At 51.1% G+C, this 69,697-nt stretch overlaps 4 protein-coding genes across 4 annotated transcripts; 2 read left to right on the forward strand and 2 right to left on the reverse strand.

Annotated features, from left to right (window-relative positions):
• Nucleotides 1-9,065: 9,065 nt before the first annotated feature.
• Nucleotides 9,066-24,460, reverse strand: LOC142027140 (uncharacterized). The gene is made up of 4 exons (XM_075020825.1): nt 24,311-24,460; nt 23,530-24,165; nt 22,959-23,154; nt 9,066-10,142 (listed from the first exon to the last, which is right to left on the reverse strand). The coding sequence occupies exons 1-4, from the start codon at nt 24,458-24,460 to the stop codon at nt 10,093-10,095; spliced, it is 1,032 nt and encodes a 343-aa protein (XP_074876926.1). The 3' UTR covers nt 9,066-10,092.
• On the forward strand, nt 12,688-14,264 carry LOC142026550 (uncharacterized). Its single transcript, XM_075019673.1, has 2 exons — nt 12,688-13,056; nt 13,184-14,264. The coding sequence occupies exon 2, from the start codon at nt 13,269-13,271 to the stop codon at nt 14,262-14,264; it is 996 nt and encodes a 331-aa protein (XP_074875774.1). The 5' UTR covers nt 12,688-13,056; nt 13,184-13,268.
• A 3,554-nt stretch (nt 24,461-28,014) lies between the features above and the next one.
• Nucleotides 28,015-29,849, forward strand: LOC142027141 (uncharacterized). The gene is made up of 2 exons (XM_075020826.1): nt 28,015-28,641; nt 28,769-29,849. Exon 2 carries the CDS (start codon nt 28,854-28,856, stop codon nt 29,847-29,849), a length of 996 nt encoding a protein of 331 aa, XP_074876927.1. The 5' UTR covers nt 28,015-28,641; nt 28,769-28,853.
• Nucleotides 29,850-34,880: 5,031 nt separating this feature from the next.
• Nucleotides 34,881-60,502, reverse strand: LOC142027143 (uncharacterized). Its single transcript, XM_075020827.1, has 8 exons — nt 60,353-60,502; nt 59,572-60,207; nt 59,001-59,196; nt 45,456-46,187; nt 44,891-45,210; nt 41,770-41,958; nt 35,226-35,957; nt 34,881-34,980 (listed from the first exon to the last, which is right to left on the reverse strand). The coding sequence occupies exons 1-4, from the start codon at nt 60,500-60,502 to the stop codon at nt 46,138-46,140; spliced, it is 1,032 nt and encodes a 343-aa protein (XP_074876928.1). The 3' UTR covers nt 34,881-34,980; nt 35,226-35,957; nt 41,770-41,958; nt 44,891-45,210; nt 45,456-46,137.
• Between the last annotated feature and the right edge of the window lie 9,195 nt (nt 60,503-69,697).

The raw sequence follows: 69,697 nt of genomic DNA on the forward strand, positions 1-69,697 counted from the left end.
AAAAAAAAAAAAAAAGAGGCGTGAGATAAAATATCGCTGGCTATTTTTTGCATGGGTGGTTACAACTTAAAATATGCTGCTCGTTCACTTTCGCTATTGCCTGACACCGGATCTAATTCTGTACTTTGCAGATAGAAGGGAGTTTTTTTTAACTTTTCATTCAGCAGTCCAGCTTACGCAAGTGCTGAGCTTTACACGAAAAGGAAAGTACCTCATGCTGAGGGTTTGTGTCAGTTTCAGTACTCTTTTCTGCTCAGAATACGTTAAATGTAAACTACCCATTCTGATTTTTGTGGTTGCCGGTTATAGTAGGAAACAGTTCTGCCCGGTTTGCCGTGGGGCGAGGGTTCATTTACGTGGTGGCTGCTCAGCTCTGCTGCGAGGCCTTGTAAAAGCCTCAGCAGAACTGGGAATCGACTCCAAAGGCCGTGAACTGCTAAGGAGGAAGATTTTCCTGACCGTTTATTTGAACTTTGAGCAAACAAAACGAGAAAAGAGAAAGCTGTGATTTGGGTTTTTTTCCCCTGCTGAGTGGTACAGGAACTTAGGACGACTCACTGTATGGGGCCTAAATTAAATAGACAAGTTCTCGGTGTTTCCTCCAGCGCAGCCCCTTCAGTTCCATAAAATAGCTTATGGCAGAGCTTGACTCGCCAGGTCGTTCTTCAGGCTGCTTCCCATCAGCTGCAGAATTGAGGGAGCACAGAATTTTTCCCAGAGCACTCTCGTCTTTTAGTTTCAGAGTGCTTCTCCTCGGCAGCCAGTGCTTGGATTTTTTTCATTTTGTGTCCGAAGTATTTTGGGTAATTGCCCTGTGTTCAGGCTGGAGTATCACACTTCCTGGCTTCATTTACAACCGTTTGTGTGCTGACTCAGTGAGCGCACAAACCTCTCTTATGCAAATAGAGTAACTTCCATTGATTGGAAGGGGATGTGAAACGAAGCCCAAAAGTTAGAAAGAGGTTTTGATGGCAAATGCATACGGCAATGACTTTTTGGTTTTTCAGAACTCCTGGATTTTCCTTTCCAAGTAACTTGATCTCCCTGGTGCAGCTGCTCCAACTTCATGCCACTGTGGCTTTGTCCTGCTCAGCTCTTTTCCATTGTCCGGGATGCCCCACGAACTGCTGTCTCCCACACGGAGGTGTACATTTTCATGTCTTACAAGTTGCTAGGCGAAGCCCTTAATTACAGCTGGCCCTTGCAGAGGGGGAGGAAAACACAGTGAAACCAAAATGTGGTAGGGAAGGTAACGGGGAAGTATTTGTGCCTCCGGTACACCTTTCCCTGCAGCCAGGTTTCCTTACGTAACCCCAGTGCTTCTGGAAGTCGGAAAGATGCGCACGTTTAAACGGCACACAGATAGGGACGTGAGGCAGTGCTGCCCCCTTTCCGACTGAAAGAGTTATCCAAAGCCTCGGGCCTTGCTGGTAGTTCATCAGAGTGCGTATGTATGCTGTGGAGCCCACAGCAGCGAGCACTTGGAGCCTGTGAACTCCTAGGTCTCTGTCAGTGATGTTACATTTAATGGAAGGAGCATCCGACTGCCGAGACAGTAAACAGGTCTGATGGAAGCCTGCTTGTTTACAGCAAATGTGCAAAGGACCTGATTCTCGCAGCTGCCGGTGGCCCAGGAAAAGCAGTTTTGCTGCTGTTGGTAACAGACCACAGTCCTTACGCTAACTTTGTGAGGCTAGAGGACCAGGCTCTACTGGGCTTGTTGGGAGAACTTACTTTGTGAAAAGAAGCTTTGTAAGGGTGTCTCATGTTACGATGTGTGGTTCGAGTATCAGGTCCTAGAAAAGGCCTTGAAAACCTGGGTGTGGGCTAAAAGAGCATCCCCGAGGCTATAAAGAATTCTGCAGTAGTCAGCTCCGGGCCATAGAAGTACAGCCTTGAGACCTGAGAAAAACTGTTATCATAAAGAGAAAAAAGAGGAAGAAGCTAAGCAAGAAAAATGTTGAGCAACAGGATAATATGTGGTGGGATAATTCCAGGCGTGGAATCCTGCGGTGGACTAATGGAGCTGCCGCAGTACGTGGCTTTCCTAGCACGTGTGTAACCTGGCAGCTGAGAGTGTGAGCCCTCTGGATTCATCAGGAATTCACTTGTACATGTAGCTACTCTGCCCACGTAAAGCCAAATGTAAAACATTACTAATTCCTAGGCCACAGAGACCACAGAAGCATTGCAGTTTGCAGGGACATGGGTAGCTTCTAGTTGAAACTCCTACGTGGAGTGGGGCCAGGAATGAATTCAAACCCCGGTGCTCAGAGCTTTATCCAGCCAGACTTTGAAAACCTCCAAGGACGGAGATCCCACAGCCTCTCTGACTTCTCCTACAGGGAAGACATGGCTGAGGCCTCCGGGACTGGTGTGCAACACCGACGCCGAGCACAGGACAAGAGATGGGGGGATGGAATGGGCAGTGGCGTTTGGTAACCCCAGGCGTGGGGCGAGCACCTGTGGGTGAGGATGGCCTGTCGTGACATCCCCCAGCGATGGACGGCGGTGCCCCCGAGTGATGGGTTCTGAGGTCACTGAGGAGTGGACTGTGATGTCCCCGAGCGATGGATTGTTACCACGCGTCCCTCCCTGCTTGAATTCGGGCCCCGAGCCTCAGCCAGCCGGCTCGTGCCCACACTCCAGCTGAGCGGGTTCGCGAGGCCTGGAGTGTCGAGCGAGGCTTTCGTTGAGCGAGTGCTGGTGTTGGGCTCAGGCAGTTGTTTTTTGCAGCTCTCCGTGCCCAACCTCAGAGCCGTCCAAGGATTTTCCCCGGCCCTGCCAGGTTCAGGCAGCCGGGGCACCCAGGAGGAACGCTCGCAGCAGCAGAGGTGAGCTGGGAGGGGAAACCTCAGCCTGGAGTGGGGAGCTGGGAGGGTTTCCTTCTTGAGGGACCTGGGCACTTCTTCCACCCCTCCGCGGGCCAGCCAATGACCCTGGCCTCTCTTCCTTCTCTAGCGTGACACCCGCTGCTGCAGCGCCGGTGACAGGGAGCAGCTCAACGTCCCCAGCTCCCCGCAGCCCACCGCAGCACGTGGGGACCATGGCCGCGGAGCTGGACAACCGCTGTCCCATCTGCCTGGACAGCTGGGAGGAGGCCAGCTACGTGATGCCGTGCCTCCACCAATTCTGCTACGCATGCATCCTGCGGTGGGCTGAGAGCAAGCCCGAGTGCCCCCTCTGCAAGAGGAACGTCACCTCCATCTTGCACTCGGTGCAGGCGGACGACAACTTCAAGGAGCACGTTGTCGCACCACCTCCAGTGCCATCAGTTGCCGTCCACCTGGCAGGAGGTGCTCCTGGCCATCCAGCCGCCCACAACCAGCCATCAGCTGCACAGCCGCTGCCCATGGCTCCTGTGGGCAGCCTCCATCCCCACGTCTGGGCATCCCTCTTCCAAGAGGACCCAGCTCTGCTCCGGCCTGTGATGCTCTGGCTGCGACAGGAGCTGTGGCTCTTCTTCGAGGGTGACCGCTGGGAAACAGCTGCAGCGCGGAGGCTCGTCCTGTCCAGCCTGCACCTCTTCGGCCTGGATGAGGAAACCCTGTTCCAGCTGCTGCAGGGTGCCCTGGGCGAGTACGCGAGGACCTTTGTGCGCCAGCTGATCGACACCATCGTGGAGCGGTGCGGCGGGGAGGCACGACGCCGGGTGGGCCTGGAGGACGCCCGTGCTGCTGAGGAGCAGGAGGGCAGCCCTGCGGCTGCCCCCGGCCCCGCTGCCTCCCAAAGGGGGTCTCCTGCCCCCAGCCCAGCCCCCTCCAGCAGCCGTGGCACAGCCGAGGCAGAAGAGCTCCCCAGCACCTCATCATCGGCTGCCCTTCGTGGGGGTCCTGGCAGCCCTCCCTCTGCCCCTGTTCCCACCCACAGGGAGCACGACGAGCCACAGGAGGACGCCGAGGAGGCTGTGCCCGGGCCCTCCGCTCCCAGCCAGGGCAGCGAACTCTCCCCTGGGGGACCCCAGAGAGCCCCAAAGAGGAGGGCTGGCAGCCCTCGGGCCTCCTCACCTCCGAACAAGAGGCCACCCCACCGGCCACAGTAGGAGGGTGCCCCAGGAGCTGGCGAAACCAGCGACGGGCCAGCGGCTGGGGCACCCACCAGCCTCCCAAAGGGACCCGGAGACGGTCATTAGTAGCCTAGCGCTAATGATCAAATTGTACAATAAACGTATGAAAAGTACAGAAGTAGTCTTGCTCTTTCTAACAATGTCGTTGGCGTTGCTATCCCCGCCCGTGTTGCTTTCTCACGTGGCCACAAATAGCTACCGAGAGGACTCGCTCCATACTTTCCCCAGGGGCAGAAGCGAGGAGGACTGTCCTGGAGCTCCTCACACCATCCTCTCGCCTGTTTTTAAAGATGGGGTGCAACATTTGGCGCTCTCTAGTCTTTGGTGCCTCCCCCAAGCTCCACGACCTTTCAGAGACGACAGAGAGCGGCCTCACAGCGACACCAGCCAGCCCTCTCAACACCCTCAGACAAATCCCACCAGGGTCGATTGACGTGTATGGGACAAGATTTCTCAGCAGACCCCCGAGCTGAACGTCCTCTTGCTACTGGAATTCCTCTGCTCCTGGAGCCCCGGCCTCTAGGCTAAAATGCCTGGCAAGAGTGTCAGGGAAGACCAAGATGAAGGCGGCACCGAGTACCTCGGCTTTGCCTGCCTTTGCTGTTCCTGTATCGCTCAATCTGCCTGGCAAGCAGGCACACGCGTTCCTTGCCTGATTTACTATTTACGTAGCAGCAGACCTGCTGCTCTATTCAGGAATATGTGTGCCCATGCTCGCGGATTAGTGGGCAATGGGGCTGGCAAGGGATATCAGAAGCAACGTACCTAACGCGTGTTGCTATTTTTCTTTCACAAGTGGTAAATGAGCGGCCCGTGTTCCATCGCTATACTTATCGCATCCTGCATGTCCCACTGATGGTATTACTCCTTTCTTCACAATCAAGAGGGTTAGTTTGGATCCCAACACCTGGCCAAGTGTCATTTATGCTAGCAGACTGACTCTTACACAGGCATCCCTGTCACAGAGCTTTAGCTACAGGACCCAATCGTCGAACCCTGTCATCGTCAGTAGAGCAACTGAATATCAGAGTGCACTTCCATTCAGGGGGCTGGGCGATTTTTTTTCTTTTTTAGGGGTCTCCAAGTTAGGCATTGAGTATTACCCGTCATGTGATTCCATCTACCCTCTTCACGCGTGGGCCATAATGGTTTAAGATGCAATCCCCAAGGATACAAATGGCAATTCCCGGTCTTACTTTGTTCTATTGCCTTTGCCAGGAGAGAATAATTGTTTCCTCTCTGATAACTGAGGACATGAGTAACGTCTCCTGGACAGGTCTCGATGCGCCAATTATCGACAGCGTGTGGATTATTGTGCGTAAGGTTTTGAAACGTGGGGGGCCACTTTCCTAATCCCAAGACTACCAAAACAAATATTATTGTTTATTAATATTTATTAATATTCCCCAATTTAAAGGGTTGTCTGCCGACTCAGGTGGAGGGAGACAAGCGGTTGCGCTGCTAACATTCTGGATTCGCCCAAAGGACGGGATAAGCTGTAAAACCAAATTCTCTGACCTAGAGCTAGGACCAAATGGGATATTATAATAAGCGGGTTCTTCGTTCTCTCAAAGTTCAACCGCCTCTGATTAGCCAAAGTTTGAGTTTCCCAGCCTGTGTGGCTGTCCGCTTTTCTTGATCGGGTTCTGGTGCTCTTTTCACTTGCCTGCAATGAATCCAGGAGTCAATTCCTTCTACTTTGACTGCAGCATAGGTTTTCAGTAACACGGCGTAAGGTCCTTTCCACCTTTCCTTTAGAGGTTCATCTTTCCAGGTCTGTACGTAAACAATGTCCCCTGCTTGGAATGGGTGAACTGGTGTATCCAACGGGAGAGAGACCTTCCGATTTAGATACCTGTGCAGTGAAGATAAAGTCTGAGAAAGAGAAAGCAAATGCGCTTTAACGTCAGCCTGCCCTTTTACATGCATTCGGTCTCCCGTGACGTTAAGAAGCTTCCTGGGATCTGCTATCCCATACACAATCTCAAAAGGACTTACTTTCTCTTCAACCCCAGGAGTTATTTGAATTCGTACAAGAGCTATAGGTAAAATTTCTGCCCATTTAAGGTGCGTTTCTTAACAGAGTTTAGCAAGTTGTCTTTTAAGAGTTTTGATTCATTCTTTCTACCTTTCCACTTGATTGTGGCCTCCAAGGGGTGTGTAATTCCCACGTAATCTGTAAACATTGAGAAATCCCTTGCACTGCTTCTGCAATAAAATGAGGCCCATTGTCAGAGGAGATTCCCTCTGGAATACCGAATCGGGGTATTATTTCCTTCAGTAAGATTCTAATTACCTCTCTGGCTTTGTGGGTGTGGCAAGGGAAAGCCTCTGGCCAACAAGAAAAGGTATCTACCAGTACCAATAAATACTTATAGTTAGGTGACACCTAGGTAGCTCTGAAAAATCTATTTGCCAGTATTCCCCAGGAGTTCTTCCTTGTTTCACAATTCCTCCTATAACCTTTTTCCCAATTTTTGGATTAGGAGCACAGCAGATGGTACACTTCTTTACTACCATGTGGGCTACCCTTTGCATTTTTGGCCCCCCAAAATTTCCTTCTGCAGTTATTGTCAATACGTCTGCTCCTGTACGAGTCTCCTGAGGTAATCTCGTGAGCAAAGTTTCCATCATTCTTTCAGGAATCAGTAGTTGCTTGACCGGTGTTATCCACCAACCTTGTTCATTTTTGGAGCAGTCTATTTGTTTGGCTAATTGATCTTCCCTCTCAGTATATTTCGGTGGTGGTAATTCTAAATGAGGCCCTGGAGTTAAAGCTCCTTCAAGTTTTGGCTCCTTTAGAGCCGCCTGTTGAGCCAGACAACCAGCCTTCTGCCTTCCTTTTATAATTCCACTATTTCCTTTTTGGTGCGCTTTACGATGCATTATTGCAACCTTCTCTGGTAGGAGAACCGCTGGCAGCAGTCTCATAACTGCAGTCCCATATTTTATTGGAGTTCCTTGTGAGTTTAACCGTCCCCTTCCCTTCCAAACTGCCCCATGGCGGTGTACCACCCCAAATGCATATTTAGAATCCATATATATATATATATATAAAAAAACCCTCTCTTTCCGTGGCTAAACGTCAGCTTTCCAGAGCTCGCGTCAATGCTATTAATTCAGCCTTTTGAGCGGATGTGTTGCTAGGCAGTGCCTTAGGCTCGAACGGTTGGGCGTTTGTTACCACTGCATAGCCAGCTCCTCGTTTTCCTTCCAGCATATAGCTGCTGCCATCAGTGAAGAGCTCTACTTCTGCATCAGGCAGGGGTTCATCCTGCAGGTCTGGTCTGCTGGAAGGCTTGCAGCCTTGCTGGCCCTCGCTTCTCCTTCTCTTCTAATTCCTCTCGATTATTACAAAACTTATATGCAATTGACAATAGCTGTGAGATTGTCATGCCACCCGCCCCGCCCCCTCTACCTTCTGTAATTTTTTTCTGATCTCCGTAGCTGCTTGACCAATAAACAACATGTTAGACAACTTCAAATTGCTAGCATCTTCTGGGTCTAGATCTGTCCGCTTCTGAGCCACTTCACACAATCTCTCGTAAGAGGATGACGGGGATTCCTTATCCCCTTGCCGTACCTCATACAGCTTAGATCAATTTTTATGTTTTGGAACCCCGTGCTGAATCCCATGTAAAATTAATTTTTGGTACTCCCTTTGCCCTCTGTAATCCTCCACACGTACTCGGATCGGATCTGCATTAGGCAGCCCCTCCTCTCCCCAGCTCAGTTCCTCTTTAGCCCTTTCCAAAACCGTTCTCCTTTCTTCGGTAGTAAACAAAAATTCTAGGAGAGCCTGCGCATCTCCCCAGTTAGGGTGACGAGTTATCACTACACGCTTAACAGTACTATATGTTCCCTCTGGGTTATTTCGGCAAGACCCGACTGCCTGCTTCCAGTTTAACAGGTCAGCAGTAGGGAATGGTACGTGCACATACACCGGTGTTCCCTCAGGCCCAACGGCCTCTCTAAGGGGAGCCAGAACTACAGGTCTCTGTCCCCTCGTTCTGCTAGATACGGGGCTCACAATCTCATCTCCCTCATCACTTGAACCGTCTGTTTCTGGCTGTTTTGGGGCTGGGGGGGGACACCAACAACTGCGTCTCAACTTCTCAACATTTTCCAAGTGGCTTTTTCCCGTGTTGCAACCAATACAACAAGAAACCTCCTGTCTGTTCTTTCCCTCATCCAATGCATGTGTTCCAATTTGATGTTTACCATCTACCAGCCCGCATTTCTTCCCAATTCATTTATACAAATATGTTTATACAAAGGATATCCCAATTACTTCTTAATGCAAAGAACATATCCACAGATGGTATTTCATCCCACTTTTCAGTTCTCCAACAAAACAACATTAATTGCAATACAGTATTGTATTTCAAAGATCCATTTGCAGGCCACTTTTCGTCCCCTTCCAAGTGATATGGTGGCCACCACCAGTTACAGTAAGCTCTCAATTTATCTTTCTTTAGGGGATCCCCTCCACACTTTTTCCAATTTTTCAGGATGCATCCTAAGGGAGAACAAAGGGGAGTCTCCCGAGAGTAGCACTGCCCATTGCCGTACCGATTCTCATCCAGCGCTCCATACACCAGAACGAGGGACATCTCCCTTTGTTACAAAAACAACGTGTAGGAACGAAAATTATCCTCCTGCTCTGTATCTTTCCTGATGCGCCTTACGCAGAGGCCAGACGGGACAAAATGTCCCCCAAATGCTTGCTACTCCCCAAAAGGCTTTTCCCTTTTCCCTTATTTATCGCTCAGAAAATACCTCTTTTCCAACAGCGTTGCACCACTGTGTTGCTTACTGCCCGACCGCAGGAGAGGAGCTGATGGAGTCCCCAATCAACAGGTCGGTGTGCGCTGGAGTCCACTCGGTTCTCTTCTCCCCGCCAGGTGCGGCAAGACGAACCAGACAAGGCTGTCAGCGCCGTCCCATCTGGGTTGCCAAGACCGCTGTCCAAAGGTGGGGCCGTTCACCCGGTGTGCCAAACGCCAACATACACACAGAGCAGAGGTATTTTATTCCAAGTCATGTTTGCGCAAAGATGGGGGCTGGGTGGTAATCCACAAAGATAGCACACCTCATACCTAAACGGGTAAGCAATTCATACAGTTTAGTTTTACATGTTTAGTTTCCAAAGCTCTTCCCCAAAACTATTACTGGCAGTCGCTTATCGACCACAGTTTCTATCGGGCTAAGGTTTTCCCCGCTTCGAATTATAGGTACAGTGCTCTTTTATTCTACAGCGCAGGCTCAAGGAGAGTGGGGAGGGGGTAAGTCTTTTTGGTCTCTAACTGAGTCGGTGCTCCTAAGCTCCCCTTGCTGCCCTTACCTTTCCTGCAGTTACCAAAGACCTTTGCTGACTTCATGCCTATTAGCAATTATTCAACTTCCGGTGCCTCCTGGGGTAGCATGTTCCCTTCTCGTCAGTCTTTTAGTTCTTCTTCAGGGGCACAGTTGTTAGCAAGGCAAGTGTTGTTTATACAAAGGGTACCACAAAACCTTTGTGGACTTTTTAAGGTGGCTGAAGTGCATCGCTCCCACCGCCTCCTGTCCCCACGGGGGCCTGCACCGTCTCCTCGGGGCCAAGGTTTACTCGAGGTATGAAACTGCTACCAACCTTCCACAGTCATTTGTATTTATTGTGCAAGACAACACTGAAGCAGCTTCACACTGTTTGTCATGACAGTAGAGAGCAGCTGCTCAGGTTAACCAGCTTACGAGACCAGGAGGTGTTAGGCAGTGACCATGGGAGCAGTGGTAACTTGCAGCCACTTCAGCCACTGACAGCTGCAGGCAGAAGAGGGTCTGGATGTTACTTTTTGTTGGCTTTATCAGTGACCTCTCATGCCTGCATGCCGCAAGGCCTGAAAAAAGTCATCAAAAGGGACTGGAGCCTTCAGACTTGGAGAAATCCCGCTCCGAAGCAGCGGTACTCCCTTGGAAGCGGGAAATCGTTGTGTGCGTCTTCAGCACCACACCCAGAAGCATGCAAATTCCCATTCAAGTTTCCATCAGCACTTGGACACCATGGATCTTGGCACCGGAGTCCGCACAGAAGCACCTGTAGATCAGACACACCAACATAAAGTTAGTGTGAGATCAAAATGAAACCCAGCCTTTACTGATAAAAGGGGACCGAAATGTCTTTTAAGTAGGCATTCACATAAGTGGGGTCTTTTATTTTGAGAGCTACTGCTTTCTTGTTGTTAAGCTTTTAGCTTGATTGGCATTCAGACAGCTGCCAAGAACACTGGAAATTCACTATCAAATAACAGCGCGGGCAAGTTCATTAGGCTATCATCTTGACAGGCTTCTGTATTTATTACACTAATTATGTGGGTGTAGTAATTGTATTAGGAATATCTAGATGGTATTTCCCATCTGCAGCATCAGCACCAGGCATGGGGAAACCCACAGAAGGTTTCCCAGCTAACTCTAATCTGCACATTTTCCTTTAACATATCAAAAGTTTTCTCCTTCAGTAGCAAAACCTGTGACCTTCTCGCCCCCACCCCACCCCATACAGAGACTTAAATCCCGTAAACAGAGCAAGTACATGAACTTCCTACTTTGAAATCACTGTTAATTCATTTTATCCCATTTATGAAGGAAGCAAGGGACAAGGAGTGGGGAGAGGAATCTCAGTTCAGGGAGTGGCTGCAAGGCATGCTGCCTCTGAGAGCTATTCCTAGAGTGTTGCTTCTGATGGTCCAGCTTCACGCCAGCGCTGCGCCAGCAGTCCGAATCTAACCCCTTCCTATACATTTTTGACTGTTTGTTTATAGGCTCTCTTGCAGTCCTCTCAGTGTCACTGTGCTACTCCAGGATAAGAGGTTTGCCAAGAAAGGCCGATGGGAGCTTGCAGTGGAATACCAGGCTGCATACTGCACGCTGCCCGAAGCATTTTAAAGCAGAGGTCATCTTCCAGGCTTGTCGCAGTCATGGCTAGTGACTCTGGAAGCTTAGCCTGTCAGCATCAATGCCCGGGAGAGGCTATTGGCTGGGCATCGGATTTAAACTCTGTAAACCTCTGTCTGCGTAAAGTCTGCTTGTCAGTGAGGAGAGGAAGGTACTGACTTCTGTAGGCTTCAAGAGAGTTTATTTGGAAACGCACAAATCTTTCTATCTGCGAAAAGTTTCGTTATTGAATCACTGGTTTCGTTGGAGTGCTAGACACTTGAAAGGGAAGGGAATAAAAATGATTGGGGTTTGACAATTGCCAATGTGTGTCTCTGAGGACAGCTGTCTAACGGCTGGGTCTGTTAGCAGGAAGGGCTGGCTGTTGCTGCTGTAGGGGGATTTTACAGTGTTTCAGAGTGCAGACTCTTTGCCAACTACTTCAATATCTAGGCTTGCTTTGAGCTTCTGTCCCATCTTTGTCCCTGCCTGTGCTGCAAGAACAAGCATAAATGGAAGCCGGAAGCTGCATATTGGCCTTCTGTAGTTCTGCAGAGCTGCTATGGAAAGGCCAGATGTCTCCGTATTTCCAAAGCAAGGCCAATTATTGCACGAGACCTGAGAATGGCAAATAATGCGGTCAGCCAGGGAAGCCCATCGCTATTTCTGCAAGCTGACCGTCTCGCAGTGAGGGTCTTCCCACCTTCAGGGCTGGACTGAGCAGTGGCAGAACGGATTGCTGAGGGCACTAGGAAAACGCCTAGGGAAAGGACATCAGAAATTGGCAGCAACTAATCGGGAACACTGATTCCAAGCATAGTATTTATCTGAAAAACAACGAAGCAAATCCTGCAGGTCTAACTGGGGCGACTATGAATAAGTTACATCAGTCTGGTTTTGTATGACTCATTAATCATATTACAGTCATCACTGTGGTTATCTCAAAGTATTTTAATTTAATCAAAACGCAGTTAAAACTCATTTAAACTAATTTAGCCTCAATTGTACTGCCCCACCCCCACCCCCCGACTAATCTTTTCCAGGGTCATGTGAGGCGTTAGACACCAAAGTAGAGCCTTCTATAGAGACCTGGCTACGGATTTATGCATAACTTGATTTTGAGCATGCACAACTTGATTTTGAGCATGCACTTGCCAACACTTTGCTTTTTATCCTGGCTGCCAGATAGAAGAGGACAATATGCTATGCTCTGGGGCTTTTGTCACAGTGTTCATAACTCATACAGGCCACCGGCGGTGGACTAATGGAGCTGCCGCAGTACGTGGCTTTCCTAGCACGTGTGTAACCTGGCAGCTGAGAGTGTGAGCCCTCTGGATTCATCAGGAATTCACTTGTACGTGTAGCTACTCTGCCCACATAAAGCCAAATGTAAAACATTACTAATTCCTAGGCCACAGAGACCACAGAAGCATTGCAGTTTGCAGGGACATGGGTAGCTTCTAGTTGAAACTCCTACGTGGAGTGGGGCCAGGAATGAATTCAAACCCCGGTGCTCAGAGCTTTATCCAGCCAGACTTTGAAAACCTCCAAGGACGGAGATCCCACAGCCTCTCTGACTTCTCCTACAGGGAAGACATGGCTGAGGCCTCCGGGACTGGTGTGAAACACCGACGCTGAGCACAGGACAAGAGATGGGGGGATGGAATGGGCAGTGGCGTTTGGTAACCCCAGGCGTGGGGCGAGCACCTGTGGGTGAGGATGGCCTGTCGTGACATCCCCCAGCGATGGACGGCGGTGCCCCCGAGTGATGGGTTCTGAGGTCACTGAGGAGTGGACTGTGATGTCCCCGAGCGATGGATTGTTACCACGCGTCCCTCCCTGCTTGAATTCGGGCCCCGAGCCTCAGCCAGCCGGCTCGTGCCCACACTCCAGCTGAGCGGGTTCGCGAGGCCTGGAGTGTCGAGCGAGGCTTTCGTTGAGCGAGTGCTGGTGTTGGGCTCAGGCAGTTGTTTTTTGCAGCTCTCCGTGCCCAACCTCAGAGCCGTCCAAGGATTTTCCCCGGCCCTGCCAGGTTCAGGCAGCCGGGGCACCCAGGAGGAACGCTCGCAGCAGCAGAGGTGAGCTGGGAGGGGAAACCTCAGCCTGGAGTGGGGAGCTGGGAGGGTTTCCTTCTTGAGGGACCGGGGCAATTCTTCCACCCCTCCGCGGGTCAGCCAATGACCCTGGCCTCTCTTCCTTCTCTAGCGTGACACCCGCTGCTGCAGCGCCGGTGACAGGGAGCAGCTCAACGTCCCCAGCTCCCCGCAGCCCACCGCAGCACGTGGGGACCATGGCCGCGGAGCTGGACAACCGCTGTCCCATCTGCCTGGACAGCTGGGAGGAGGCCAGCTACGTGATGCCGTGCCTCCACCAATTCTGCTACGCATGCATCCTGCGGTGGGCTGAGAGCAAGCCCGAGTGCCCCCTCTGCAAGAGGAACGTCACCTCCATCTTGCACTCGGTGCAGGCGGACGACAACTTCAAGGAGCACGTTGTCGCACCACCTCCAGTGCCATCAGTTGCCGTCCACCTGGCAGGAGGTGCTCCTGGCCATCCAGCCGCCCACAACCAGCCATCAGCTGCACAGCCGCTGCCCATGGCTCCTGTGGGCAGCCTCCATCCCCACGTCTGGGCATCCCTCTTCCAAGAGGACCCAGCTCTGCTCCGGCCTGTGATGCTCTGGCTGCGACAGGAGCTGTGGCTCTTCTTCGAGGGTGACCGCTGGGAAACAGCTGCAGCGCGGAGGCTCGTCCTGTCCAGCCTGCACCTCTTCGGCCTGGATGAGGAAACCCTGTTCCAGCTGCTGCAGGGTGCCCTGGGCGAGTACGCGAGGACCTTTGTGCGCCAGCTGATCGACACCATCGTGGAGCGGTGCGGCGGGGAGGCACGACGCCGGGTGGGCCTGGAGGACGCCCGTGCTGCTGAGGAGCAGGAGGGCAGCCCTGCGGCTGCCCCCGGCCCCGCTGCCTCCCAAAGGGGGTCTCCTGCCCCCAGCCCAGCCCCCTCCAGCAGCCGTGGCACAGCCGAGGCAGAAGAGCTCCCCAGCACCTCATCATCGGCTGCCCTTCGTGGGGGTCCTGGCAGCCCTCCCTCTGCCCCTGTTCCCACCCACAGGGAGCACGACGAGCCACAGGAGGACGCCGAGGAGGCTGTGCCCGGGCCCTCCGCTCCCAGCCAGGGCAGCGAACTCTCCCCTGGGGGACCCCGGAGAGCCCCAAAGAGGAGGGCTGGCAGCCCTCGGGCCTCCTCACCTCCGAACAAGAGGCCACCCCACCGGCCACAGTAGGAGGGTGCCCCAGGAGCTGGCGAAACCAGCGACGGGCCAGCGGCTGGGGCACCCACCAGCCTCCCAAAGGGACCCGGAGACGGTCATTAGTAGCCTAGCGCTAATGATCAAATTGTACAATAAACGTATGAAAAGTACAGAAGTAGTCTTGCTCTTTCTAACAATGTCGTTGGCGTTGCTATCCCCGCCTGTGTTGCTTTCTCACGTGGCCACAAATAGCTACCGAGAGGACTCGCTCCATACTTTCCCCAGGGGCAGAAGCGAGGAGGACTGTCCTGGAGCTCCTCACACCATCCTCTCGCCTGTTTTTAAAGATGGGGTGCAACATTTGGCGCTCTCTAGTCTTTGGTGCCTCCCCCAAGCTCCACGACCTTTCAGAGACGACAGAGAGCGGCCTCACAGCGACACCAGCCAGCCCTCTCAACACCCTCAGACAAATCCCACCAGGGTCGATTGACGTGTATGGGACAAGATTTCTCAGCAGACCCCCGAGCTGAACGTCCTCTTGCTACTGGAATTCCTCTGCTCCTGGAGCCCCGGCCTCTAGGCTAAAATGCCTGGCAAGAGTGTCAGGGAAGACCAAGATGAAGGCGGCACCGAGTACCTCGGCTTTGCCTGCCTTTGCTGTTCCTGTATCGCTCAATCTGCCTGGCAAGCAGGCACACGCGTTCCTTGCCTGATTTACTATTTACGTAGCAGCAGAAGCCCTTCTTGTTCCTTCTTATATGACTTGCCAGCACCTCTTTCTTCCAGCTGCTCTGTTGGAAATTCATCGCCTGTGGCAACACGCAGCCAGCACACACATATAGAGCGGCACCGCTACTCTTAGTGGAAGTTCCAGGAGCCATAAGCTTCAGGGCTTCATCTTGTAGTCAGTCCAACTCGTCATTAACCTCTGCCGCTCATTTGACAGCCACTTCCGAAAGACTGACCCCCAATCAAGGCAGCCGAGTACAAGTGTTAAACTTTGTGCTCCTCCATTCCATCATGTTTCTATTGAGGTCTACTCAAAATCATCAAATTTTTACCAAATTAATAAAAGGACTACGAAGAGATGCATCCCAAGACTAACTCCGAAAGACCTTCACTACCAGCCTACTTCCAGTTGAACTGCTTCTCTTGTTGAGAAGAAACTCTGAGCAGAGGGAGTTTGTAATCTGCCTTCTAACTCTCTACCAGTCTCCATCTCTCCTGTAAGAGACTAACAGGTTTCTCCCAGGCTTTGGGAAAAGTCATCGTTTAGACAAGGACGAAAGCTTTCAGTCCAAAGGGATTTGCTCTCCTCCTCCTCCTCCCTGAGGGAGGACATGCTCATCTAAACACTTCTGGTTAGAATTTAGGCTTAATATTCCCCAGTTCTCCCTCCCACTGCCCTTGAAAACATATTTACCACACAGTATACCGCCATACAGGCCCTGCTCAAAATCAGGTGAGGACGATGCAGTTGTGTCCGACAATAAACCAGCTAAGGAAGCAACAAACTGACCAGGGCAACAGGTTTTACCACCCTCAATCAAACTCCATGATCAGCAACAGATTAATGGCATATATTGTGCCTCCTGTTGAAATGTCCAGGGGATAACAAACTACTTAGGAGCTAAGTAAACGCTTTACAGTAGCCTTCCTGATGACAACACATTTGCTTCCAGCTACTTCCTTCTACAAATAAGAGAAGCAGATTTTGCTGCTACAAACCTATATTTACAGTCATCTCTTACACCGCCTTCCTAAACAGGACACTTGTATTTAGTTGGGAGACCACCTCAACGGTTGCATGAACAGAGTACTGCCCTAAGGCATAACAGATACAGTAAGGGAGAACCGCCACAGGACAGGAAGAGTCTTGTGAATCCAGTAGGGTTTACAAGGTTAGTGAGTGACTGGAAAAAAACCCACATTTGTACTCAACTCAACGTAGGATTTAAAATTATTCCAATATTTAAAAACAGCCTCACATGCAGTATAAAGCATTCATAAGCTTCTGTATTTCCTATTTGCATTTACTGTGCTGAAGCTTGCTTGCATACGAACACAGAAGCAGCCTGGTCTGGAAGCTAAATAGTCTGGAATTGGCAAGGTACAAATCCAAGTTAAGCTCTGACATTTACCTCCTGAGCAATTACCTCTGCCTTTCTAATCTCCTCTCCAAAACTGAGCTCATCCACACCCAGGTGAAGTTCATCAGGCTAGTAGTTGCTGTTACACATTGCCCCAGAGAGCAACAGAACTAAGTTCTGATGTCAAAGTTGGCCTCTATACACTTCTACCCTGCATTTCAAATTTGATCCAAGCCCAGAGGAGACACTAGGGCTCGTTTCCTGATGCTAAACGGTGACTAGAAGAGCTGCATACATGCAGGTTTGTACTAATACGTGAACACACAGATTTCAACACGAAGCAGAGCTTTAAGCAACAGGGAAAAAAAAAAGCTCAGCTGTCTGCACCTTTCAAAAAAAGCAGAAAGATGTGGCTATTGACAGCTCTGAGTGCTCCCTATGAACCCACAAGGGCTTGTTTTAGGGACAAAGTTTACATTCTCTGAGTGGTGACTCTTGCATGGTCACCATGATTAGCATAAACAACCCTCCAGTACCTTTAAGCAGACAATCTTTACAACAAGGATAGTCTCCACAAGCTGGTCTACGCGGGTAAAAGCAATATAGTGGTTTGAGTATGAACAAAATTGACAAGACGTTTTAAGTCATTACAGTAAGACACCTAAAAAAAGACAACTTTCCCGATACTGCATACTGATAAACTTATGTTGGAGGGGTAAACCAAGTTTTATTTAGATATGCATTAATGGCCTTCATACAGATAACCAAATAAAAACCAAGTTAGAAATACAAGGCGTGAAGCTCAGACATTCAAGTTGGGGGGGTCGGGGGGTGTGGAGATAAGGATTTCAGCCCCAGTTCTGTTCCTTTCTCTGAGCTTAACATGCCTCTGATACAAAAACACAGGGAATGACAGAGACAGGGAGAACTACAGTCAGTTAGCCTTTAGACCACACTCCAACTCAGGACGCTTACAGCAGTCACAAGCCCTTCCCTCTGCTTTTCACGTTCATTTGGTGCTCCCTGCAGGGCAGCCTGCAGAGGAGAGCCGCTGAGGCTTCCCGTCTGGCCTTTACAGGGCCTACTAGGTAAGACATGCTGCACTTCACCACACCCTGTAAAATCAAAAGTGATTTGTTCCAGTGAGTCCGCTCCGCCCAAGTATCCTGTCTGGAACAGTGACCAAAGATACAAACCTTGCTGGGAGAAGACATTGGCAGCCATATCCTTCAGTCCCGTAAATTTACGTAGCCCTATAAATTTCCCTTTGGGAGAGTATTTTCCTATGTTTCAGAAATACAATGAAAATACTTTCAAACAGTTCGCCGGTAAACATGCCCTTGTATGCTCAAGGGCAGTACTGAGACTGTAGACAGTTGCACGGTCATCTGCTCATATTATTCTTTAATTAACACGGACTCTCCACTCCCAGTTAAGTTCCAAAGGCAACACCTTCCAGCCTGTTGTTATCCGTATCAAGGGCAGGTATCTTTGCCTACCAATCATACCTGCAAAACAGACTTTAAATATCAGAGACAATTATGCACAGAGCCATCCATAAGTGCGTACCACCTGCCTATTTGGCTTCACGGTTTAGCGGCCACCTTGGGAACGGCGGTCCAAGAAAGTTTGGATTGTTGAGAAATACAGCACAGGATATTGACAAATTATTAAAAGCACCAAGGTAACTTTTGCTTGCAGACAGCTAAACTGGGTAAGAATATTCCAAATAAAACAGTTGTAAAATTACGGTCATAGAGCCAACGCCTTTGAAAAATGGGTAACATGCAAAAACATATTCTAAGATGAATAAAATCAGCGCTGTAGTCATAACTTACGCTACAAATTATATTGCAACACTCACTAGAATTTAAGGAAAATGCTCCTGAGTACGTGAAAGCCTAGCCTGCTTCAGCCAAGAATTAGAACAACTTCCCTTGCTTGAAAATTCTAACTCTCGCCAGGAAACAGGGAAAAAGACTAGCCACCAAAGAAAAGCACTAGCAAAAAGACCCAGAGAGTTAATAAAATAAACATCAATTATCAGAGAACCTAACTTGAAAATGCTGCAGTCTGCAAAAAAAAAAAAAAAGTATAAAAATGATGAAGAAAAACACAAATGCTCCCTGGCACTCTTATTCTGCTAGTCTCCGAAGCTACCATTTCTGCAGAGTCATCTGTCAAACCTCAAGCAGCAAGTACAAGCCCTCCAGATTCACACCTCCTCTGACTGTGCAAGTACATACCAATTAAATCCTAGGAGATGCAAGAGCAACGTAACAGTCCTCTACAAGAGGAGAAAGACACCTGCTGTAAAATCAAAGAAGAATCGGAGAAAAACATCAGGACTTGAGACAGAAAGGTATCTTCAATACCTAGAAGGGTATTTCTGGATTTTGAACAGGATCATGAGAGCATTTTTTCCTCCAACCACTAAGATTATAAACTCTCGGGGAAGTATAAAAACAATCCTCTGACTGGCAACTGCTGCAGGATGAACTTACGCTGAAACACAGGTAGGAAGGAGGCCGTCAGAATAAGTTCATACTTCCTCACAGGTGACAAGCCTCCAAGTCAGATTTTACCATTTCACCCGGCAATATTCTCTGCCTCTTGCAGAACTGTTTCGAAAGTTAATTCTTCACGTAAGTACAATAAACTACAAATTCAGCAAAGCCACCATGACCAAAACTAAATCTATTACAGTCTTCTTACATCACCAAAAAAAAAAAAAACCAAAAAAAAAACCCCACACTTTCTTATGAGATAAATGTTCTACTACTTACAATTCATTCACTTATATATTGAATCACGTTAACCCTTATTCTTCACTAATGCTGCTACATCAGGAGGTGGTTTTCCAACACAAGCCCACTGGTTACCAGGACAGCTCCAAGAAACACGATTGATACCTTTTAAAACAACCCATTATTTGTTTCCACACATCTTTCCTAGCCCCAGACAGAACAAGAATTGAGGCAAAGGATGCTTTAAAATTACACAGGCTTTCAATATTCACCTCCTTTTTTTATCAGCTGCTTTAGTATAGCTCTCAATATATACAAACCCAATAGATACAAACAGAGGTAACTAATAATATTTTGTGGGTTCACAAATAGTGCTCGCTTTCATAGGCGTTCACAAATCACACTCTATTCATTCAGACGACAGGCTGCACTAATTTATCACTGCGCTCTCCGGAGAGAATTAAAGCAGCTTGTCATTTCCTCGCAGGCACCCCCCACGTACATACTAAAAAGTACCACCTCGTTGTTGTTACAAAGCCAAAAGGTTTTTTACACCCCCTACAAACCAGAAAACACAAATTCCTTGCTGTGACGTTGTCTTTTGAAAAATAATGAGCATACTATCTCTTTTCCCCTGCAGTATACCTCTTTCACCTGCAAAAACGAAATGCATGCCAAACCTCACTTTTTCCTTATCACATACCCTTTGCATCCTGCTTCAGTTTTGCTGCAGCACACTCCGCACGCAGGTAACATAGCTTCTGTTAGCATCTAGCCTCAATTTCTAGACTTAAAAACCAGGAGCTGCCAGCACCAAAGGGGCATAACACGAGCATCCAAAAATCCCCATACGCACCTTCAACAATAAAGCAGAAACGTACTAAGGATGCACCAGAACATACACAAGCCCAAACTTCCACAACTCGGTGCCCTGCTGACACGGTGTTAAACAAGCAGGCATATCCTGGGTGTTCAAACACTGTGGCGGAACAGTGAAATGTGAAAGCCCGTACCATGTGACACAGAGACCGCGGCCAAAAGACTACTGACATCCTGAAGATTCCTTGCACTTCTCTGCATTTCAACAACTGGCTTTCCAGGTTAACAGCACAGGGAAGCTCAGGAAGAAACAGGACAGACTTACTTTCAACTGGTATTTCACTTTCAAAGAAAGTCAAGAATGTCTGTCGAGGGTTTTTAAAAGCCTGCTTCATGTCTCCACAGTGATAACTACAACGGAAGCACAAGTTTTAGAAGCCTACCATGCCATCGCCCTCACCTCAGACAAGAGGTGCGGGCTACGCAGGTCTGCATCAGACAGAGCTCGTTATTCGCTCCTAACACAACGCTTAATGTGCCCACTCTCTCACAGACAGCCAACAAACACAAGCAGCAGCTTCTGTAGATAAACGCACGCTTTCATTTGTCCTGGTTAAGCCTGGATGCTCAAGTACTGAACTTCCCCCGCTCAGAACACCACAATGATTGCAACGGGTAAATCCACCTTGTTCCTGCAGAGCACGAAGAGTCCAACGCTGATTCCCATGCCCTCCAGAGGTTTTCCCGCCAAAGCCTAACAAAACCAGCCCTGCCTGCAAAAACCTCTCCATTTCATAACTTCTCCGTTTCTCAGATAAGAGGGCCTGAGGCTCAGTCTCCTCCGCTTTTTTGGTCAGTCAAAACATTTGACAGTCTTCACCTAGCCCTTGCACAAATAAGAACATGCCGTGCTTCAAGCCTAGTTTTTGTTCAGTCAAAATACTCCGTTGGCCAATACTCTAAAACACAACTAAATCAAAACTCAAGCCACATCGTTAATAGCATGTTTTGAACTTTAAAAATTCAACCATCTGATTAAGCAGGAAAAAAACAACACTTCCTTGTGTCAGAGCTGCAACAAGCCTAACTGGTTACTATGAAATGCGTTGCTTCCAATTCTCCCTGGAAGGTTAGTCTACATATTCCGTACTAGTTTTAACGACAGCTTTCGACTACAAGCGTAAACTGTTGCTAGAATACTACCTTGCGCTGTAACATCAAGTCTCTTCAGGTTAACTTGGTATTGAGAAGAAGGGGAGAAATTGCTAGAGCCAGAAACCAATTTTAGAGCCACGAGTTTCCTGGGCCTATCACCACTAGGCGATTTTTGGCCTTGTCGCAGCACAGGGCACAGCTCCAAGTAAACAAGCGCACCTCTAGCAGAGAAACACGCGCATACAGTTCAAAGACTAAGAGTAATGTTTCCTGAGCTCCCCAAAACAAACGCATTTGTTTCAAGGCCTTGGAAAATTCACCTAAGAAACCAGTGCACTCTGACACAATGGGTATTTCTAAAATTCAGACGGAGAGCGTTCAAACACATACTTGGGAAACACTTGCTTAACAGATTCCCTTTCAAAGCATTTTTCCAGTTTTAACCGCTTTGGGTTCTAGCTGAAGGCTCAGGAGTATTCTTCTCTTCACCAAGTTCTACAATTCACAAACTTTCAACCAGAATTTCTTTGCAATTTTCTAAGAAGTAGAGCAAGGAGACGCTAACACTTTTTTCACCTCTGCAGCTAACAAGATCAAGGCTTCACCCTGCTCACTTTAAAACAAAGCTCTCCTCAAATCCTAGCCACGCTTCCTCTACCTTTCCACCCATTCCTAGCCAAAACCTGAAGTCCTAGGCTCATGAGAAGCATTCTTGTTTCAGCTGCTGAGCTACTGTAGCAACTGCAGTTAGAAACAGAGGGTGCAGTCTCCCTTCCCATAACCCAACCCCTAGCTAATGCATTTTGCCCTCTCATAAGCTGGTGAGGGGTTTCGACTGGCACCATTCCTTCGGTCCTCTCCTTGGTTTTACTTCCCCTGGGAAGGTCCTGACCTTCCTGAACACAGAGCACAGGAGAAGAGATGAAAAGAGAGCTCTTCTCAGTAACGGGTAAAGACTGACGTTTTAAATCCTTGAGGGTTTCTAGCATGTGCTTCAGCCAGACGTTTGCCATCTCCCTCTGCCGCGCTGCTCAACGAAACGAACCCTTAGTCCCACTCCAACCGCCGCCCCTCACTTTTCTTAGGGTGGAAGTGGGAGAGGGTAAAGGAACACACTTTCTAAGAGCCGATACAACGTTCCAGAGCGTCACTGCCCAGATGCCACCCGAAAGGCTGCCGCAGACACACCTTCATACACCAACCTTCCCAAATCTTTCAAGAGGCGGCCGCAAGGATGTCTGGCCTCGGCCGTCAGAGGCAACCGTCCGTGCTCAGGCAAGTGACAAGGCAACTTCCAACCCTGCAGACTCACTCGGGGCCCTTCCTCGCATCTCAGAACGCTCTCTTTCCCCGAGGATTTTTCAGCACTCCCACCTGCTGACAGAAAACACTCGCCTGCAACCACAACGCGTCCTCTCCCCCCTCCCAGTCTTAGAAGGGGAGAGTCCCTGCCACCCGCCAGTGAGGGAGACTAACTCTGTTACAAACCTCGCCAACGCCCGCTCTGCAGGAGACACACCAACGTTCGCCCTACTACGGTGGTTAGCGGAATCTCACACGCGCTCCCCCACCTCCTAAGCGCAGACGCATCCCCGCAGCTCACGCTGTAGGCAAAACAATCGAGCCTCCCCGCAATCCCCCACCTTCAATCAAACACAGCACACGCTTGCCTAAGCGCACAGGGATGCATTTAAGAGGAAGCGCTCACGAGCTCCTCTCCAGTACGCGCCTCTGCAGAGAAGAGCCCTACAACTCTCCTGACATTTCCTCTCCAGGCGGGAATCCGCGGAGAGCAAGCACCACATTTTCCTTCTGCTGCACTACCCACCCTCCCCCCAGCAAGAGGTCACTACCCACCCCCCGTACTCCCGGTAGGAAACAGCAGAGCTTACTACTTTGCCCCATTACCCACTAACCCACGGGCGTGGTGGGCACGTCTATTCCCGAAAGGGAAAACTTTCGCTTCCTGTAGTCGCTCTCGCTCCTCTCCGCCGGCGTACAACGTGAGCCGTTCTCCCCTCCACTTCCCGAGGAAAGTCCATCCGCTGGGCGACTGGCCACAACAGCCCCTTTCCCTCCAGCTAGGAAAGTCACGCTGCTCTGCAGACCCCTCTGCACCCCGAGGAAAAGGGGTCACCCCACGACGGCCCGCTCGCTTCCCGGAAAGGGGCCCGCATCACCCCCGCCCCCCGCCGAAGCGCCCCGCTCCTCTCCCCCACGCTGGAGCTCACCCTCCCCCCGCACCCCCAAACTCCTCCCGGGCCGTCACCGCGCCCGCTTCCACCGACCCCTCCCCCCGCAGAGGGCTCCGTCCTCCCCCGCTCCCCACTCGCCCCCCGCCCCGGGGAAAGCCCCCCCCCACCTCTCCCCACGGCCGCGGCCCGGGCCGCGCTCTCCTCTCCTCCGGGAAGGGGGAGCGCGGCCCGAGCCCGGGAGGGGACGGAGCGCGGCCCTCCCACCGCCTCCCGCCCCCGCGCGGGCCCGCACCGTCTCCTCGGGGTCGATGTCGATCCGGAAGGTCTGCTGCTGCAGCGTTTTCAGCGTGATCTGCATGGCGGCGGCGGCGGCGGCGGCTGGAGGCCGCCCGTCGCGGTCCTCTCCCCGCGTCCGCCGCAGCGCAGCGGGACAGGCGGAGAGGAGGAGCGGGAGGAAAAAGAGGAGGAGAGCGAGCGCGGAGCAACGGCTCGGCCTCTGCCGCGGGGCGCCAGTCACACTCGCGGCGCGAGGCGGAGTGCGGGCGGCGCTCAGCCCCCACGCCTCAGGCGACGGCGGGGGGAGGGAAGAGCGACGGCACGGGGCGGGGGGGCGGCGGCGGCTGCGCGCCGCCGCTCGGCGGGAGGGAGCGGGGCAGGCGGCGTGCGCCTGCGCGGGCTGGCCGCTCGCCGCTCCTCGCCCGCCGAGAGCCGGCGAGGGGAGCGGGGAGAGGAGCGGGCGCGCATGCGCGGTGCCCCCGACGGGGTGGCGCCCACGGGCGGGCCCGCCTGCCGCCGCCTCGCGCCGCCCCGGCCGCCTGGCGCCACCTGAGGCGCCCGCAATGCGCCGGCGCGGCTGAGCCGCGCAGCGGGCGCCGGGCGCACTGCGCAGGCGCGGGGGGCGCCCGAGGAGGCGCGGGCGGGGGCGTGCCTGCGAGGGTCCGAGGGGGCGGGGAGACGAGGCGGTCGCGCGCGTGTGCACACCGCTCACCGTGGGGGTTGCAGGTTACTCGTACGTGCGTGCGTGCGTGCGTGCGCGCCTCGCGCGCCCCGCGCGCACGCACGCACGCACGCACGCGTTGGTAGGGGCAGGGGGGCCCGAAGGCTGCAGCCCTCTGCAGGGTGGCTGTGGGTGGCGGAGGGTCGTTGAGGCCGGCCGGCCCGCCCGCCGTCCGTCCGTCCCTCCGACGGCTCTGCGGTGGCTGGCAGCTGGGGTTGCTCGGCATCTCCTCGCTGGCACGCGTACTGCGAGGCGGCTGTGCCGCTGAGCCGGCCAGCTCCTTGCCTCAGCAGGCCGAAGGGCACGGGTTGCTCCGTCGGCCTGCGTGTGCACAGCGGGTAATAACAACGCTGCCTTCCCAGTCTCGCCCCACCGCACCGCTGTAAGGCAGCGGGCCCGTTCAGCGTTCACGCAGTGCCTCAGCGGCGCTGAGCGGTGCGCAGATACCTCGGCCGACGCGGCAGGAAAGAAGCTCGCCTGTCACCACAGCGAATCTCCAGTTCGGCATGGGGAGAGGCTTTCCTCCGAGAGGCTGAGAGCAACGTATTGCTACACCTAGGACAAGCTTCTCGAAGACCGAAGGTCTTCTCGGAATCCTGACAAGCCTTACGATGCGTGTACTGCAAAAGTTTAGACTTTAGACTAAGTTCTAGAACTTAGTGTAGTTCCCTGCCGTAGTCGTCCCAAGCTTTGTAAGCAGTGTTTGTGAGTTGTTTGCCTGCCTTTCCGGAAGTCTGTACCGTCTTCTCTGCGTTATCCTTCCCACCTCACTCTCATCCCACGCGTACGAATAGGGAGCCCAGGAGGTTACTTGCTCATCACAGAAACCGGTGCAGTGGATGGGACAGCGTAGGACCTCAGTTCCGCCAGGGCCGGCTTCAATAGTTAGTGCTTACCTTTGACGAGTTATTAACCTCCGTCTCCCCTGGTACTCCCCAGGGAATGCAGAGAGAGAGAGAGACCCCTGCTACAAATAACCCTTAAAGTTGAGACCACTACGCTGGTAAGAGGGACCCCCACCCCGGCTCCTTATAACGCTCTTCCACCAGTAGGTGTGGGATCTCCCAGGGCGTTTTCTTTGTAAGCAAGGCTGTCTTTCTGCAAAAGAGGACGCTGATGTTAGGCTAACTTAATACCGTCATGCAATTAAACCCCACGTTTCTCAGTATCGTGTAATGCCTTGAGAAATTCTACTCTGCCACGTTGTCAACCTAACACTTGTAACCAAAAACACCTCACCCCTTAGCTCATTATTACAGTAAGCTTGGCTTCATAACAATTTCTTACCAGCACCGCAGCAGAGCTGGGGCCAGCAGGCTGCGTTTGCAATGCAAAGGGAAAGCAGGAGACACCTCTCCCTGCAGGAGCGTATGGATGCGTATGTCTTGCGCACACAGCTGGTGGTGCTGCTTCTGTCATCATCCACCTCAGGCTCTGACACGCAGCTGCTGGACAGCCGAAGCCTCTTAGGGCTTTCGCAACCAAAAAGAAACTGCTGACTGTTGCTAGTAGGAATCCAGCATTCTTGGCAGCACGCAATAACTTGCTTGCATTGCATGGAGAGCCATTTAAAAAAAAAAAAAAAAAAGAGGCGTGAGATAAAATATCGCTGGCTATTTTTTGCATGGGTGGTTACAACTTAAAATATGCTGCTCGTTCACTTTCGCTATTGCCTGACACCGGATCTAATTCTGTACTTTGCAGATAGAAGGGAGTTTTTTTTAACTTTTCATTCAGCAGTCCAGCTTACGCAAGTGCTGAGCTTTACACGAAAAGGAAAGTACCTCATGCTGAGGGTTTGTGTCAGTTTCAGTACTCTTTTCTGCTCAGAATACGTTAAATGTAAACTACCCATTCTGATTTTTGTGGTTGCCGGTTATAGTAGGAAACAGTTCTGCCCGGTTTGCCGTGGGGCGAGGGTTCATTTACGTGGTGGCTGCTCAGCTCTGCTGCGAGGCCTTGTAAAAGCCTCAGCAGAACTGGGAATCGACTCCAAAGGCCGTGAACTGCTAAGGAGGAAGATTTTCCTGACCGTTTATTTGAACTTTGAGCAAACAAAACGAGAAAAGAGAAAGCTGTGATTTGGGTTTTTTTCCCCTGCTGAGTGGTACAGGAACTTAGGACGACTCACTGTATGGGGCCTAAATTAAATAGACAAGTTCTCGGTGTTTCCTCCAGCGCAGCCCCTTCAGTTCCATAAAATAGCTTATGGCAGAGCTTGACTCGCCAGGTCGTTCTTCAGGCTGCTTCCCATCAGCTGCAGAATTGAGGGAGCACAGAATTTTTCCCAGAGCACTCTCGTCTTTTAGTTTCAGAGTGCTTCTCCTCGGCAGCCAGTGCTTGGATTTTTTTCATTTTGTGTCCGAAGTATTTTGGGTAATTGCCCTGTGTTCAGGCTGGAGTATCACACTTCCTGGCTTCATTTACAACCGTTTGTGTGCTGACTCAGTGAGTGCACAAACCTCTCTTATGCAAATAGAGTAACTTCCATTGATTGGAAGGGGATGTGAAACGAAGCCCAAAAGTTAGAAAGAGGTTTTGATGGCAAATGCATACGGCAATGACTTTTTGGTTTTTCAGAACTCCTGGATTTTCCTTTCCAAGTAACTTGATCTCCCTGGTGCAGCTGCTCCAACTTCATGCCACTGTGGCTTTGTCCTGCTCAGCTCTTTTCCATTGTCCGGGATGCCCCACGAACTGCTGTCTCCCACACGGAGGTGTACATTTTCATGTCTTACAAGTTGCTAGGCGAAGCCCTTAATTACAGCTGGCCCTTGCAGAGGGGGAGGAAAACACAGTGAAACCAAAATGTGGTAGGGAAGGTAACGGGGAAGTATTTGTGCCTCCGGTACACCTTTCCCTGCAGCCAGGTTTCCTTACGTAACCCCAGTGCTTCTGGAAGTCGGAAAGATGCGCACGTTTAAACGGCACACAGATAGGGACGTGAGGCAGTGCTGCCCCCTTTCCGACTGAAAGAGTTATCCAAAGCCTCGGGCCTTGCTGGTAGTTCATCAGAGTGCGTATGTATGCTGTGGAGCCCACAGCAGCGAGCACTTGGAGCCTGTGAACTCCTAGGTCTCTGTCAGTGATGTTACATTTAATGGAAGGAGCATCCGACTGCCGAGACAGTAAACAGGTCTGATGGAAGCCTGCTTGTTTACAGCAAATGTGCAAAGGACCTGATTCTCGCAGCTGCCGGTGGCCCAGGAAAAGCAGTTTTGCTGCTGTTGGTAACAGACCACAGTCCTTACGCTAACTTTGTGAGGCTAGAGGACCAGGCTCTACTGGGCTTGTTGGGAGAACTTACTTTGTGAAAAGAAGCTTTGTAAGGGTGTCTCATGTTACGATGTGTGGTTCGAGTATCAGGTCCTAGAAAAGGCCTTGAAAACCTGGGTGTGGGCTAAAAGAGCATCCCCGAGGCTATAAAGAATTCTGCAGTAGTCAGCTCCGGGCCATAGAAGTACAGCCTTGAGACCTGAGAAAAACTGTTATCATAAAGAGAAAAAAGAGGAAGAAGCTAAGCAAGAAAAATGTTGAGCAACAGGATAATATGTGGTGGGATAATTCCAGGCGTGGAATCCTGCGGTGGACTAATGGAGCTGCCGCAGTACGTGGCTTTCCTAGCACGTGTGTAACCTGGCAGCTGAGAGTGTGAGCCCTCTGGATTCATCAGGAATTCACTTGTACATGTAGCTACTCTGCCCACGTAAAGCCAAATGTAAAACATTACTAATTCCTAGGCCACAGAGACCACAGAAGCATTGCAGTTTGCAGGGACATGGGTAGCTTCTAGTTGAAACTCCTACGTGGAGTGGGGCCAGGAATGAATTCAAACCCCGGTGCTCAGAGCTTTATCCAGCCAGACTTTGAAAACCTCCAAGGACGGAGATCCCACAGCCTCTCTGACTTCTCCTACAGGGAAGACATGGCTGAGGCCTCCGGGACTGGTGTGCAACACCGACGCCGAGCACAGGACAAGAGATGGGGGGATGGAATGGGCAGTGGCGTTTGGTAACCCCAGGCGTGGGGCGAGCACCTGTGGGTGAGGATGGCCTGTCGTGACATCCCCCAGCGATGGACGGCGGTGCCCCCGAGTGATGGGTTCTGAGGTCACTGAGGAGTGGACTGTGATGTCCCCGAGCGATGGATTGTTACCACGCGTCCCTCCCTGCTTGAATTCGGGCCCCGAGCCTCAGCCAGCCGGCTCGTGCCCACACTCCAGCTGAGCGGGTTCGCGAGGCCTGGAGTGTCGAGCGAGGCTTTCGTTGAGCGAGTGCTGGTGTTGGGCTCAGGCAGTTGTTTTTTGCAGCTCTCCGTGCCCAACCTCAGAGCCGTCCAAGGATTTTCCCCGGCCCTGCCAGGTTCAGGCAGCCGGGGCACCCAGGAGGAACGCTCGCAGCAGCAGAGGTGAGCTGGGAGGGGAAACCTCAGCCTGGAGTGGGGAGCTGGGAGGGTTTCCTTCTTGAGGGACCGGGGCACTTCTTCCACCCCTCCGCGGGCCAGCCAATGACCCTGGCCTCTCTTCCTTCTCTAGCGTGACACCCGCTGCTGCAGCGCCGGTGACAGGGAGCAGCTCAACGTCCCCAGCTCCCCGCAGCCCACCGCAGCACGTGGGGACCATGGCCGCGGAGCTGGACAACCGCTGTCCCATCTGCCTGGACAGCTGGGAGGAGGCCAGCTACGTGATGCCGTGCCTCCACCAATTCTGCTACGCATGCATCCTGCGGTGGGCTGAGAGCAAGCCCGAGTGCCCCCTCTGCAAGAGGAACGTCACCTCCATCTTGCACTCGGTGCAGGCGGACGACAACTTCAAGGAGCACGTTGTCGCACCACCTCCAGTGCCATCAGTTGCCGTCCACCTGGCAGGAGGTGCTCCTGGCCATCCAGCCGCCCACAACCAGCCATCAGCTGCACAGCCGCTGCCCATGGCTCCTGTGGGCAGCCTCCATCCCCACGTCTGGGCATCCCTCTTCCAAGAGGACCCAGCTCTGCTCCGGCCTGTGATGCTCTGGCTGCGACAGGAGCTGTGGCTCTTCTTCGAGGGTGACCGCTGGGAAACAGCTGCAGCGCGGAGGCTCGTCCTGTCCAGCCTGCACCTCTTCGGCCTGGATGAGGAAACCCTGTTCCAGCTGCTGCAGGGTGCCCTGGGCGAGTACGCGAGGACCTTTGTGCGCCAGCTGATCGACACCATCGTGGAGCGGTGCGGCGGGGAGGCACGACACCGGGTGGGCCTGGAGGACGCCCGTGCTGCTGAGGAGCGGGAGGGCAGCCCTGCGGCTGCCCCCGGCCCCGCTGCCTCCCAAAGGGGGTCTCCTGCCCCCAGCCCAGCCCCCTCCAGCAGCCGTGGCACAGCCGAGGCAGAAGAGCTCCCCAGCACCTCATCATCGGCTGCCCTTCGTGGGGGTCCTGGCAGCCCTCCCTCTGCCCCTGTTCCCACCCACAGGGAGCACGACGAGCCACAGGAGGACGCCGAGGAGGCTGTGCCCGGGCCCTCCGCTCCCAGCCAGGGCAGCGAACTCTCCCCTGGGGGACCCCGGAGAGCCCCAAAGAGGAGGGCTGGCAGCCCTCGGGCCTCCTCACCTCCGAACAAGAGGCCACCCCACCGGCCACAGTAGGAGGGTGCCCCAGGAGCTGGCGAAACCAGCGACGGGCCAGCGGCTGGGGCACCCACCAGCCTCCCAAAGGGACCCGGAGACGGTCATTAGTAGCCTAGCGCTAATGATCAAATTGTACAATAAACGTATGAAAAGTACAGAAGTAGTCTTGCTCTTTCTAACAATGTCGTTGGCGTTGCTATCCCCGCCTGTGTTGCTTTCTCACGTGGCCACAAATAGCTACCGAGAGGACTCGCTCCATACTTTCCCCAGGGGCAGAAGCGAGGAGGACTGTCCTGGAGCTCCTCACACCATCCTCTCGCCTGTTTTTAAAGATGGGGTGCAACATTTGGCGCTCTCTAGTCTTTGGTGCCTCCCCCAAGCTCCACAACCTTTCAGAGACGACAGAGAGCGGCCTCACAGCGACACCAGCCAGCCCTCTCAACACCCTCAGACAAATCCCACCAGGGTCGATTGACGTGTATGGGACAAGATTTCTCAGCAGACCCCCGAGCTGAACGTCCTCTTGCTACTGGAATTCCTCTGCTCCTGGAGCCCCGGCCTCTAGGCTAAAATGCCTGGCAAGAGTGTCAGGGAAGACCAAGATGAAGGCGGCACCGAGTACCTCGGCTTTGCCTGCCTTTGCTGTTCCTGTATCGCTCAATCTGCCTGGCAAGCAGGCACACGCGTTCCTTGCCTGATTTACTATTTACGTAGCAGCAGACCTGCTGCTCTATTCAGGAATATGTGTGCCCATGCCCGCGGATTAGTGGGCAATGGGGCTGGCAAGGGATATCAGAAGCAACGTACCTAACGCGTGTTGCTATTTTTCTTTCACAAGTGGTAAATGAGCGGCCCGTGTTCCATCGCTATACTTATCGCATCCTGCATGTCCCACTGATGGTATTACTCCTTTCTTCACAATCAAGAGGGTTAGTTTGGATCCCAACACCTGGCCAAGTGTCATTTATGCTAGCAGACTGACTCTTACACAGGCATCCCTGTCACAGAGCTTTAGCTACAGGACCCAATCGTCGAACCCTGTCATCGTCAGTAGAGCAACTGAATATCAGAGTGCACTTCCATTCAGGGGGCTGGGCGATTTTTTTTCTTTTTTAGGGGTCTCCAAGTTAGGCATTGAGTATTACCCGTCATGTGATTCCATCTACCCTCTTCACGCGTGGGCCATAATGGTTTAAGATGCAATCCCCAAGGATACAAATGGCAATTCCCGGTCTTACTTTGTTCTATTGCCTTTGCCAGGAGAGAATAATTGTTTCCTCTCTGATAACTGAGGACATGAGTAACGTCTCCTGGACAGGTCTCGATGCGCCAATTATCGACAGCGTGTGGATTATTGTGCGTAAGGTTTTGAAACGTGGGGGGCCACTTTCCTAATCCCAAGACTACCAAAACAAATATTATTGTTTATTAATATTTATTAATATTCCCCAATTTAAAGGGTTGTCTGCCGACTCAGGTGGAGGGAGACAAGCGGTTGCGCTGCTAACATTCTGGATTCGCCCAAAGGACGGGATAAGCTGTAAAACCAAATTCTCTGACCTAGAGCTAGGACCAAATGGGATATTATAATAAGCGGGTTCTTCGTTCTCTCAAAGTTCAACCGCCTCTGATTAGCCAAAGTTTGAGTTTCCCAGCCTGTGTGGCTGTCCGCTTTTCTTGATCGGGTTCTGGTGCTCTTTTCACTTGCCTGCAATGAATCCAGGAGTCAATTCCTTCTACTTTGACTGCAGCATAGGTTTTCAGTAACACGGCGTAAGGTCCTTTCCACCTTTCCTTTAGAGGTTCATCTTTCCAGGTCTGTACGTAAACAATGTCCCCTGCTTGGAATGGGTGAACTGGTGTATCCAACGGGAGAGAGACCTTCCGATTTAGATACCTGTGCAGTGAAGATAAAGTCTGAGAAAGAGAAAGCAAATGCGCTTTAACGTCAGCCTGCCCTTTTACATGCATTCGGTCTCCCGTGACGTTAAGAAGCTTCCTGGGATCTGCTATCCCATACACAATCTCAAAAGGACTTACTTTCTCTTCAACCCCAGGAGTTATTTGAATTCGTACAAGAGCTATAGGTAAAATTTCTGCCCATTTAAGGTGCGTTTCTTAACAGAGTTTAGCAAGTTGTCTTTTAAGAGTTTTGATTCATTCTTTCTACCTTTCCACTTGATTGTGGCCTCCAAGGGGTGTGTAATTCCCACGTAATCTGTAAACATTGAGAAATCCCTTGCACTGCTTCTGCAATAAAATGAGGCCCATTGTCAGAGGAGATTCCCTCTGGAATACCGAATCGGGGTATTATTTCCTTCAGTAAGATTCTAATTACCTCTCTGGCTTTGTGGGTGTGGCAAGGGAAAGCCTCTGGCCAACAAGAAAAGGTATCTACCAGTACCAATAAATACTTATAGTTAGGTGACACCTAGGTAGCTCTGAAAAATCTATTTGCCAGTATTCCCCAGGAGTTCTTCCTTGTTTCACAATTCCTCCTATAACCTTTTTCCCAATTTTTGGATTAGGAGCACAGCAGATGGTACACTTCTTTACTACCATGTGGGCTACCCTTTGCATTTTTGGCCCCCCAAAATTTCCTTCTGCAGTTATTGTCAATGCGTCTGCTCCTGTACGAGTCTCCTGAGGTAATCTCGTGAGCAAAGTTTCCATCATTCTTTCAGGAATCAGTAGTTGCTTGACCGGTGTTATCCACCAACCTTGTTCATTTTTGGAGCAGTCTATTTGTTTGGCTAATTGATCTTCCCTCTCAGTATATTTCGGTGGTGGTAATTCTAAATGAGGCCCTGGAGTTAAAGCTCCTTCAAGTTTTGGCTCCTTTAGAGCCGCCTGTTGAGCCAGACAACCAGCCTTCTGCCTTCCTTTTATAATTCCACTATTTCCTTTTTGGTGCGCTTTACGATGCATTATTGCAACCTTCTCTGGTAGGAGAACCGCTGGCAGCAGTCTCATAACTGCAGTCCCATATTTTATTGGAGTTCCTTGTGAGTTTAACCGTCCCCTTCCCTTCCAAACTGCCCCATGGCGGTGTACCACCCCAAATGCATATTTAGAATCCATATATATATATATATATATATATATAAAAAAACCCTCTCTTTCCGTGGCTAAACGTCAGCTTTCCAGAGCTCGCGTCAATGCTATTAATTCAGCCTTTTGAGCGGATGTGTTGCTAGGCAGTGCCTTAGGCTCGAACGGTTGGGCGTTTGTTACCACTGCATAGCCAGCTCCTCGTTTTCCTTCCAGCATATAGCTGCTGCCATCAGTGAAGAGCTCTACTTCTGCATCAGGCAGGGGTTCATCCTGCAGGTCTGGTCTGCTGGAAGGCTTGCAGCCTTGCTGGCCCTCGCTTCTCCTTCTCTTCTAATTCCTCTCGATTATTACAAAACTTATATGCAATTGACAATAGCTGTGAGATTGTCATGCCACCCGCCCCGCCCCCTCTACCTTCTGTAATTTTTTTCTGATCTCCGTAGCTGCTTGACCAATAAACAACATGTTAGACAACTTCAAATTGCTAGCATCTTCTGGGTCTAGATCTGTCCGCTTCTGAGCCACTTCACACAATCTCTCGTAAGAGGATGACGGGGATTCCTTATCCCCTTGCCGTACCTCATACAGCTTAGATCAATTTTTATGTTTTGGAACCCCGTGCTGAATCCCATGTAAAATTAATTTTTGGTACTCCCTTTGCCCTCTGTAATCCTCCACACGTACTCGGATCGGATCTGCATTAGGCAGCCCCTCCTCTCCCCAGCTCAGTTCCTCTTTAGCCCTTTCCAAAACCGTTCTCCTTTCTTCGGTAGTAAACAAAAATTCTAGGAGAGCCTGCGCATCTCCCCAGTTAGGGTGACGAGTTATCACTACACGCTTAACAGTACTATATGTTCCCTCTGGGTTATTTCGGCAAGACCCGACTGCCTGCTTCCAGTTTAACAGGTCAGCAGTAGGGAATGGTACGTGCACATACACCGGTGTTCCCTCAGGCCCAACGGCCTCTCTAAGGGGAGCCAGAACTACAGGTCTCTGTCCCCTCGTTCTGCTAGATACGGGGCTCACAATCTCATCTCCCTCATCACTTGAACCGTCTGTTTCTGGCTGTTTTGGGGCTGGGGGGGGACACCAACAACTGCGTCTCAACTTCTCAACATTTTCCAAGTGGCTTTTTCCCGTGTTGCAACCAATACAACAAGAAACCTCCTGTCTGTTCTTTCCCTCATCCAATGCATGTGTTCCAATTTGATGTTTACCATCTACCAGCCCGCATTTCTTCCCAATTCATTTATACAAATATGTTTATACAAAGGATATCCCAATTACTTCTTAATGCAAAGAACATATCCACAGATGGTATTTCATCCCACTTTTCAGTTCTCCAACAAAACAACATTAATTGCAATACAGTATTGTATTTCAAAGATCCATTTGCAGGCCACTTTTCGTCCCCTTCCAAGTGATATGGTGGCCACCACCAGTTACAGTAAGCTCTCAATTTATCTTTCTTTAGGGGATCCCCTCCACACTTTTTCCAATTTTTCAGGATGCATCCTAAGGGAGAACAAAGGGGAGTCTCCCGAGAGTAGCACTGCCCATTGCCGTACCGATTCTCATCCAGCGCTCCATACACCAGAACGAGGGACATCTCCCTTTGTTACAAAAACAACGTGTAGGAACGAAAATTATCCTCCTGCTCTGTATCTTTCCTGATGCGCCTTACGCAGAGGCCAGACGGGACAAAATGTCCCCCAAATGCTTGCTACTCCCCAAAAGGCTTTTCCCTTTTCCCTTATTTATCGCTCAGAAAATACCTCTTTTCCAACAGCGTTGCACCACTGTGTTGCTTACTGCCCGACCGCAGGAGAGGAGCTGATGGAGTCCCCAATCAACAGGTCGGTGTGCGCTGGAGTCCACTCGGTTCTCTTCTCCCCGCCAGGTGCGGCAAGACGAACCAGACAAGGCTGTCAGCGCCGTCCCATCTGGGTTGCCAAGACCGCTGTCCAAAGGTGGGGCCGTTCACCCGGTGTGCCAAACGCCAACATACACACAGAGCAGAGGTATTTTATTCCAAGTCATGTTTGCGCAAAGATGGGGGCTGGGTGGTAATCCACAAAGATAGCACACCTCATACCTAAACGGGTAAGCAATTCATACAGTTTAGTTTTACATGTTTAGTTTCCAAAGCTCTTCCCCAAAACTATTACTGGCAGTCGCTTATCGACCACAGTTTCTATCGGGCTAAGGTTTTCCCCGCTTCGAATTATAGGTACAGTGCTCTTTTATTCTACAGCGCAGGCTCAAGGAGAGTGGGGAGGGGGTAAGTCTTTTTGGTCTCTAACTGAGTCGGTGCTCCTAAGCTCCCCTTGCTGCCCTTACCTTTCCTGCAGTTACCAAAGACCTTTGCTGACTTCATGCCTATTAGCAATTATTCAACTTCCGGTGCCTCCTGGGGTAGCATGTTCCCTTCTCGTCAGTCTTTTAGTTCTTCTTCAGGGGCACAGTTGTTAGCAAGGCAAGTGTTGTTTATACAAAGGGTACCACAAAACCTTTGTGGACTTTTTAAGGTGGCTGAAGTGCATCGCTCCCACCGCCTCCTGTCCCCACGGGGGCCTGCACCGTCTCCTCGGGGCCAAGGTTTACTCGAGGTATGAAACTGCTACCAACCTTCCACAGTCATTTGTATTTATTGTGCAAGACAACACTGAAGCAGCTTCACACTGTTTGTCATGACAGTAGAGAGCAGCTGCTCAGGTTAACCAGCTTACGAGACCAGGAGGTGTTAGGCAGTGACCATGGGAGCAGTGGTAACTTGCAGCCACTTCAGCCACTGACAGCTGCAGGCAGAAGAGGGTCTGGATGTTACTTTTTGTTGGCTTTATCAGTGACCTCTCATGCCTGCATGCCGCAAGGCCTGAAAAAAGTCATCAAAAGGGACTGGAGCCTTCAGACTTGGAGAAATCCCGCTCCGAAGCAGCGGTACTCCCTTGGAAGCGGGAAATCGTTGTGTGCGTCTTCAGCACCACACCCAGAAGCATGCAAATTCCCATTCAAGTTTCCATCAGCACTTGGACACCATGGATCTTGGCACCGGAGTCCGCACAGAAGCACCTGTAGATCAGACACACCAACATAAAGTTAGTGTGAGATCAAAATGAAACCCAGCCTTTACTGATAAAAGGGGACCGAAATGTCTTTTAAGTAGGCATTCACATAAGTGGGGTCTTTTATTTTGAGAGCTACTGCTTTCTTGTTGTTAAGCTTTTAGCTTGATTGGCATTCAGACAGCTGCCAAGAACACTGGAAATTCACTATCAAATAACAGCGCGGGCAAGTTCATTAGGCTATCATCTTGACAGGCTTCTGTATTTATTACACTAATTATGTGGGTGTAGTAATTGTATTAGGAATATCTAGACGGTATTTCCCATCTGCAGCATCAGCACCAGGCATGGGGAAACCCACAGAAGGTTTCCCAGCTAACTCTAATCTGCACATTTTCCTTTAACATATCAAAAGTTTTCTCCTTCAGTAGCAAAACCTGTGACCTTCTCGCCCCCACCCCACCCCATACAGAGACTTAAATCCCGTAAACAGAGCAAGTACATGAACTTCCTACTTTGAAATCACTGTTAATTCATTTTATCCCATTTATGAAGGAAGCAAGGGACAAGGAGTGGGGAGAGAAATCTCAGTTCAGGGAGTGGCTGCAAGGCATGCTGCCTCTGAGAGCTATTCCTAGAGCGTTGCTTCTGATGGTCCAGCTTCACGCCAGCGCTGCGCCAGCAGTCCGAATCTAACCCCTTCCTATACATTTTTGACTGTTTGTTTATAGGCTCTCTCGCAGTCCTCTCAGTGTCACTGTGCTACTCCAGGATAAGAGGTTTGCCAAGAAAGGCCGATGGGAGCTTGCAGTGGAATACCAGGCTGCATACTGCACGCTGCCCGAAGCATTTTAAAGCAGAGGTCATCTTCCAGGCTTGTCGCAGTCATGGCTAGTGACTCTGGAAGCTTAGCCTGTCAGCATCAATGCCCGGGAGAGGCTATTGGCTGGGCATCGGATTTAAACTCTGTAAACCTCTGTCTGCGTAAAGTCTGCTTGTCAGTGAGGAGAGGAAGGTACTGACTTCTGTAGGCTTCAAGAGAGTTTATTTGGAAACGCACAAATCTTTCTATCTGCGAAAAGTTTCGTTATTGAATCACTGGTTTCGTTGGAGTGCTAGACACTTGAAAGGGAAGGGAATAAAAATGATTGGGGTTTGACAATTGCCAATGTGTGTCTCTGAGGACAGCTGTCTAACGGCTGGGTCTGTTAGCAGGAAGGGCTGGCTGTTGCTGCTGTAGGGGGATTTTACAGTGTTTCAGAGTGCAGACTCTTTGCCAACTACTTCAATATCTAGGCTTGCTTTGAGCTTCTGTCCCATCTTTGTCCCTGCCTGTGCTGCAAGAACAAGCATAAATGGAAGCCGGAAGCTGCATATTGGCCTTCTGTAGTTCTGCAGAGCTGCTATGGAAAGGCCAGATGTCTCCGTATTTCCAAAGCAAGGCCAATTATTGCACGAGACCTGAGAATGGCAAATAATGCGGTCAGCCAGGGAAGCCCATCGCTATTTCTGCAAGCTGACCGTCTCGCAGTGAGGGTCTTCCCACCTTCAGGGCTGGACTGAGCAGTGGCAGAACGGATTGCTGAGGGCACTAGGAAAACGCCTAGGGAAAGGACATCAGAAATTGGCAGCAACTAATCGGGAACACTGATTCCAAGCATAGTATTTATCTGAAAAACAACGAAGCAAATCCTGCAGGTCTAACTGGGGCGACTATGAATAAGTTACATCAGTCTGGTTTTGTATGACTCATTAATCATATTACAGTCATCACTGTGGTTATCTCAAAGTATTTTAATTTAATCAAAACGCAGTTAAAACTCATTTAAACTAATTTAGCCTCAATTGTACTGCCCCACCCCCACCCCCCGACTAATCTTTTCCAGGGTCATGTGAGGCGTTAGACACCAAAGTAGAGCCTTCTATAGAGACCTGGCTACGGATTTATGCATAACTTGATTTTGAGCATGCACAACTTGATTTTGAGCATGCACTTGCCAACACTTTGCTTTTTATCCTGGCTGCCAGATAGAAGAGGACAATATGCTATGCTCTGGGGCTTTTGTCACAGTGTTCATAACTCATACAGGCCACCGGCGGTGGACTAATGGAGCTGCCGCAGTACGTGGCTTTCCTAGCACGTGTGTAACCTGGCAGCTGAGAGTGTGAGCCCTCTGGATTCATCAGGAATTCACTTGTACGTGTAGCTACTCTGCCCACGTAAAGCCAAATGTAAAACATTACTAATTCCTAGGCCACAGAGACCACAGAAGCATTGCAGTTTGCAGGGACATGGGTAGCTTCTAGTTGAAACTCCTACGTGGAGTGGGGCCAGGAATGAATTCAAACCCCGGTGCTCAGAGCTTTATCCAGCCAGACTTTGAAAACCTCCAAGGACGGAGATCCCACAGCCTCTCTGACTTCTCCTACAGGGAAGACATGGCTGAGGCCTCCGGGACTGGTGTGAAACACCGACGCTGAGCACAGGACAAGAGATGGGGGGATGGAATGGGCAGTGGCGTTTGGTAACCCAGGCGTGGGGCGAGCACCTGTGGGTGAGGATGGCCTATCGTGACATCCCCCAGCGATGGACGGCGGTGCCCCCGAGTGATGGGTTCTGAGGTCACTGAGGAGTGGACTGTGATGTCCCCGAGCGATGGATTGTTACCACGCGTCCCTCCCTGCTTGAATTCGGGCCCCGAGCCTCAGCCAGCCGGCTCGTGCCCACACTCCAGCTGAGCGGGTTCGCGAGGCCTGGAGTGTCGAGCGAGGCTTTCGTTGAGCGAGTGCTGGTGTTGGGCTCAGGCAGTTGTTTTTTGCAGCTCTCCGTGCCCAACCTCAGAGCCGTTCAAGGATTTTCCCCGGCCCTGCCAGGTTCAGGCAGCCGGGGCACCCAGGAGGAACGCTCGCAGCAGCAGAGGTGAGCTGGGAGGGGAAACCTCAGCCTGGAGTGGGGAGCTGGGAGGGTTTCCTTCTTGAGGGACCGGGGCACTTCTTCCACCCCTCCGCGAGTCAGCCAATGACCCTGGCCTCTCTTCCTTCTCTAGCGTGACACCCGCTGCTGCAGCGCCGGTGACAGGGAGCAGCTCAACGTCCCCAGCTCCCCGCAGCCCACCGCAGCACGTGGGGACCATGGCCGCGGAGCTGGACAACCGCTGTCCCATCTGCCTGGACAGCTGGGAGGAGGCCAGCTACGTGATGCCGTGCCTCCACCAATTCTGCTATGCATGCATCCTGCGGTGGGCTGAGAGCAAGCCCGAGTGCCCCCTCTGCAAGAGGAACGTCACCTCCATCTTGCACTCGGTGCAGGCGGACGACAACTTCAAGGAGCACGTTGTCGCACCACCTCCAGTGCCATCAGTTGCCGTCCACCTGGCAGGAGGTGCTCCTGGCCATCCAGCCGCCCACAACCAGCCATCAGCTGCACAGCCGCTGCCCATGGCTCCTGTGGGCAGCCTCCATCCCCACGTCTGGGCATCCCTCTTCCAAGAGGACCCAGCTCTGCTCCGGCCTGTGATGCTCTGGCTGCGACAGGAGCTGTGGCTCTTCTTCGAGGGTGACCGCTGGGAAACAGCTGCAGCGCGGAGGCTCGTCCTGTCCAGCCTGCACCTCTTCGGCCTGGATGAGGAAACCCTGTTCCAGCTGCTGCAGGGTGCCCTGGGCGAGTACGCGAGGACCTTTGTGCGCCAGCTGATCGACACCATCGTGGAGCGGTGCGGCGGGGAGGCACGACGCCGGGTGGGCCTGGAGGACGCCCGTGCTGCTGAGGAGCGGGAGGGCAGCCCTGCGGCTGCCCCCGGCCCCGCTGCCTCCCAAAGGGGGTCTCCTGCCCCCAGCCCAGCCCCCTCCAGCAGCCGTGGCACAGCCGAGGCAGAAGAGCTCCCCAGCACCTCATCATCGGCTGCCCTTCGTGGGGGTCCTGGCAGCCCTCCCTCTGCCCCTGTTCCCACCCACAGGGAGCACGACGAGCCACAGGAGGACGCCGAGGAGGCTGTGCCCGGGCCCTCCGCTCCCAGCCAGGGCAGCGAACTCTCCCCTGGGGGACCCCGGAGAGCCCCAAAGAGGAGGGCTGGCAGCCCTCGGGCCTCCTCACCTCCGAACAAGAGGCCACCCCACCGGCCACAGTAGGAGGGTGCCCCAGGAGCTGGCGAAACCAGCGACGGGCCAGCGGCTGGGGCACCCACCAGCCTCCCAAAGGGACCCGGAGACGGTCATTAGTAGCCTAGCGCTAATGATCAAATTGTACAATAAACGTATGAAAAGTACAGAAGTAGTCTTGCTCTTTCTAACAATGTCGTTGGCGTTGCTATCCCCGCCCGTGTTGCTTTCTCACGTGGCCACAAATAGCTACCGAGAGGACTCGCTCCATACTTTCCCCAGGGGCAGAAGCGAGGAGGACTGTCCTGGAGCTCCTCACACCATCCTCTCGCCTGTTTTTAAAGATGGGGTGCAACATTTGGCGCTCTCTAGTCTTTGGTGCCTCCCCCAAGCTCCACGACCTTTCAGAGACGACAGAGAGCGGCCTCACAGCGACACCAGCCAGCCCTCTCAACACCCTCAGACAAATCCCACCAGGGTCGATTGACGTGTATGGGACAAGATTTCTCAGCAGACCCCCGAGCTGAACGTCCTCTTGCTACTGGAATTCCTCTGCTCCTGGAGCCCCGGCCTCTAGGCTAAAATGCCTGGCAAGAGTGTCAGGGAAGACCAAGATGAAGGCGGCACCGAGTACCTCGGCTTTGCCTGCCTTTGCTGTTCCTGTATCGCTCAATCTGCCTGGCAAGCAGGCACACGCGTTCCTTGCCTGATTTACTATTTACGTAGCAGCAGACCTGCTGCTCTATTCAGGAATATGTGTGCCCATGCTCGCGGATTAGTGGGCAATGGGGCTGGCAAGGGATATCAGAAGCAACGTACCTAACGCGTGTTGCTATTTTTCTTTCACAAGTGGTAAATGAGCGGCCCGTGTTCCATCGCTATACTTATCGCATCCTGCATGTCCCACTGATGGTATTACTCCTTTCTTCACAATCAAGAGGGTTAGTTTGGATCCCAACACCTGGCCAAGTGTCATTTATGCTAGCAGACTGACTCTTACACAGGCATCCCTGTCACAGAGCTTTAGCTACAGGACCCAATCGTCGAACCCTGTCATCGTCAGTAGAGCAACTGAATATCAGAGTGCACTTCCATTCAGGGGGCTGGGCGATTTTTTTTCTTTTTTAGGGGTCTCCAAGTTAGGCATCGAGTATTACCCGTCATGTGATTCCATCTACCCTCTTCACGCGTGGGCCATAATGGTTTAAGATGCAATCCCCAAGGATACAAATGGCAATTCCCGGTCTTACTTTGTTCTATTGCCTTTGCCAGGAGAGAATAATTGTTTCCTCTCTGATAACTGAGGACATGAGTAACGTCTCCTGGACAGGTCTCGATGCGCCAATTATCGACAGCGTGTGGATTATTGTGCATAAGGTTTTGAAACGTGGGGGGCCACTTTCCTAATCCCAAGACTACCAAAACAAATATTATTGTTTATTAATATTTATTAATATTCCCCAATTTAAAGGGTTGTCTGCCGACTCAGGTGGAGGGAGACAAGCGGTTGCGCTGCTAACATTCTGGATTCGCCCAAAGGACGGGATAAGCTGTAAAACCAAATTCTCTTGACCTAGAGCTAGGACCAAATGGGATATTATAATAAGCGGGTTCTTCGTTCTCTCAAAGTTCAACCGCCTCTGATTAGCCAAAGTTTGAGTTTCCCAGCCTGTGTGGCTGTCCGCTTTTCTTGATCGGGTTCTGGTGCTCTTTTCACTTGCCTGCAATGAATCCAGGAGTCAATTCCTTCTACTTTGACTGCAGCATAGGTTTTCAGTAACACGGCGTAAGGTCCTTTCCACCTTTCCTTTAGAGGTTCATCTTTCCAGGTCTGTACGTAAACAATGTCCCCTGCTTGGAATGGGTGAACTGGTGTATCCAACGGGAGAGAGACCTTCCGATTTAGATACCTGTGCAGTGAAGATAAAGTCTGAGAAAGAGAAAGCAAATGCGCTTTAACGTCAGCCTGCCCTTTTACATGCATTCGATCTCCCGTGACGTTAAGAAGCTTCCTGGGATCTGCTATCCCATACACAATCTCAAAAGGACTTACTTTCTCTTCAACCCCAGGAGTTATTTGAATTCGTACAAGAGCTATAGGTAAAATTTCTGCCCATTTAAGGTGCGTTTCTTAACAGAGTTTAGCAAGTTGTCTTTTAAGAGTTTTGATTCATTCTTTCTACCTTTCCACTTGATTGTGGCCTCCAAGGGGTGTGTAATTCCCACGTAATCTGTAAACATTGAGAAATCCCTTGCACTGCTTCTGCAATAAAATGAGGCCCATTGTCAGAGGAGATTCCCTCTGGAATACCGAATCGGGGTATTATTTCCTTCAGTAAGATTCTAATTACCTCTCTGGCTTTGTGGGTGTGGCAAGGGAAAGCCTCTGGCCAACAAGAAAAGGTATCTACCAGTACCAATAAATACTTATAGTTAGGTGACACCTAGGTAGCTCTGAAAAATCTATTTGCCAGTATTCCCCAGGAGTTCTTCCTTGTTTCACAATTCCTCCTATAACCTTTTTCCCAATTTTTGGATTAGGAGCACAGCAGATGGTACACTTCTTTACTACCATGTGGGCTACCCTTTGCATTTTTGGCCCCCCAAAATTTCCTTCTGCAGTTATTGTCAATGCGTCTGCTCCTGTACGAGTCTCCTGAGGTAATCTCGTGAGCAAAGTTTCCATCATTCTTTCAGGAATCAGTAGTTGCTTGACCGGTGTTATCCACCAACCTTGTTCATTTTTGGAGCAGTCTATTTGTTTGGCTAATTGATCTTCCCTCTCAGTATATTTCGGTGGTGGTAATTCTAAATGAGGCCCTGGAGTTAAAGCTCCTTCAAGTTTTGGCTCCTTTAGAGCCGCCTGTTGAGCCAGACAACCAGCCTTCTGCCTTCCTTTTATAATTCCACTATTTCCTTTTTGGTGCGCTTTACGATGCATTATTGCAACCTTCTCTGGTAGGAGAACCGCTGGCAGCAGTCTCATAACTGCAGTCCCATATTTTATTGGAGTTCCTTGTGAGTTTAACCGTCCCCTTCCCTTCCAAACTGCCCCATGGCGGTGTACCACCCCAAATGCATATTTAGAATCCATATATATATATATATATATATATATAAAAAAACCCTCTCTTTCCGTGGCTAAACGTCAGCTTTCCAGAGCTCGCGTCAATGCTATTAATTCAGCCTTTTGAGCGGATGTGTTGCTAGGCAGTGCCTTAGGCTCGAACGGTTGGGCGTTTGTTACCACTGCATAGCCAGCTCCTCGTTTTCCTTCCAGCATATAGCTGCTGCCATCAGTGAAGAGCTCTACTTCTGCATCAGGCAGGGGTTCATCCTGCAGGTCTGGTCTGCTGGAAGGCTTGCAGCCTTGCTGGCCCTCGCTTCTCCTTCTCTTCTAATTCCTCTCGATTATTACAAAACTTATATGCAATTGACAATAGCTGTGAGATTGTCATGCCACCCGCCCCGCCCCCTCTACCTTCTGTAATTTTTTTCTGATCTCCGTAGCTGCTTGACCAATAAACAACATGTTAGACAACTTCAAATTGCTAGCATCTTCTGGGTCTAGATCTGTCCGCTTCTGAGCCACTTCACACAATCTCTCGTAAGAGGATGACGGGGATTCCTTATCCCCTTGCCGTACCTCATACAGCTTAGATCAATTTTTATGTTTTGGAACCCCGTGCTGAATCCCATGTAAAATTAATTTTTGGTACTCCCTTTGCCCTCTGTAATCCTCCACACGTACTCGGATCGGATCTGCATTAGGCAGCCCCTCCTCTCCCCAGCTCAGTTCCTCTTTAGCCCTTTCCAAAACCGTTCTCCTTTCTTCGGTAGTAAACAAAAATTCTAGGAGAGCCTGCGCATCTCCCCAGTTAGGGTGACGAGTTATCACTACACGCTTAACAGTACTATATGTTCCCTCTGGGTTATTTCGGCAAGACCCGACTGCCTGCTTCCAGTTTAACAGGTCAGCAGTAGGGAATGGTACGTGCACATACACCGGTGTTCCCTCAGGCCCAACGGCCTCTCTAAGGGGAGCCAGAACTACAGGTCTCTGTCCCCTCGTTCTGCTAGATACGGGGCTCACAATCTCATCTCCCTCATCACTTGAACCGTCTGTTTCTGGCTGTTTTGGGGCTGGGGGGGGACACCAACAACTGCGTCTCAACTTCTCAACATTTTCCAAGTGGCTTTTTCCCGTGTTGCAACCAATACAACAAGAAACCTCCTGTCTGTTCTTTCCCTCATCCAATGCATGTGTTCCAATTTGATGTTTACCATCTACCAGCCCGCATTTCTTCCCAATTCATTTATACAAATATGTTTATACAAAGGATATCCCAATTACTTCTTAATGCAAAGAACATATCCACAGATGGTATTTCATCCCACTTTTCAGTTCTCCAACAAAACAACATTAATTGCAATACAGTATTGTATTTCAAAGATCCATTTGCAGGCCACTTTTCGTCCCCTTCCAAGTGATATGGTGGCCACCACCAGTTACAGTAAGCTCTCAATTTATCTTTCTTTAGGGGATCCCCTCCACACTTTTTCCAATTTTTCAGGATGCATCCTAAGGGAGAACAAAGGGGAGTCTCCCGAGAGTAGCACTGCCCATTGCCGTACCGATTCTCATCCAGCGCTCCATACACCAGAACGAGGGACATCTCCCTTTGTTACAAAAACAACGTGTAGGAACGAAAATTATCCTCCTGCTCTGTATCTTTCCTGATGCGCCTTACGCAGAGGCCAGACGGGACAAAATGTCCCCCAAATGCTTGCTACTCCCCAAAAGGCTTTTCCCTTTTCCCTTATTTATCGCTCAGAAAATACCTCTTTTCCAACAGCGTTGCACCACTGTGTTGCTTACTGCCCGACCGCAGGAGAGGAGCTGATGGAGTCCCCAATCAACAGGTCGGTGTGCGCTGGAGTCCACTCGGTTCTCTTCTCCCCGCCAGGTGCGGCAAGACGAACCAGACAAGGCTGTCAGCGCCGTCCCATCTGGGTTGCCAAGACCGCTGTCCAAAGGTGGGGCCGTTCACCCGGTGTGCCAAACGCCAACATACACACAGAGCAGAGGTATTTTATTCCAAGTCATGTTTGCGCAAAGATGGGGGCTGGGTGGTAATCCACAAAGATAGCACACCTCATACCTAAACGGGTAAGCAATTCATACAGTTTAGTTTTACATGTTTAGTTTCCAAAGCTCTTCCCCAAAACTATTACTGGCAGTCGCTTATCGACCACAGTTTCTATCGGGCTAAGGTTTTCCCCGCTTCGAATTATAGGTACAGTGCTCTTTTATTCTACAGCGCAGGCTCAAGGAGAGTGGGGAGGGGGTAAGTCTTTTTGGTCTCTAACTGAGTCGGTGCTCCTAAGCTCCCCTTGCTGCCCTTACCTTTCCTGCAGTTACCAAAGACCTTTGCTGACTTCATGCCTATTAGCAATTATTCAACTTCCGGTGCCTCCTGGGGTAGCATGTTCCCTTCTCGTCAGTCTTTTAGTTCTTCTTCAGGGGCACAGTTGTTAGCAAGGCAAGTGTTGTTTATACAAAGGGTACCACAAAACCTTTGTGGACTTTTTAAGGTGGCTGAAGTGCATCGCTCCCACCGCCTCCTGTCCCCACGGGGGCCTGCACCGTCTCCTCGGGGCCAAGGTTTACTCGAGGTATGAAACTGCTACCAACCTTCCACAGTCATTTGTATTTATTGTGCAAGACAACACTGAAGCAGCTTCACACTGTTTGTCATGACAGTAGAGAGCAGCTGCTCAGGTTAACCAGCTTACGAGACCAGGAGGTGTTAGGCAGTGACCATGGGAGCAGTGGTAACTTGCAGCCACTTCAGCCACTGACAGCTGCAGGCAGAAGAGGGTCTGGATGTTACTTTTTGTTGGCTTTATCAGTGACCTCTCATGCCTGCATGCCGCAAGGCCTGAAAAAAGTCATCAAAAGGGACTGGAGCCTTCAGACTTGGAGAAATCCCGCTCCGAAGCAGCGGTACTCCCTTGGAAGCGGGAAATCGTTGTGTGCGTCTTCAGCACCACACCCAGAAGCATGCAAATTCCCATTCAAGTTTCCATCAGCACTTGGACACCATGGATCTTGGCACCGGAGTCCGCACAGAAGCACCTGTAGATCAGACACACCAACATAAAGTTAGTGTGAGATCAAAATGAAACCCAGCCTTTACTGATAAAAGGGGACCGAAATGTCTTTTAAGTAGGCATTCACATAAGTGGGGTCTTTTATTTTGAGAGCTACTGCTTTCTTGTTGTTAAGCTTTTAGCTTGATTGGCATTCAGACAGCTGCCAAGAACACTGGAAATTCACTATCAAATAACAGCGCGGGCAAGTTCATTAGGCTATCATCTTGACAGGCTTCTGTATTTATTACACTAATTATGTGGGTGTAGTAATTGTATTAGGAATATCTAGATGGTATTTCCCATCTGCAGCATCAGCACCAGGCATGGGGAAACCCACAGAAGGTTTCCCAGCTAACTCTAATCTGCACATTTTCCTTTAACATATCAAAAGTTTTCTCCTTCAGTAGCAAAACCTGTGACCTTCTCGCCCCCACCCCACCCCATACAGAGACTTAAATCCCGTAAACAGAGCAAGTACATGAACTTCCTACTTTGAAATCACTGTTAATTCATTTTATCCCATTTATGAAGGAAGCAAGGGACAAGGAGTGGGGAGAGGAATCTCAGTTCAGGGAGTGGCTGCAAGGCATGCTGCCTCTGAGAGCTATTCCTAGAGCGTTGCTTCTGATGGTCCAGCTTCACGCCAGCGCTGCGCCAGCAGTCCGAATCTAACCCCTTCCTATACATTTTTGACTGTTTGTTTATAGGCTCTCTCGCAGTCCTCTCAGTGTCACTGTGCTACTCCAGGATAAGAGGTTTGCCAAGAAAGGCCGATGGGAGCTTGCAGTGGAATACCAGGCTGCATACTGCACGCTGCCCGAAGCATTTTAAAGCAGAGGTCATCTTCCAGGCTTGTCGCAGTCATGGCTAGTGACTCTGGAAGCTTAGCCTGTCAGCATCAATGCCCGGGAGAGGCTATTGGCTGGGCATCGGATTTAAACTCTGTAAACCTCTGTCTGCGTAAAGTCTGCTTGTCAGTGAGGAGAGGAAGGTACTGACTTCTGTAGGCTTCAAGAGAGTTTATTTGGAAACGCACAAATCTTTCTATCTGCGAAAAGTTTCGTTATTGAATCACTGGTTTCGTTGGAGTGCTAGACACTTGAAAGGGAAGGGAATAAAAATGATTGGGGTTTGACAATTGCCAATGTGTGTCTCTGAGGACAGCTGTCTAACGGCTGGGTCTGTTAGCAGGAAGGGCTGGCTGTTGCTGCTGTAGGGGGATTTTACAGTGTTTCAGAGTGCAGACTCTTTGCCAACTACTTCAATATCTAGGCTTGCTTTGAGCTTCTGTCCCATCTTTGTCCCTGCCTGTGCTGCAAGAACAAGCATAAATGGAAGCCGGAAGCTGCATATTGGCCTTCTGTAGTTCTGCAGAGCTGCTATGGAAAGGCCAGATGTCTCCGTATTTCCAAAGCAAGGCCAATTATTGCACGAGACCTGAGAATGGCAAATAATGCGGTCAGCCAGGGAAGCCCATCGCTATTTCTGCAAGCTGACCGTCTCGCAGTGAGGGTCTTCCCACCTTCAGGGCTGGACTGAGCAGTGGCAGAACGGATTGCTGAGGGCACTAGGAAAACGCCTAGGGAAAGGACATCAGAAATTGGCAGCAACTAATCGGGAACACTGATTCCAAGCATAGTATTTATCTGAAAAACAACGAAGCAAATCCTGCAGGTCTAACTGGGGCGACTATGAATAAGTTACATCAGTCTGGTTTTGTATGACTCATTAATCATATTACAGTCATCACTGTGGTTATCTCAAAGTATTTTAATTTAATCAAAACGCAGTTAAAACTCATTTAAACTAATTTAGCCTCAATTGTACTGCCCCACCCCCACCCCCCGACTAATCTTTTCCAGGGTCATGTGAGGCGTTAGACACCAAAGTAGAGCCTTCTATAGAGACCTGGCTACGGATTTATGCATAACTTGATTTTGAGCATGCACAACTTGATTTTGAGCATGCACTTGCCAACACTTTGCTTTTTATCCTGGCTGCCAGATAGAAGAGGACAATATGCTATGCTCTGGGGCTTTTGTCACAGTGTTCATAACTCATACAGGCCACCGGCGGTGGACTAATGGAGCTGCCGCAGTACGTGGCTTTCCTAGCACGTGTGTAACCTGGCAGCTGAGAGTGTGAGCCCTCTGGATTCATCAGGAATTCACTTGTACGTGTAGCTACTCTGCCCACGTAAAGCCAAATGTAAAACATTACTAATTCCTAGGCCACAGAGACCACAGAAGCATTGCAGTTTGCAGGGACATGGGTAGCTTCTAGTTGAAACTCCTACGTGGAGTGGGGCCAGGAATGAATTCAAACCCCGGTGCTCAGAGCTTTATCCAGCCAGACTTTGAAAACCTCCAAGGACGGAGATCCCACAGCCTCTCTGACTTCTCCTACAGGGAAGACATGGCTGAGGCCTCCGGGACTGGTGTGAAACACCGACGCTGAGCACAGGACAAGAGATGGGGGGATGGAATGGGCAGTGGCGTTTGGTAACCCAGGCGTGGGGCGAGCACCTGTGGGTGAGGATGGCCTATCGTGACATCCCCCAGCGATGGACGGCGGTGCCCCCGAGTGATGGGTTCTGAGGTCACTGAGGAGTGGACTGTGATGTCCCCGAGCGATGGATTGTTACCACGCGTCCCTCCCTGCTTGAATTCGGGCCCCGAGCCTCAGCCAGCCGGCTCGTGCCCACACTCCAGCTGAGCGGGTTCGCGAGGCCTGGAGTGTCGAGCGAGGCTTTCGTTGAGCGAGTGCTGGTGTTGGGCTCAGGCAGTTGTTTTTTGCAGCTCTCCGTGCCCAACCTCAGAGCCGTTCAAGGATTTTCCCCGGCCCTGCCAGGTTCAGGCAGCCGGGGCACCCAGGAGGAACGCTCGCAGCAGCAGAGGTGAGCTGGGAGGGGAAACCTCAGCCTGGAGTGGGGAGCTGGGAGGGTTTCCTTCTTGAGGGACCGGGGCACTTCTTCCACCCCTCCGCGAGTCAGCCAATGACCCTGGCCTCTCTTCCTTCTCTAGCGTGACACCCGCTGCTGCAGCGCCGGTGACAGGGAGCAGCTCAACGTCCCCAGCTCCCCGCAGCCCACCGCAGCACGTGGGGACCATGGCCGCGGAGCTGGACAACCGCTGTCCCATCTGCCTGGACAGCTGGGAGGAGGCCAGCTACGTGATGCCGTGCCTCCACCAATTCTGCTACGCATGCATCCTGCGGTGGGCTGAGAGCAAGCCCGAGTGCCCCCTCTGCAAGAGGAACGTCACCTCCATCTTGCACTCGGTGCAGGCGGACGACAACTTCAAGGAGCACGTTGTCGCACCACCTCCAGTGCCATCAGTTGCCATCCACCTGGCAGGAGGTGCTCCTGGCCATCCAGCCGCCCACAACCAGCCATCAGCTGCACAGCCGCTGCCCATGGCTCCTGTGGGCAGCCTCCATCCCCACGTCTGGGCATCCCTCTTCCAAGAGGACCCAGCTCTGCTCCGGCCTGTGATGCTCTGGCTGCGACAGGAGCTGTGGCTCTTCTTCGAGGGTGACCGCTGGGAAACAGCTGCAGCGCGGAGGCTCGTCCTGTCCAGCCTGCACCTCTTCGGCCTGGATGAGGAAACCCTGTTCCAGCTGCTGCAGGGTGCCCTGGGCGAGTACGCGAGGACCTTTGTGCGCCAGCTGATCGACACCATCGTGGAGCGGTGCGGCGGGGAGGCACGACGCCGGGTGGGCCTGGAGGACGCCCGTGCTGCTGAGGAGCGGGAGGGCAGCCCTGCGGCTGCCCCCGGCCCCGCTGCCTCCCAAAGGGGGTCTCCTGCCCCCAGCCCAGCCCCCTCCAGCAGCCGTGGCACAGCCGAGGCAGAAGAGCTCCCCAGCACCTCATCATCGGCTGCCCTTCGTGGGGGTCCTGGCAGCCCTCCCTCTGCCCCTGTTCCCACCCACAGGGAGCACGACGAGCCACAGGAGGACGCCGAGGAGGCTGTGCCCGGGCCCTCCGCTCCCAGCCAGGGCAGCGAACTCTCCCCTGGGGGACCCCAGAGAGCCCCAAAGAGGAGGGCTGGCAGCCCTCGGGCCTCCTCACCTCCGAACAAGAGGCCACCCCACCGGCCACAGTAGGAGGGTGCCCCAGGAGCTGGCGAAACCAGCGACGGGCCAGCGGCTGGGGCACCCACCAGCCTCCCAAAGGGACCCGGAGACGGTCATTAGTAGCCTAGCGCTAATGATCAAATTGTACAATAAACGTATGAAAAGTACAGAAGTAGTCTTGCTCTTTCTAACAATGTCGTTGGCGTTGCTATCCCCGCCCGTGTTGCTTTCTCACGTGGCCACAAATAGCTACCGAGAGGACTCGCTCCATACTTTCCCCAGGGGCAGAAGCGAGGAGGACTGTCCTGGAGCTCCTCACACCATCCTCTCGCCTGTTTTTAAAGATGGGGTGCAACATTTGGCGCTCTCTAGTCTTTGGTGCCTCCCCCAAGCTCCACGACCTTTCAGAGACGACAGAGAGCGGCCTCACAGCGACACCAGCCAGCCCTCTCAACACCCTCAGACAAATCCCACCAGGGTCGATTGACGTGTATGGGACAAGATTTCTCAGCAGACCCCCGAGCTGAACGTCCTCTTGCTACTGGAATTCCTCTGCTCCTGGAGCCCCGGCCTCTAGGCTAAAATGCCTGGCAAGAGTGTCAGGGAAGACCAAGATGAAGGCGGCACCGAGTACCTCGGCTTTGCCTGCCTTTGCTGTTCCTGTATCGCTCAATCTGCCTGGCAAGCAGGCACACGCGTTCCTTGCCTGATTTACTATTTACGTAGCAGCAGAAGCCCTTCTTGTTCCTTCTTATATGACTTGCCAGCACCTCTTTCTTCCAGCTGCTCTGTTGGAAATTCATCGCCTGTGGCAACACGCAGCCAGCACACACATATAGAGCGGCACCGCTACTCCTAGTGGAAGTTCCAGGAGCCGTAAGCTTCAGGGCTTCATCTTGTAGTCAGTCCAACTCGTCATTAACCTCTGCCGCTCATTTGACAGCCACTTCCGAAAGACTGACCCCCAATCAAGGCAGCCGAGTACAAGTGTTAAACTTTGTGCTCCTCCATTCCATCATGTTTCTATTGAGGTCTACTCAAAATCATCAAATTTTTACCAAATTAATAAAAGGACTACGAAGAGATGCATCCCAAGACTAACTCCGAAAGACCTTCACTACCAGCCTACTTCCAGTTGAACTGCTTCTCTTGTTGAGAAGAAACTCTGAGCAGAGGGAGTTTGTAATCTGCCTTCTAACTCTCTACCAGTCTCCATCTCTCCTGTAAGAGACTAACAGGTTTCTCCCAGGCTTTGGGAAAAGTCATCGTTTAGACAAGGACGAAAGCTTTCAGTCCAAAGGGATTTGCTCTCCTCCTCCTCCTCCCTGAGGGAGGACATGCTCATCTAAACACTTCTGGTTAGAATTTAGGCTTAATATTCCCCAGTTCTCCCTCCCACTGCCCTTGAAAACATATTTACCACACAGTATACCGCCATACAGGCCCTGCTCAAAATCAGGTGAGGACGATGCAGTTGTGTCCGACAATAAACCAGCTAAGGAAGCAACAAACTGACCAGGGCAACAGGTTTTACCACCCTCAATCAAACTCCATGATCAGCAACAGATTAATGGCATATATTGTGCCTCCTGTTGAAATGTCCAGGGGATAACAAACTACTTAGGAGCTAAGTAAACGCTTTACAGTAGCCTTCCTGATGACAACACATTTGCTTCCAGCTACTTCCTTCTACAAATAAGAGAAGCAGATTTTGCTGCTACAAACCTATATTTACAGTCATCTCTTACACCGCCTTCCTAAACAGGACACTTGTATTTAGTTGGGAGACCACCTCAACGGTTGCATGAACAGAGTACTGCCCTAAGGCATAACAGATACAGTAAGGGAGAACCGCCACAGGACAGGAAGAGTCTTGTGAATCCAGTCGGGTTTACAAGGTTAGTGAGTGACTGGAAAAAAACCCACATTTGTACTCAACTCAACGTAGGATTTAAAATTATTCCAATATTTAAAAACAGCCTCACATGCAGTATAAAGCATTCATAAGCTTCTGTATTTCCTATTTGCATTTACTGTGCTGAAGCTTGCTTGCATACGAACACAGAAGCAGCCTGGTCTGGAAGATAAATAGTCTGGAATTGGCAAGGTACAAATCCAAGTTAAGCTCTGACATTTACCTCCTGAGCAATTACCTCTGCCTTTCTAATCTCCTCTCCAAAACTGAGCTCATCCACACCCAGGTGAAGTTCATCAGGCTAGTAGTTGCTGTTACACATTGCCCCAGAGAGCAACAGAACTAAGTTCTGATCTCAAAGTTGGCCTCTATACACTTCTACCCTGCATTTCAAATTTGATCCAAGCCCAGAGGAGACACTAGGGCTCGTTTCCTGATGCTAAACGGTGACTAGAAGAGCTGCATACATGCAGGTTTGTACTAATACGTGAACACACAGATTTCAACACAAAGCAGAGCTTTAAGCAACAGGGAAAAAAAAAAGCTCAGCTGTCTGCACCTTTCAAAAAAAGCAGAAAGATGTGGCTATTGACAGCTCTGAGTGCTCCCTATGAACCCACAAGGGCTTGTTTTAGGGACAAAGTTTACATTCTCTGAGTGGTGACTCTTGCATGGTCACCATGATTAGCATAAACAACCCTCCAGTACCTTTAAGCAGACAATCTTTACAACAAGGATAGTCTCCACAAGCTGGTCTACGCGGGTAAAAGCAATATAGTGGTTTGAGTATGAACAAAATTGACAAGACGTTTTAAGTCATTACAGTAAGACACCTAAAAAAAGACAACTTTCCCGATACTGCATACTGATAAACTTATGTTGGAGGGGTAAACCAAGTTTTATTTAGATATGCATTAATGGCCTTCATACAGATAACCAAATAAAAACCAAGTTAGAAATACAAGGCGTGAAGCTCAGACATTCAAGTTGGGGGGGTCGGGGGGTGTGGAGATAAGGATTTCAGCCCCAGTTCTGTTCCTTTCTCTGAGCTTAACATGCCTCTGATACAAAAACACAGGGAATGACAGAGACAGGGAGAACTACAGTCAGTTAGCCTTTAGACCACACTCCAACTCAGGACGCTTACAGCAGTCACAAGCCCTTCCCTCTGCTTTTCACGTTCATTTGGTACTCCCTGCAGGGCAGCCTGCAGAGGAGAGCCGCTGAGGCTTCCCGTCTGGCCTTTACAGGGCCTACTAGGTAAGACATGCTGCACTTCACCACACCCTGTAAAATCAAAAGTGATTTGTTCCAGTGAGTCCGCTCCGCCCAAGTATCCTGTCTGGAACAGTGACCAAAGATACAAACCTTGCTGGGAGAAGACATTGGCAGCCATATCCTTCAGTCCCGTAAATTTACGTAGCCCTATAAATTTCCCTTTGGGAGAGTATTTTCCTATGTTTCAGAAATACAATGAAAATACTTTCAAACAGTTCGCCGGTAAACATGCCCTTGTATGCTCAAGGGCAGTACTGAGACTGTAGACAGTTGCACGGTCATCTGCTCATATTATTCTTTAATTAACACGGACTCTCCACTCCCAGTTAAGTTCCAAAGGCAACACCTTCCAGCCTGTTGTTATCCGTATCAAGGGCAGGTATCTTTGCCTACCAATCATACCTGCAAAACAGACTTTAAATATCAGAGACAATTATGCACAGAGCCATCCATAAGTGCGTACCACCTGCCTATTTGGCTTCACGGTTTAGCGGCCACCTTGGGAACGGCGGTCCAAGAAAGTTTGGATTGTTGAGAAATACAGCACAGGATATTGACAAATTATTAAAAGCACCAAGGTAACTTTTGCTTGCAGACAGCTAAACTGGGTAAGAATATTCCAAATAAAACAGTTGTAAAATTACGGTCATAGAGCCAACGCCTTTGAAAAATGGGTAACATGCAAAAACATATTCTAAGATGAATAAAATCAGCGCTGTAGTCATAACTTACGCTACAAATTATATTGCAACACTCACTAGAATTTAAGGAAAATGCTCCTGAGTACGTGAAAGCCTAGCCTGCTTCAGCCAAGAATTAGAACAACTTCCCTTGCTTGAAAATTCTAACTCTCGCCAGGAAACAGGGAAAAAGACTAGCCACCAAAGAAAAGCACTAGCAAAAAGACCCAGAGAGTTAATAAAATAAACATCAATTATCAGAGAACCTAACTTGAAAATGCTGCAGTCTGCAAAAAAAAAAAAAGTATAAAAATGATGAAGAAAAACACAAATGCTCCCTGGCACTCTTATTCTGCTAGTCTCCGAAGCTACCATTTCTGCAGAGTCATCTGTCAAACCTCAAGCAGCAAGTACAAGCCCTCCAGATTCACACCTCCTCTGACTGTGCAAGTACATACCAATTAAATCCTAGGAGATGCAAGAGCAACGTAACAGTCCTCTACAAGAGGAGAAAGACACCTGCTGTAAAATCAAAGAAGAATCGGAGAAAAACATCAGGACTTGAGACAGAAAGGTATCTTCAATACCTAGAAGGGTATTTCTGGATTTTGAACAGGATCATGAGAGCATTTTTTCCTCCAACCACTAAGATTATAAACTCTCGGGGAAGTATAAAAACAATCCTCTGACTGGCAACTGCTGCAGGATGAACTTACGCTGAAACACAGGTAGGAAGGAGGCCGTCAGAATAAGTTCATACTTCCTCACAGGTGACAAGCCTCCAAGTCAGATTTTACCATTTCACCCGGCAATATTCTCTGCCTCTTGCAGAACTGTTTCGAAAGTTAATTCTTCACGTAAGTACAATAAACTACAAATTCAGCAAAGCCACCATGACCAAAACTAAATCTATTACAGTCTTCTTACATCACCAAAAAAAAAAAAAACCAAAAAAAAAACCCCACACTTTCTTATGAGATAAATGTTCTACTACTTACAATTCATTCACTTATATATTGAATCACGTTAACCCTTATTCTTCACTAATGCTGCTACATCAGGAGGTGGTTTTCCAACACAAGCCCACTGGTTACCAGGACAGCTCCAAGAAACACGATTGATACCTTTTAAAACAACCCATTATTTGTTTCCACACATCTTTCCTAGCCCCAGACAGAACAAGAATTGAGGCAAAGGATGCTTTAAAATTACACAGGCTTTCAATATTCACCTCCTTTTTTTATCAGCTGCTTTAGTATAGCTCTCAATATATACAAACCCAATAGATACAAACAGAGGTAACTAATAATATTTTGTGGGTTCACAAATAGTGCTCGCTTTCATAGGCGTTCACAAATCACACTCTATTCATTCAGACGACAGGCTGCACTAATTTATCACTGCGCTCTCCGGAGAGAATTAAAGCAGCTTGTCATTTCCTCGCAGGCACCCCCCACGTACATACTAAAAAGTACCACCTCGTTGTTGTTACAAAGCCAAAAGGTTTTTTACACCCCCTACAAACCAGAAAACACAAATTCCTTGCTGTGACGTTGTCTTTTGAAAAATAATGAGCATACTATCTCTTTTCCCCTGCAGTATACCTCTTTCACCTGCAAAAACGAAATGCATGCCAAACCTCACTTTTTCCTTATCACATACCCTTTGCATCCTGCTTCAGTTTTGCTGCAGCACACTCCGCACGCAGGTAACATAGCTTCTGTTAGCATCTAGCCTCAATTTCTAGACTTAAAAACCAGGAGCTGCCAGCACCAAAGGGGCATAACACGAGCATCCAAAAATCCCCATACGCACCTTCAACAATAAAGCAGAAACGTACTAAGGATGCACCAGAACATACACAAGCCCAAACTTCCACAACTCGGTGCCCTGCTGACACGGTGTTAAACAAGCAGGCATATCCTGGGTGTTCAAACACTGTGGCGGAACAGTGAAATGTGAAAGCCCGTACCATGTGACACAGAGACCGCGGCCAAAAGACTACTGACATCCTGAAGATTCCTTGCACTTCTCTGCATTTCAACAACTGGCTTTCCAGGTTAACAGCACAGGGAAGCTCAGGAAGAAACAGGACAGACTTACTTTCAACTGGTATTTCACTTTCAAAGAAAGTCAAGAATGTCTGTCGAGGGTTTTTAAAAGCCTGCTTCATGTCTCCACAGTGATAACTACAACGGAAGCACAAGTTTTAGAAGCCTACCATGCCATCGCCCTCACCTCAGACAAGAGGTGCGGGCTACGCAGGTCTGCATCAGACAGAGCTCGTTATTCGCTCCTAACACAACGCTTAATGTGCCCACTCTCTCACAGACAGCCAACAAACACAAGCAGCAGCTTCTGTAGATAAACGCACGCTTTCATTTGTCCTGGTTAAGCCTGGATGCTCAAGTACTGAACTTCCCCCGCTCAGAACACCACAATGATTGCAACGGGTAAATCCACCTTGTTCCTGCAGAGCACGAAGAGTCCAACGCTGATTCCCATGCCCTCCAGAGGTTTTCCCGCCAAAGCCTAACAAAACCAGCCCTGCCTGCAAAAACCTCTCCATTTCATAACTTCTCCGTTTCTCAGATAAGAGGGCCTGAGGCTCAGTCTCCTCCGCTTTTTTGGTCAGTCAAAACATTTGACAGTCTTCACCTAGCCCTTGCACAAATAAGAACATGCCGTGCTTCAAGCCTAGTTTTTGTTCAGTCAAAATACTCCGTTGGCCAATACTCTAAAACACAACTAAATCAAAACTCAAGCCACATCGTTAATAGCATGTTTTGAACTTTAAAAATTCAACCATCTGATTAAGCAGGAAAAAAACAACACTTCCTTGTGTCAGAGCTGCAACAAGCCTAACTGGTTACTATGAAATGCGTTGCTTCCAATTCTCCCTGGAAGGTTAGTCTACATATTCCGTACTAGTTTTAACGACAGCTTTCGACTACAAGCGTAAACTGTTGCTAGAATACTACCTTGCGCTGTAACATCAAGTCTCTTCAGGTTAACTTGGTATTGAGAAGAAGGGGAGAAATTGCTAGAGCCAGAAACCAATTTTAGAGCCACGAGTTTCCTGGGCCTATCACCACTAGGCGATTTTTGGCCTTGTCGCAGCACAGGGCACAGCTCCAAGTAAACAAGCGCACCTCTAGCAGAGAAACACGCGCATACAGTTCAAAGACTAAGAGTAATGTTTCCTGAGCTCCCCAAAACAAACGCATTTGTTTCAAGGCCTTGGAAAATTCACCTAAGAAACCAGTGCACTCTGACACAATGGGTATTTCTAAAATTCAGACGGAGAGCGTTCAAACACATACTTGGGAAACACTTGCTTAACAGATTCCCTTTCAAAGCATTTTTCCAGTTTTAACCGCTTTGGGTTCTAGCTGAAGGCTCAGGAGTATTCTTCTCTTCACCAAGTTCTACAATTCACAAACTTTCAACCAGAATTTCTTTGCAATTTTCTAAGAAGTAGAGCAAGGAGACGCTAACACTTTTTTCACCTCTGCAGCTAACAAGATCAAGGCTTCACCCTGCTCACTTTAAAACAAAGCTCTCCTCAAATCCTAGCCACGCTTCCTCTACCTTTCCACCCATTCCTAGCCAAAACCTGAAGTCCTAGGCTCATGAGAAGCATTCTTGTTTCAGCTGCTGAGCTACTGTAGCAACTGCAGTTAGAAACAGAGGGTGCAGTCTCCCTTCCCATAACCCAACCCCTAGCTAATGCATTTTGCCCTCTCATAAGCTGGTGAGGGGTTTCGACTGGCACCATTCCTTCGGTCCTCTCCTTGGTTTTACTTCCCCTGGGAAGGTCCTGACCTTCCTGAACACAGAGCACAGGAGAAGAGATGAAAAGAGAGCTCTTCTCAGTAACGGGTAAAGACTGACGTTTTAAATCCTTGAGGGTTTCTAGCATGTGCTTCAGCCAGACGTTTGCCATCTCCCTCTGCCGCGCTGCTCAACGAAACGAACCCTTAGTCCCACTCCAACCGCCGCCCCTCACTTTTCTTAGGGTGGAAGTGGGAGAGGGTAAAGGAACACACTTTCTAAGAGCCGATACAACGTTCCAGAGCGTCACTGCCCAGATGCCACCCGAAAGGCTGCCGCAGACACACCTTCATACACCAACCTTCCCAAATCTTTCAAGAGGCGGCCGCAAGGATGTCTGGCCTCGGCCGTCAGAGGCAACCGTCCGTGCTCAGGCAAGTGACAAGGCAACTTCCAACCCTGCAGACTCACTCGGGGCCCTTCCTCGCATCTCAGAACGCTCTCTTTCCCCGAGGATTTTTCAGCACTCCCACCTGCTGACAGAAAACACTCGCCTGCAACCACAACGCGTCCTCTCCCCCCTCCCAGTCTTAGAAGGGGAGAGTCCCTGCCACCCGCCAGTGAGGGAGACTAACTCTGTTACAAACCTCGCCAACGCCCGCTCTGCAGGAGACACACCAACGTTCGCCCTACTACGGTGGTTAGCGGAATCTCACACGCGCTCCCCCACCTCCTAAGCGCAGACGCATCCCCGCAGCTCACGCTGTAGGCAAAACAATCGAGCCTCCCCGCAATCCCCCACCTTCAATCAAACACAGCACACGCTTGCCTAAGCGCACAGGGATGCATTTAAGAGGAAGCGCTCACGAGCTCCTCTCCAGTACGCGCCTCTGCAGAGAAGAGCCCTACAACTCTCCTGACATTTCCTCTCCAGGCGGGAATCCGCGGAGAGCAAGCACCACATTTTCCTTCTGCTGCACTACCCACCCTCCCCCCAGCAAGAGGTCACTACCCACCCCCCGTACTCCCGGTAGGAAACAGCAGAGCTTACTACTTTGCCCCATTACCCACTAACCCACGGGCGTGGTGGGCACGTCTATTCCCGAAAGGGAAAACTTTCGCTTCCTGTAGTCGCTCTCGCTCCTCTCCGCCGGCGTACAACGTGAGCCGTTCTCCCCTCCACTTCCCGAGGAAAGTCCATCCGCTGGGCGACTGGCCACAACAGCCCCTTTCCCTCCAGCTAGGAAAGTCACGCTGCTCTGCAGACCCCTCTGCACCCCGAGGAAAAGGGGTCACCCCACGACGGCCCGCTCGCTTCCCGGAAAGGGGCCCGCATCACCCCCGCCCCCCGCCGAAGCGCCCCGCTCCTCTCCCCCACGCTGGAGCTCACCCTCCCCCCGCACCCCCAAACTCCTCCCGGGCCGTCACCGCGCCCGCTTCCACCGACCCCTCCCCCCGCAGAGGGCTCCGTCCTCCCCCGCTCCCCACTCGCCCCCCGCCCCGGGGAAAGCCCCCCCCCACCTCTCCCCACGGCCGCGGCCCGGGCCGCGCTCTCCTCTCCTCCGGGAAGGGGGAGCGCGGCCCGAGCCCGGGAGGGGACGGAGCGCGGCCCTCCCACCGCCTCCCGCCCCCGCGCGGGCCCGCACCGTCTCCTCGGGGTCGATGTCGATCCGGAAGGTCTGCTGCTGCAGCGTTTTCAGCGTGATCTGCATGGCGGCGGCGGCGGCGGCGGCTGGAGGCCGCCCGTCGCGGTCCTCTCCCCGCGTCCGCCGCAGCGCAGCGGGACAGGCGGAGAGGAGGAGCGGGAGGAAAAAGAGGAGGAGAGCGAGCGCGGAGCAACGGCTCGGCCTCTGCCGCGGGGCGCCAGTCACACTCGCGGCGCGAGGCGGAGTGCGGGCGGCGCTCAGCCCCCACGCCTCAGGCGACGGCGGGGGGAGGGAAGAGCGACGGCACGGGGCGGGGGGGCGGCGGCGGCTGCGCGCCGCCGCTCGGCGGGAGGGAGCGGGGCAGGCGGCGTGCGCCTGCGCGGGCTGGCCGCTCGCCGCTCCTCGCCCGCCGAGAGCCGGCGAGGGGAGCGGGGAGAGGAGCGGGCGCGCATGCGCGGTGCCCCCGACGGGGTGGCGCCCACGGGCGGGCCCGCCTGCCGCCGCCTCGCGCCGCCCCGGCCGCCTGGCGCCACCTGAGGCGCCCGCAATGCGCCGGCGCGGCTGAGCCGCGCAGCGGGCGCCGGGCGCACTGCGCAGGCGCGGGGGGCGCCCGAGGAGGCGCGGGCGGGGGCGTGCCTGCGAGGGTCCGAGGGGGCGGGGAGACGAGGCGGTCGCGCGCGTGTGCACACCGCTCACCGTGGGGGTTGCAGGTTACTCGTACGTGCGTGCGTGCGTGCGTGCGCGCCTCGCGCGCCCCGCGCGCACGCACGCACGCACGCACGCGTTGGTAGGGGCAGGGGGGCCCGAAGGCTGCAGCCCTCTGCAGGGTGGCTGTGGGTGGCGGAGGGTCGTTGAGGCCGGCCGGCCCGCCCGCCGTCCGTCCGTCCCTCCGACGGCTCTGCGGTGGCTGGCAGCTGGGGTTGCTCGGCATCTCCTCGCTGGCACGCGTACTGCGAGGCGGCTGTGCCGCTGAGCCGGCCAGCTCCTTGCCTCAGCAGGCCGAAGGGCACGGGTTGCTCCGTCGGCCTGCGTGTGCACAGCGGGTAATAACAACGCTGCCTTCCCAGTCTCGCCCCACCGCACCGCTGTAAGGCAGCGGGCCCGTTCAGCGTTCACGCAGTGCCTCAGCGGCGCTGAGCGGTGCGCAGATACCTCGGCCGACGCGGCAGGAAAGAAGCTCGCCTGTCACCACAGCGAATCTCCAGTTCGGCATGGGGAGAGGCTTTCCTCCGAGAGGCTGAGAGCAACGTATTGCTACACCTAGGACAAGCTTCTCGAAGACCGAAGGTCTTCTCGGAATCCTGACAAGCCTTACGATGCGTGTACTGCAAAAGTTTAGACTTTAGACTAAGTTCTAGAACTTAGTGTAGTTCCCTGCCGTAGTCGTCCCAAGCTTTGTAAGCAGTGTTTGTGAGTTGTTTGCCTGCCTTTCCGGAAGTCTGTACCGTCTTCTCTGCGTTATCCTTCCCACCTCACTCTCATCCCACGCGTACGAATAGGGAGCCCAGGAGGTTACTTGCTCATCACAGAAACCGGTGCAGTGGATGGGACAGCGTAGGACCTCAGTTCCGCCAGGGCCGGCTTCAATAGTTAGTGCTTACCTTTGACGAGTTATTAACCTCCGTCTCCCCTGGTACTCCCCAGGGAATGCAGAGAGAGAGAGAGACCCCTGCTACAAATAACCCTTAAAGTTGAGACCACTACGCTGGTAAGAGGGACCCCCACCCCGGCTCCTTATAACGCTCTTCCACCAGTAGGTGTGGGATCTCCCAGGGCGTTTTCTTTGTAAGCAAGGCTGTCTTTCTGCAAAAGAGGACGCTGATGTTAGGCTAACTTAATACCGTCATGCAATTAAACCCCACGTTTCTCAGTATCGTGTAATGCCTTGAGAAATTCTACTCTGCCACGTTGTCAACCTAACACTTGTAACCAAAAACACCTCACCCCTTAGCTCATTATTACAGTAAGCTTGGCTTCATAACAATTTCTTACCAGCACCGCAGCAGAGCTGGGGCCAGCAGGCTGCGTTTGCAATGCAAAGGGAAAGCAGGAGACACCTCTCCCTGCAGGAGCGTATGGATGCGTATGTCTTGCGCACACAGCTGGTGGTGCTGCTTCTGTCATCATCCACCTCAGGCTCTGACACGCAGCTGCTGGACAGCCGAAGCCTCTTAGGGCTTTCGCAACCAAAAAGAAACTGCTGACTGTTGCTAGTAGGAATCCAGCATTCTTGGCAGCACGCAATAACTTGCTTGCATTGCATGGAGAGCCATTTAAAAAAAAAAAAAAAAAAAGAGGCGTGAGATAAAATATCGCTGGCTATTTTTTGCATGGGTGGTTACAACTTAAAATATGCTGCTCGTTCACTTTCGCTATTGCCTGACACCGGATCTAATTCTGTACTTTGCAGATAGAAGGGAGTTTTTTTTAACTTTTCATTCAGCAGTCCAGCTTACGCAAGTGCTGAGCTTTACACGAAAAGGAAAGTACCTCATGCTGAGGGTTTGTGTCAGTTTCAGTACTCTTTTCTGCTCAGAATACGTTAAATGTAAACTACCCATTCTGATTTTTGTGGTTGCCGGTTATAGCAGGAAACAGTTCTGCCCGGTTTGCCGTGGGGCGAGGGTTCATTTACGTGGTGGCTGCTCAGCTCTGCTGCGAGGCCTTGTAAAAGCCTCAGCAGAACTGGGAATCGACTCCAAAGGCCGTGAACTGCTAAGGAGGAAGATTTTCCTGACCGTTTATTTGAACTTTGAGCAAACAAAACGAGAAAAGAGAAAGCTGTGATTTGGGTTTTTTTCCCCTGCTGAGTGGTACAGGAACTTAGGATGACTCACTGTATGGGGCCTAAATTAAATAGACAAGTTCTCGGTGTTTCCTCCAGCGCAGCCCCTTCAGTTCCATAAAATAGCTTATGGCAGAGCTTGACTCGCCAGGTCGTTCTTCAGGCTGCTTCCCATCAGCTGCAGAATTGAGGGAGCACAGAATTTTTCCCAGAGCACTCTCGTCTTTTAGTTTCAGAGTGCTTCTCCTCGGCAGCCAGTGCTTGGATTTTTTTCATTTTGTGTCCGAAGTATTTTGGGTAATTGCCCTGTGTTCAGGCTGGAGTATCACACTTCCTGGCTTCATTTACAACCGTTTGTGTGCTGACTCAGTGAGCGCACAAACCTCTCTTATGCAAATAGAGTAACTTCCATTGATTGGAAGGGGATGTGAAACGAAGCCCAGAAGTTAGAAAGAGGTTTTGATGGCAAATGCATACGGCAATGACTTTTTGGTTTTTCAGAACTCCTGGATTTTCCTTTCCAAGTAACTTGATCTCCCTGGTGCAGCTGCTCCAACTTCATGCCACTGTGGCTTTGTCCTGCTCAGCTCTTTTCCATTGTCCGGGATGCCCCACGAACTGCTGTCTCCCACACGGAGGTGTACATTTTCATGTCTTACAAGTTGCTAGGCGAAGCCCTTAATTACAGCTGGCCCTTGCAGAGGGGGAGGAAAACGCAGTGAAACCAAAATGTGGTAGGGAAGGTAACGGGGAAGTATTTGTGCCTCCGGTACACCTTTCCCTGCAGCCAGGTTTCCTTACGTAACCCCAGTGCTTCTGGAAGTCGGAAAGATGCGCACGTTTAAACGGCACACAGATAGGGACGTGAGGCAGTGCTGCCCCCTTTCCGACTGAAAGAGTTATCCAAAGCCTCGGGCCTTGCTGGTAGTTCATCAGAGTGCGTATGTATGCTGTGGAGCCCACAGCAGCGAGCACTTGGAGCCTGTGAACTCCTAGGTCTCTGTCAGTGATGTTACATTTAATGGAAGGAGCATCCGACTGCCGAGACAGTAAACAGGTCTGATGGAAGCCTGCTTGTTTACAGCAAATGTGCAAAGGACCTGATTCTCGCAGCTGCCGGTGGCCCAGGAAAAGCAGTTTTGCTGCTGTTGGTAACAGACCACAGTCCTTACGCTAACTTTGTGAGGCTAGAGGACCAGGCTCTACTGGGCTTGTTGGGAGAACTTACTTTGTGAAAAGAAGCTTTGTAAGGGTGTCTCATGTTACGATGTGTGGTTCGAGTATCAGGTCCTAGAAAAGGCCTTGAAAACCTGGGTGTGGGCTAAAAGAGCATCCCCGAGGCTATAAAGAATTCTGCAGTAGTCAGCTCCGGGCCATAGAAGTACAGCCTTGAGACCTGAGAAAAACTGTTATCATAAAGAGAAAAAAGAGGAAGAAGCTAAGCAAGAAAAATGTTGAGCAACAGGATAATATGTGGTGGGATAATTCCAGGCGTGGAATCCTGCGGTGGACTAATGGAGCTGCCGCAGTACGTGGCTTTCCTAGCACGTGTGTAACCTGGCAGCTGAGAGTGTGAGCCCTCTGGATTCATCAGGAATTCACTTGTACGTGTAGCTACTCTGCCCACGTAAAGCCAAATGTAAAACATTACTAATTCCTAGGCCACAGAGACCACAGAAGCATTGCAGTTTGCAGGGACATGGGTAGCTTCTAGTTGAAACTCCTACGTGGAGTGGGGCCAGGAATGAATTCAAACCCCGGTGCTCAGAGCTTTATCCAGCCAGACTTTGAAAACCTCCAAGGACGGAGATCCCACAGCCTCTCTGACTTCTCCTACAGGGAAGACATGGCTGAGGCCTCCGGGACTGGTGTGCAACACCGACGCCGAGCACAGGACAAGAGATGGGGGGATGGAATGGGCAGTGGCGTTTGGTAACCCCAGGCGTGGGGCGAGCACCTGTGGGTGAGGATGGCCTGTCGTGACATCCCCCAGCGATGGACGGCGGTGCCCCCGAGTGATGGGTTCTGAGGTCACTGAGGAGTGGACTGTGATGTCCCCGAGCGATGGATTGTTACCACGCGTCCCTCCCTGCTTGAATTCGGGCCCCGAGCCTCAGCCAGCCGGCTCGTGCCCACACTCCAGCTGAGCGGGTTCGCGAGGCCTGGAGTGTCGAGCGAGGCTTTCGTTGAGCGAGTGCTGGTGTTGGGCTCAGGCAGTTGTTTTTTGCAGCTCTCTGTGCCCAACCTCAGAGCCGTCCAAGGATTTTCCCCGGCCCTGCCAGGTTCAGGCAGCCGGGGCACCCAGGAGGAACGCTCGCAGCAGCAGAGGTGAGCTGGGAGGGGAAACCTCAGCCTGGAGTGGGGAGCTGGGAGGGTTTCCTTCTTGAGGGACCTGGGCACTTCTTCCACCCCTCCGCGGGCCAGCCAATGACCCTGGCCTCTCTTCCTTCTCTAGCGTGACACCCGCTGCTGCAGCGCCGGTGACAGGGAGCAGCTCAACGTCCCCAGCTCCCCGCAGCCCACCGCAGCACGTGGGGACCATGGCCGCGGAGCTGGACAACCGCTGTCCCATCTGCCTGGACAGCTGGGAGGAGGCCAGCTACGTGATGCCGTGCCTCCACCAATTCTGCTACGCATGCATCCTGCGGTGGGCTGAGAGCAAGCCCGAGTGCCCCCTCTGCAAGAGGAACGTCACCTCCATCTTGCACTCGGTGCAGGCGGACGACAACTTCAAGGAGCACGTTGTCGCACCACCTCCAGTGCCATCAGTTGCCGTCCACCTGGCAGGAGGTGCTCCTGGCCATCCAGCCGCCCACAACCAGCCATCAGCTGCACAGCCGCTGCCCATGGCTCCTGTGGGCAGCCTCCATCCCCACGTCTGGGCATCCCTCTTCCAAGAGGACCCAGCTCTGCTCCGGCCTGTGATGCTCTGGCTGCGACAGGAGCTGTGGCTCTTCTTCGAGGGTGACCGCTGGGAAACAGCTGCAGCGCGGAGGCTCGTCCTGTCCAGCCTGCACCTCTTCGGCCTGGATGAGGAAACCCTGTTCCAGCTGCTGCAGGGTGCCCTGGGCGAGTACGCGAGGACCTTTGTGCGCCAGCTGATCGACACCATCGTGGAGCGGTGCGGCGGGGAGGCACGACGCCGGGTGGGCCTGGAGGACGCCCGTGCTGCTGAGGAGCGGGAGGGCAGCCCTGCGGCTGCCCCCGGCCCCGCTGCCTCCCAAAGGGGGTCTCCTGCCCCCAGCCCAGCCCCCTCCAGCAGCCGTGGCACAGCCGAGGCAGAAGAGCTCCCCAGCACCTCATCATCGGCTGCCCTTTGTGGGGGTCCTGGCAGCCCTCCCTCTGCCCCTGTTCCCACCCACAGGGAGCACGACGAGCCACAGGAGGACGCCGAGGAGGCTGTGCCCGGGCCCTCCGCTCCCAGCCAGGGCAGCGAACTCTCCCCTGGGGGACCCCGGAGAGCCCCAAAGAGGAGGGCTGGCAGCCCTCGGGCCTCCTCACCTCCGAACAAGAGGCCACCCCACCGGCCACAGTAGGAGGGTGCCCCAGGAGCTGGCGAAACCAGCGACGGGCCAGCGGCTGGGGCACCCACCAGCCTCCCAAAGGGACCCGGAGACGGTCATTAGTAGCCTAGCGCTAATGATCAAATTGTACAATAAACGTATGAAAAGTACAGAAGTAGTCTTGCTCTTTCTAACAATGTCGTTGGCGTTGCTATCCCCGCCCGTGTTGCTTTCTCACGTGGCCACAAATAGCTACCGAGAGGACTCGCTCCATACTTTCCCCAGGGGCAGAAGCGAGGAGGACTGTCCTGGAGCTCCTCACACCATCCTCTCGCCTGTTTTTAAAGATGGGGTGCAACATTTGGCGCTCTCTAGTCTTTGGTGCCTCCCCCAAGCTCCACGACCTTTCAGAGACGACAGAGAGCGGCCTCACAGCGACACCAGCCAGCCCTCTCAACACCCTCAGACAAATCCCACCAGGGTCAATTGACGTGTATGGGACAAGATTTCTCAGCAGACCCCTGAACTGAACGTCTACTGGAATTCCTTTGCTCCTGGAGCCCCAGCCTCTAGTCTAAAATGCTTGGCAAGAGTGTCAGGGAATACCGAGATGAAGGCAGCACCGAGTACCTCGGCTTTGCCTGCCTTTGCTGTTCCTGTATCACTCAACCTGCCTGGCAAGCAGGCACACGCTTTCCTTGCCTGATTTATCATTTACATAGCATCAGAAGCCCTTATTGTTGCTTCTCATATCCCTTGCCAGCCCTGGCATTTTCCAGATCACATCTCAGCACACCTCAGTAGTGATTCTATATCCTCTCTCATAATCTGTGATAACTTCTACCAATTGTATATCTTTTTTTGTATTGCTCTGCCTTGAATTCCCTGTATAGCTATGCCAGCCCCCTGATCTATCTGGGTTTTTTTTTTCACTTGAGCATCCTGCATGGACTTTTCTTGTGTTTGGGAAGATTATCTTTAAAGCTCTGCTAGGCCTTTTGAACACCTTTGCCCTTCATAATTGGCTCCCACAAGAGCTGCCTCCCACCTACTTCTTCCCTAAATAAGCCACAGCTTTCTTTCATTAGGTCCAGGGTTACTCTCTTTCCTAACTCCCCCAGGATCTTGAACTCTTCTCTGTCAGGATCATTACAGTCATGGTTCCTATTCACTATCACAGCCCTGACCAATTCTTCCTTGTTCTTAAGTAGCCCATGCAGGACAGAATCACCCCAGTTGGTCCATTTAGCATCTGTTTTATCCCTGACACCCTCCAGAAATTTCCCTGATGGCCTTTCCCTTGCAGCAGGTGCCAGGGATGTTGAAGTCCCCCAGGAGAACCAGTGCCAGTGAGTAGAAACTCATCCATGCCAGGAACACTGTAGTTTGCTCTCCACACATGGTGCTCTAGCACAAACATAGAGGAATGTGAGACTGGGCCAGCATATGAAATACGACTCCTTATTTCCTGGAAACATCTTAAAATAAATTAAGGTTGTTTTGTTGTTGTGGTTGGTTGGTTCAGGGTTTTTTTGTCCTTCTGAACCTAGCAATGAAGTATGATGGGTCAGAAACCCGCTCTTCTGAAACTGAATGTCTTCCTGCCTCCAGCATAAATGTATTTGTGATCAGTTTAAATCTATGTGGTCTTGGAGCAGCCTGGCCATTCAGGATTTCAGTATTCATACTGTATTCATGTACAGTAATTGTACTCCTCTTGGCTTTCATTTTGTGAGAATAAATATGCCAAGCTTCTGTAGTTTTGCCTTCTTTCCTATGATTATTTTAGTTGTCCTTCTCTGCACCTGTTCCAAATGGATTTAACCTTTCTTGGACTTGAACTGGACCCTACATGATATCTCACTAGTATGATTTGTGCTTTTGGATCTTGCTTTGCACCTGCCCTGTGAAAGCACTTGCCCTTCTCTCAGCACTGTCTTTTTAGTGACATGTAGATACTTTAGGACCTGTTATGCACACTTGCCTGACTGTCTTGGCAGTTTTCAACCACTGATCTCCAGTTTAGGGCAGAAATTCTTGCTATTGTTGCCAAAGGGATGACTTTGGAATCTGTACTGCTAACATTTATATACCTTCTTCCAGTTCTAAGGGTCACATCTTTTTCCACATGGACAGTACCTGTAAACATTGAGCTAATCACTAAGATTCTGCACAGTTTTTCCACTTTTCGCAACAGTCATTAAAGGAAATTTCCATTAAGATGACTCCTAACAGCAGTCCCTGAAGAATATCTCAAATAACTTACTTCCAAATTAATGATCCCCTGCTGTCGTTACAGAACCCTCTGTGCCTCTTCTTCCTATAAACAGCTTCTTAGCTGCTATACCATGATGGTACTAATCCCCATTTTTGCCAGTGTCACTGATTATTTCTAAGATGACATCAAGTCAAATGGATACTTTTTCTTCAGTGTGAAGGGCATCAGCAGAACATCCAGTATTTTTTGGTGGCTTTTGGCACTCAAGGCTATTTTTATATGACTATAATGGAAGGTAGTATAGCCTAGACTGCGCTAGCAAGCACAGCTTTTGGATTGCTTCAGATGACTTGGGCTGAATGATACTGTTGTGTCTAGACACTCCCTAACACGCAGGTGGATACACATGTACAGACAAACATGCATCCCTGCTCTGTAGTTCTACCTTCCCTTGTACATTGTCGTTGTCATTTTTTAGCAAAGCATTCACAGATACTCTCATGCGAACTGCCATAGCAAGTGTTTGAATGCTAATGGGGCAGCAGACTCACTGGGAACATGCCTTGCTTCATTAGGTGACTGAGAAGTGTGCCGGGTGCTGTCTTTTAGAAGAGATCTGTACAGATTCTTAGCTGGCTGTAGTATACATTCCAATTGAGCACTACTTACGAGCCAAATTTCAAGGTTCAGCAAGCAATTCAACTAGGGCAGAAGGAATAATTACAGAGTTGTGAAAGGCTGAAATGTAAAACAGATGAACAGATTGTTCCTTTCACCTGCCAGACCCTGGGGAGAAAGAAAAATCAGTTTCTAGATAACAGCAAACTCTCTTAGCTCGAAGGGATCTTCCCTCCCTCCCAAAGCCATGAATGATAGTCCAGTGTAAGATTGCATTGCACACTTCAGTATCAAATCTTCAGTTAGCATGTTGTATATTTCTGATACCCAGCTTATCACCAGGATTCCTGTGCTCATGGTAGCCTGTGCAAATACAAGGTGCTTGTAAAATACCATGTCTGAGGGTGCTGTTACCAAACTGAGCTCTGCAGAGTCCATCAGGGCCATTAATTGACTTGCCTGTTTAGCTGGCTATTTCACATTTAGGGTTGGGTCACTACTGAACTTCTCATGTAAAGCCTTTTGTAGTGCTAACTGAAGCAGGGATATGTCACCTTTAATTCATATACCCCTTTCCATTACAGCTTTTCTGGCTCTGTCTGCACTGTGGTGAGGGATTGCAGTACATGTGAGGATACCAGGTTTGGCTCTGATTACACATGGCTACCAGTAAAATGAAATATGGATAAAATGGAGCGATGATTTTCTTGGGATTTAATAGCATACTTTTCCTTCTTTACTCCCAACCAATTGTTTTTTCTTCTACTGCTGTGTTCCTAGGCTTCCAACTGCAAGTTTAAGAGGTAGTTCAGAGGAGTGGGTAGGGCACCTGACTGGGAGTAAAGAGGCATGCCTACTAATCCTGCCCAAAGTAACCAAACAGCTAATGATTTTGATTTTAGCTGTATGTGGTTCTGTCCTCTCTGTGGGGAGGACTCAATAGATCTGCAAAGTGCAATAACTTAAAAATTAGCTTCATAATTTTTTTTTAATTAAAATGAA

Source organism: Buteo buteo, chromosome Z (genome assembly GCF_964188355.1).
Source record: "Buteo buteo chromosome Z, bButBut1.hap1.1, whole genome shotgun sequence".
Lineage (NCBI taxonomy): Eukaryota > Metazoa > Chordata > Aves > Accipitriformes > Accipitridae > Buteo > Buteo buteo.

Coding starts and splice junctions, on each gene's coding strand:
- LOC142026550 (XM_075019673.1), top strand. CDS start 13,269: ATGGCCGCGGAGCTGGACAACCGCTGTCCCATCTGCCTGGACAGCTGG.
- LOC142027143 (XM_075020827.1), bottom strand. CDS start 60,502: ATGCCGAGCAACCCCAGCTGCCAGCCACCGCAGAGCCGTCGGAGGGAC. Junction 60,208..60,352: donor CCCCCTGCCCCTACCAACGC/GTGCGTGCGTGC, acceptor GGACCCTCGCAG/GCACGCCCCCGCCCGCGCCT. Junction 46,188..59,000: donor CGTGCCCACCACGCCCGTGG/GTTAGTGGGTAA, acceptor TCTGATCTACAG/GTGCTTCTGTGCGGACTCCG.
- LOC142027140 (XM_075020825.1), bottom strand. CDS start 24,460: ATGCCGAGCAACCCCAGCTGCCAGCCACCGCAGAGCCGTCGGAGGGAC. Junction 24,166..24,310: donor CCCCCTGCCCCTACCAACGC/GTGCGTGCGTGC, acceptor GGACCCTCGCAG/GCACGCCCCCGCCCGCGCCT. Junction 23,155..23,529: donor ACATCGACCCCGAGGAGACG/GTGCGGGCCCGC, acceptor CTCGGGGTGCAG/AGGGGTCTGCAGAGCAGCGT.
- LOC142027141 (XM_075020826.1), top strand. CDS start 28,854: ATGGCCGCGGAGCTGGACAACCGCTGTCCCATCTGCCTGGACAGCTGG.